The 72089-nt window shown below is 39.4% G+C and overlaps 2 protein-coding genes across 3 annotated transcripts; one reads left to right on the top strand and one right to left on the bottom strand.

Moving 5' to 3' along the window:
* Nucleotides 1-41: 41 nt before the first annotated feature.
* On the bottom strand, nucleotides 42-30023 carry LOC121853857 (myelin expression factor 2-like). 2 transcript variants are annotated; one of them, XM_042348235.1, is made up of 11 exons: nucleotides 29879-30023; nucleotides 27315-27431; nucleotides 25221-25321; nucleotides 24387-24541; nucleotides 20718-20774; nucleotides 13786-13998; nucleotides 12248-12365; nucleotides 11746-11940; nucleotides 3340-3908; nucleotides 2564-2699; nucleotides 42-834 (listed from the first exon to the last, which is right to left on the bottom strand). In XM_042348235.1, exons 1-11 carry the CDS (start codon nucleotides 29923-29925, stop codon nucleotides 779-781), a joined length of 1764 nt encoding a protein of 587 aa, XP_042204169.1. In that variant the 5' UTR covers nucleotides 29926-30023; the 3' UTR covers nucleotides 42-778. The 2 variants fall into 2 exon arrangements, with proteins under 2 accessions (XP_042204169.1, XP_042204170.1); XM_042348236.1 differs by lacking the exon at nucleotides 20718-20774.
* Nucleotides 30024-40323: 10300 nt separating this feature from the next.
* Nucleotides 40324-56902, top strand: LOC121853767 (probable dimethyladenosine transferase). The gene is made up of 6 exons (XM_042348122.1): nucleotides 40324-40432; nucleotides 45473-45692; nucleotides 45961-46170; nucleotides 49197-49403; nucleotides 50566-50709; nucleotides 55218-56902. Exons 1-6 carry the CDS (start codon nucleotides 40338-40340, stop codon nucleotides 55410-55412), a joined length of 1071 nt encoding a protein of 356 aa, XP_042204056.1. The 5' UTR covers nucleotides 40324-40337; the 3' UTR covers nucleotides 55413-56902.
* The last annotated feature ends 15187 nt before the right edge of the window (nucleotides 56903-72089 follow it).

Genomic DNA, 72089 nt, shown 5'->3' with positions numbered 1-72089 from the left:
AGGCAGAAAAAATGTCTAAAGGACAACAAGAAAAAACAATAGCAAAGACGGCCCATTGCCCATTTATTGGCGAATTACATCTTATCTATAAACAGGTACAATGATCCAATTATACTACTCCAACTTCATCAACTGAACACAATATCCTTCGACATATACAACTCAGCTAATATGTAGAGCACAAGCATCCTCTCAAAGGACCAAAGAATGAGAACTACAATCTAACCTAATGTTACAAATAAAAAAGTATCATTTACATGCACATCGAAGAATGACAGCAAGTGATTTTTTCTTTACATTCTTTCTAGTTTGTGTACATCTATGTTTCTATCAGTATTGGGAGCAAATTACCAATTCCAAATCACAAGTTTGTCAATACCAGATCGAACAAGTCTCGAACACAACCAACTCCATAAATTAAGAATTGTGATTTAAATGTTGCCACTTGGTGTAAAGTACACAAACACCCACTAGAGTAGAATGCCATATATAATCCACATCAACACAGCAATCCTCCATCAAAGTAGTCAGTCTTCAAAACCATCAGCTTGGAACTAGGCATAATTCAATCCTCCAGAACTGCCAACTCGAGAAACTGACGGGCCACTGAGATGACACAAGCCCCCATGTAAGCAGCCATTACCTTTGCTAGTAGTCATCGGCTGGCTTCGTTGTTCATTCGTCACACAGCCCCTCTCGTCTGGTGAGATACGTTTTATCTCACGGACCCAGTTATTCTCTTAACTCCTGCTTGAAATGTCACTCCTATAGATAAAATCTACAGAAGAATCACATCCAGAATTCTTCCATCCAGACGCTGACGATCCAGCATTTCTGAAAACTTTGTTAAGGAAAATATTTCGGAATAAGTTCAGTTTAAATAGGCTACTGAGTAACTTTTGAGAAAGTTCAAGCTGTTGATGGAAGATAATGGCTTTGGTAAGTGATAGCAAAGCCAGGTTTGAGGCCTTCATATGGAAGGGAGTATCACAACAGAAAACATCTAAAGCAGAAGAATAAAAGAATGAATGACAACAAATGCAAGAAAACACATGTTGGCATTTGCTTTCATTTCCAACCACCCTGTATTAGCCCATTCACAGTTCAACATAATATTGACTCATAAAACTTGCATATGGGCCATAGTTAGTGAATCTTTACAACATAGAAATGGTTATTATATTTCCTGTCATATTAGGTGCACTGCCTTGGAAGATGCACCCCTAACTTAGCTGGGAATATCAAGGGGGAAATTTTTTTTAAGCAGCAGCAACTTCCTTCTCAATGCTATTGAATTTTACTCTGCCTTACATCATAAGTTGTCTTATGTTAGCAGTGTGTGAGTGTGTGTGTGTGTGTGTGTGTGTGTGCGTGCGTGCGTGCGTGCGTGCGTGCGTTTTCTGATTTTTTTTCCATTATGAATATTATAGCAATTAAAAGGACTGGAGTATATTCAACTATAATTCTGCAGTAAAAAAAAAAGATAAAATAATGAACTGAAAACTTGATGTCAGTTTAGCTGAATCAGAATGACTTTCCCAAAGAACCCTGATATACTGAATACATGTTATTTATTACAATGTTCTTTTCACCAAAAGGAAAACTCATAGCAGCTTTTGGTAATTAACTGATACATGATGCATATATAATACAAAGCACCACAGCAGACTAGAAGTGTGTGCAAGGCATAATGTTGTCACCTGATGCCGTGTTGCACATGACAAAAAAAATCCCCACCAACCCATTGAACTTTCCTCCATATAAGCTGCCTGTCCATTGCCAGCACGAACCTAATACATAACCTTAAGTAATAATAATAATAATAAACTTCCATCCTAGATTAGGTTGTTCTGTTGATTTGTGTGTATTACTAAATTAACAGTACTGTACATAAAACTATATGGAAAATTGAAAACCATGCCTATTATTATTGATACACCTCCCTGTAATTGTCTTCCTCTTTTGTCTTTAAAATGTCAATGGGCTACAACAGCGCAGGCACCAACAGTGGCATCGTTCCTTATCCTCGGGGGAGAAAAAATAAATAAATAAAAAAAATGCTATTCCTGCACCCAATTTACTTTATTCTTGAGGTAAGGAAATAAGTTTTCTAGATATTTTTTGTTAGGTGTCCAGTTAACTCAGGCTACTGGCCTTAAATATTACAGTGTTGGTTTTAATCTGGGTCCTCATCTCCCTCGGGTTAATCTTCAGCATGTAAGAGGAAGGGTCAGAACGCGTATGTGTGCCGTGGGTGTCAACAAAGTGTGTAAGAGACTGCTCCTTAAGTCATATTTCTGACAAATTCAGCGAGTCTACTAATCCCAGTGTGTGCAGACAACTATAGTAAGAAATTCAAAGAAAAATCTATGCAGTTTGGAATTGGCTGGTCTACGGGTGAGAACAATATTCAATGAAATACATATAAATTCGGATACTGGAATTAAATTTTCCTGAGCCTTGTAATAAGAGATAATTATAGGTTATCAGGACAATGGGCCCCACTGTCATGCAGGCTTATAGTAATATGCATGCAATTTATTCAATTTTCATAAAAGGATACCAACTGCTCTGCGAGCATCAGCTTCAGTCTGGAATCGAACTGTTCCAGTTCCTTTTGATCGAATCTCTGCAAATCTGATGTCTCCAAATTCCCGACACAGGTCACGTAGAGACTGCCACGTATAGTCCATAGGTAACTGAAATAAAATTTTCACTTCAATATTAAAAACTTGATTTTCAATTACTTAATAAAAAAGGAATTGTTATAACATCTCCAGTTCTTTAACTGCTGGAGGAAGTACTATGCTATTAAAGAAAGGTTAATGTTCCCAATTGCTGGATTTCATTCATATTATAACTAAACAATAATAAAATCTCAATATATGTTCAGAGACTTTTATACAGAACCCTCTACTTTCTATTATTAATTATATATCTCTAATCTGAATGCAGATTTTTCAACTCACAAACCTACAACAATAAAGACTACTAATGTATTTTCTTTTGACATCTGCATTACTTTGAAAAAGAAAATACGTTATTATACAACTAGAGAAACATTGGTACCACTCCAAGGTCTTCAGGAAATGTTCTGAGCACTGATTACAATATGATGGCCAACAACTGTGATGTGCTGGCATGATTCTGTACACGATAATAATGAAATGAAGAAAAGGCAATGACATAAATCTTCCGTGTTTCCTTCATACAAACAAACAAAAAACTTCCACCCTTTTGTAAACTTAAGGATACCAATATTAAGAAGAATAAGCATAATAACTTAATGCCAATGCCTGATCATGCTTTATTAAGTATAAAGACCCTTAAAGTACTTACATTACTCAGCTGGATTATGTTCCTGTATCCACCAGAGTAATTGCTATTGGAAGCACTGGTGCCGCCACTACCATGGTTGTAGTCCCGTGACAAACCATACCCTCCTCCACTGCTACCGATGTTGCCACGGCTCATGCTTGGACTCACAATTCCACTGGTGCCACCAATACCAGCCCCTACTCCCCCTGCTAAGCTGGACACCATGCTACTTGATGTACCCATTCCAGCGCCTCCCATTCCACCCATCAATGATGAGCCCATACCATTTCCCATGTTATTCATACCAGTTCCCATGTTACCCATGCCAGTGCCCATGCCAGCACCCATGCCAGCACCCATGTTACCCATGCCAGCACCCATATTACCCATGCCAGCACCCATGTTACCCATACCAGCTCCCATGTTACCCATACCAGTTCCCATTCCAGCTCCCATCCCAGTTCCCATACCAGCTGAACCACCCATTCCCATCATGCCCATGCCTTGTCCACCCATGTTGCCCATATTTGATGCCATAGCACCAACAGCTGGCATTGCCGTCACACCAGTGGCAACAGTATTTGGCAGAGCTGCAAGAGAGGAATTATGTGCATCAGTTACCTTAAAGGAATAAATTGAAGTTTCTTTGAATTGCTTAGAAATATATTTGCTTAATTATTATAATTCAATATAACAAGCAGTGTTATATATGAAGTTGTTTCTTAGAGAATTTTAGAAAAACTTTTAACCAAGACTTAACGCCAGTCCCTTTCTGCTTTTCTCAGAACTTGGATGACTCCCACCAAAAATCCAAAACCTTAATTTTTTTAACAAAAATAAAAAATATATTCAAAAAATAATTCATATACTGTACAGGAATTAACCATCAATAATCACAGTCCAATAATTATACTTAATTCCATTCAAATCTACATATTTAAGTATAAAACTTAAAAACCGCTTTCTTATTTCTATGTAATTTCATCTCAATAACAGTAAAGACTTTCCCACTTGACTATTTACATGTTTAAACTGCATGTTAAATCATCCCGAGGCAAACAGAACCATAACTCCTTTAACACTTTCACATCCCAAACATACTTTATACAGTAATTTTGTTAAGAAAAGGAAGTCACTAAACCTGTATTCTACAACTAAACTTACACCTGCAGTATACCGGGAAAAGGCTTGAGAAAAAACTTCTTGATCTTAATATAAATTAGTATGCATTACACATGACTTACTTTTATACCATCTAAACCTTTCCAACACTTCAGCAACTCCATTCACAGCCACTCAATACAGCTCTAAGCCTTTAACCCTCTTTCACACTTTAGCAACTTCATTAAACCCTTGTGCATTTAATCACATGACCAAAACTCCCCATTTCACCCATCAGGGAATCTACATAACCATTATCTAGACGAGCTTAATCCATGTAATTTTCAACTTACTTCCTTGCCCCACTTAATATAAACATACTAATATCTCAAGCTGGTGAGGGTGTATAAACCATGTGACTTTCAGAACTGTACAAAAACTTTCAACATATTGAAATACGTATACTCTGACCCAGAAATAACAAGCTTCATGAGATTCAAATGTTAACAGAAAGAACAGTCAACATCAGAATTACTTGAAAATTGGGTCTGTCTCAACTGTTATTTTTGTATGTACCTGTGCTGTACTGTAATAAGAGAAATATGTAAAACCCTAACTACTGGACATCACTTTTACTATCCTATTTGGCTGATGCCAGACAATTTTATTCAGCACAGACAGGCCCCTCTTACCCAAGGGGTTAAATGTTCATATACAATGTATTACTTTAATGATGAATAAATATTGAAGCAGTTTTGCAACACAGTAGGAAGATTATTGCAAAACATCCTACAAATGCCCATCTCTACATGCAAGCCAGCCCCAGGTTTCAATGTAATTGTCAAACTTTAATTTTTAGTTTTCTTTACTGTATTTTGTCATTCAATTTCTTCTTTTCCCTTAAATTATGTGATCCGAGATATATAAAAGGACTGAGGCTATGATGTGAACTTAGGTTATGTGTTCAATTTCCGATTTAAGAACGTCCTCAGGAATGGAACTCGTTCGTAACCTGGGAATCCCGTATAAATAATGGTTGCCCTCTCGTGTAACAAGGATGGCCAACCCAAGGGCCACCTAGACATGAATTTGTTTAAGGTGTAGAAGCTGTCGCCAACACAACAACCACACCCTAAGTTAACGAGTTGCATGACCCAGTGTCAAGAAATAATTCAAGAAGACCAGACAACTCACCAACTGCACTGACTAACTATTACCCCGGAACACGATCCACAAATCGATAAACATCCAGGTCCCCAATTACTGCTGGGCAGACAGGCAAATGGCAGAAAGAAACTTGCCCACTGTTTCACCCTACCCAGGGATCGAACTCGCTTGCGAAGCGAGCATGCTGCTCATTACACCACAGGTCAACCCCCTGTATAGGAGTTATGGCTAACAAGAGATATTATTGCATTTATTTGTTAACAACATAGCTATTATTAGGATAGCATTACACTGCCCCCTAGCTTAAGACAAGAGTTGCATTCCCAGAAAATGCCATGCAGAACAAACCCATTATAACACAGGGAGATAGGGGATGCTTCAAGTGGAGTGCCACCACCACCTCACACCACCCACCACCAGCCCAATGCTGCATCCCACTCCCACAATCGCACACTAACTACCACTGATGTAGGAAACGTTTATTCTTTTTATGTTTTTGACCTTATGATAAATTTTTCCACATTTGTATGAACAATTGTGTGCATGAAAGAGTAAAAAAAATATAATAATAATAATAATAATAATAATAAATTGCATTTATCTACCTGCAAATAAGTGTTAAAAAATAACAGTAACACAGCTTTGCCTGGTAGGAGAATGCAGCTTCAGGGACAATCATGTTGGCAACATATGAAGTCCATACATATTTCCACATCATACACATGTACACCCACACTCAACATTTTTCTTATTTAATAGCAACATGCCATGTCCACTGATATTTTCTTTAATTATAAAATACACTCTACTGACTGGGTCTGCTTGGTGTGGGAATGCTACCCATATTCGACTGCCAGCTGGATCAGCTGGCCTGCGCAAAATATGTTCAAGCTAACCGCATTCCGCCGAATTTTCCCATGTTCGAGTGAATCTTAGCCCCGTGTCAAGCGGTACCACGCCGTAAAAAAAAAAAAAAAAAAAAAATTCCAACTTAACAGTGCTAAAACAAACCTGTGTTAACCCTTACGCCCTGGGTGACGTTCCAGAACGCGAGCCTTTTCCCACCACTGTTTAAATGCCCGGCGGGGGTTATCAAGTTCCAGTGACTATTTGTGTCACGCCACAAGCTAGGCCACAGGGAAGCTTCCTGAACGTAATTACCTACTTTTGTTTGTTTTATTTTCATTGTTTGTCCATTCTATAATGTTGTATCAAAGTAATATTGCTAAAAGTAGTGAAGTTGTATTGTAGTATTACTGAAAAATAATTATATGATTATGTTATAAATGTATTTATTTGTGGAATTATTATTCCATTAATTATTTATATGCATTACTTGCTCTACCAAACACAATGACAGCCTGGCGACAGACTGCGCGTGTCACCGAGCAATTTTTATGAAAAATAATGCAAATAAAATAAATTATAAATGAATTATTTATAGGAAATAAATATTATGATCAAAAAAATATATGCATTACTGGCATCCGGACTCAAAGGCAAGCTAACAATAGCTGCTAAGTGTGAAGTTGACCACGTGTGCTTGCCGTCAACAAGCTGCCCCCTTATCTCCCTCCCCCCTCCGCACTACCAGGGAAGTTTCTAGATGGTCAATATATAGTTTTTCTTACTTCTTTTTCATTGTTTTATCATTCAAAAAGGTTAAATAGTATTTTTTGGAAAAGTAGATTTTTCTCGATTTATCCCCACGTGGGGGTTATGCCCAGCGGCACCGTATCCCAGGGCTTAAGGGTTAGGCGAGGGGGCATTGTATTTTGCTTAAACAAAATAAAAATGTATTCTTCATTACCAAGAGGATGACCAATGAAGCAGTATAGGTGGTCCACAAACACCCACACAGGATGAAAAAGTTATATCATCAATGCTGAAATCTCAAAGGCAATGCAAATTGCAATTATTGCCTTTCAATATAAAGGTCTAAGCAAACCTGAAATGGCTCGCCGGACTGGTCTAGCAAAGTGCAACAAGCTTTGGAGGACTTCGTCATAAAATTCCAGGTGAATGTGCCAACATCACTCACCTCAAATGAAGAAAAACCTTGGCATCATTTCAAGAAAAATGAGAATATGATGAATTTAAAGAGGTATTAGTTTCATCACTTGCAAATATAAAAATTAAAATGCCTTGAGGTCCTGACCCCCCCCCCCTCAATTCTTTCAAGCCTTTTCCCAAATATGCAGAGTAGTCAGAGTAAAGACCACATGTGCACACACACTTTTCTTTAAAGCTAATACTCTTCTTACTATAACTGTAGTATGCAAAATTCACTCTTTTGAACAAGTTTCAATGATACTGTTCAACACAACTAAAGAAATTTTTTTACTAAGCCTAAAAAAACAAGGTCTCTTCATGCAAAGCTTAAATAAATTATAGCTTCCCAAACTAAAGCAAAGCCATTTCATTCAATCATAAAATGTACAAATACACAAGTAATAAGTTACCAACAAGCCTACAATTGTCTTAATTAGCCCAAGCAAATGAAAGGCACAACCAACTTCGAATTAATTCCTTTCCCCTAATTTTGGACCAAATGACACTTCATGTGTAGAGGGGTAACACTGCCTCAACCATCTATTGAAAAGGGTAAAGAGGAAGTATACAAGGCAATTTACCTCTCAGATATACATCAAAGGTAATTAGCAGATGATTAGCCATTTGTACTTCCGCCATAAACCTACTTCAAATTTCATGAAGACCAACATCAATAGTTTATACACATTCCAGCACCAGACAGAAGAAACACCTTTTATAACTACAATAACTGGCCTCATCAAAAACAATTAAGCTCAACAGTACTAACATCACCACCCACAAGGTCCATCTTACCTCCAGTGATATTTGGATTAATGGAGGGAACATTATCTGTAAGAAAAAAGTAGGCATCATGTCACCCAATGTTGTCATAACAACTACCTGGGTTCAATTTTTTTTTAACTGAAGTGCCTCATCACCTACCTCTCTGCAACAAACAAAAATAGATATACACCAGTACCTCAACATATGCGAGTTCATCTCTCGCAAATTCAACCATCTGCAAAACGAGCTTCAGAGGTTGTTATCTATTAAAATAACACAAAAAGGCAAGATGTTTACTTTAAAAACTGCGGGCATCTGCCACGATGTGACATCATGGTAGCATTCACCGCAGCTGTGCTCTCCCACATCTCCTGCCAGTCTCGTCTGAGAGCAATTCTAAGGTTAATTATAAATGTCACGGCTCCCAAAAAGCCATTAACTGGTGGTAGTGCATCTGGTGCAGAGAGAGTGATGAAAGTCATGACTTTGACACAAAAATTTTATTGTCAGATGAACTTGCTAGCAGCATGAATGTGTCAATGGTTGGCCGTGAATTCGAAGTGAATGAGTAAACTGTTTATTCCACAAAGATGAAAGGCAAGGAAATTATTAGTAGTGTTGCTCATCATGCACCACAATGCTAATGTTACATCAGATACATGATAAAGGTATGGAGATGATGGAGAAGGCGCTAAGTGTATGGATTGAAGACACGAGTCAGAGAAATGTGCCAGTCGAACAAAAGGTTATTCGTGATAAAGCTGCGAGTTTTTATGAACGTTTCAAGCCAGGAAACATGACCAAGTTCTACACTTTTCCAAGGAAATAAAGGTTGGTTTGACAAATTAAAAAAAAGATATTCACGGCACAACGTACGTCTCAGAGGTAAGGCAGCAGCTGCGGACCACATATTCAATGTAGAGGAGACCGCTTTATGGTTTAAGAGGATACACACACTCATATATCTCACCCAGGAAGAAAAAGGGGGCCTCAGGTTTTAAAGCAGCAAAAGATCAGACTTCACTCCTTATGTGTGGGAATGCGGCAGGCTTTATGATAAAGGATATGATGCTTTACCATTCCTGCAACCCCAGGGCACTTAAGGGGAAGGACAAGCAACGTCTTCCTCTATTTTACAGGTCAAATTAGAAAGCGTGGATGATGGGAATACTGTTTACGGAATGGTTCCATTTACTGGTTTGTGCATGAAGTGGAAAAGTACCTAGAGAAGAAAAGGCAGAAATTCAAGGTTCTCCTCATCCTTGACAATGCTCCTGCCATCCTAAATCTGTTGAATTGCAAACCCTAATGTTTATGTGTTGTTTCTGCCCCTCAACACCACCCAGCCTCTTGACCAGGATGTTATATCAACGTTCAAAGCATATTATACTCGTTGTACCTAAGACAGATCCATCAGGCAATGGAGGAGGATCAGAAACTTAATGTGCATAAATGTTGGAAGGATTATAATATCACTGACTGCATAAACAACATCCAAGAACCCCAAGATGAATTGAAAGCAATGACCATCAATTTGTGTTAGCAATCTATTTGGAAGAAAGTTGTGAAAGACTTCACAGGGTTTCCTTCTGTTAGACGTGAAGTTACAAAAATTGTGAAGATGGCACAAGAAGTTGGAGGGGAAGGTTTTGTTGACCTGGCCCCAGATGAAGTTGTGGAGATGCTTGAAACACCAGGAGAGAAACTGAGTGAGGACTTTCTTAAAGGAGCTTGCCAGGAGTGAAGAAGAGGATGATGAGGATAACGACACTGAATATTATACATTAACTGGACTTGACATAAAATGGCAGATATATGCAGGTGTGCCAAAAATTTAACAGATATGATTTACGAGCCATCAACGGAATTAAGCATCAAAGTGAAGCGGAATATCAAGAATACTTTACAACCTTATCAACAAATTTATAAAGAACTAAAAAAATTGCCAAACAATTGCCAATAACAATGTTTTTAATGCCGAGATCCACCCCCCCACCCCCCGCCCATTTCTTTCCTCACTAACCAGCCCGGTACCGTCTGCAGCCTCTCTACCACACTCGGCCTGTCTTTTCCCTTCACTCAACCGATACGACTGCCTCGCCTGCCAGCCCTTCATCAGGCATTCTGGACGATCCCAGTCGAGAGGTCTTAAAAGAGGAGCAATATTATCTTCAGTATCATTACTGAGGCCTCTACAGAAGCTCATTATGAGGTAAGAAAAGTACACTTTATATACTGTACATTACTCTTATATACATAAGTAAAACGGCCAATTATTTTGCTCCCATAATGTTGATATTATGCGTATGATTGGGATAAATTATATACTCTTTCCAGGCGTGTTTGTGTGGGTTGATGGCGCAGTGGTGGTGGTTCTGGTATGGGCCGTGTGAGGCTAGCAGCAGACCGCAACGCCACTACTGCAATCCAGTTGACTTCCGTAACATCACACCACATTTACATGCTTCTCATTTAATCTATTTTTTATTAACACACAATACAACCGTATTAAATAACTACATACCTGTGTAGCATTTAAAGGGGTTAAATAAAGTTTTTTTCCCCTTTAATTCCCCCCCCTAATTTATGATACACTATAATATTAAAGATAGTGTATTAAAGAATGTTATTCACAAGTTCTACATTCGAGGTGTCCCAGGAACCTATCCCTCGTGAATGTTGAGGTACTAGTGTATATACCGATATATATATATATATATATATATATATATATATATATATATATATATATATATATATATATATATATATATATATATATATATATATATATATATATATATATATATATATATATATCATCACAAATGAGCAAGAGATTCATCATGACTATCAAGCTCAAATAAACACAAAATCCCTATGCTGGAATTACCCCGAACAACAAGTGATTCATGGATTTTTGCAAGTAAATGCCTGAACCATACCTTAAGAAATTTAACCAACAATACTAAATTTAAGAAATGATGTAATAAAAAATCCAGAAAATCCTTATCATGTCCATCACTGAGGACTGCCTCTACCTTCCGAATTCAGAAACAAAAATAATTACTAGTGCCAGAAATACAATAATAAAAAAATAAGAATATTTCCACAACTTTTATCACCTGAATGCACAAGATTTGCAGTCTGTATACACCCATAACAAGCCTGTACTAAATTATAATAAATAGCAACATTTCAAAAGCAAACAAAGTAATATTCTTATTTTGCACATTTTACTAAACTAAACATGCATCAGTTGATATGCAGAAAATTCTTCACAAAACTTCATTCATACACTACAATCAATTTCTATGATGTACATAAAGAAAGTGCACCTACTGGCCACATCTGTCAGTGCTGATCCATTCACACCTAATCCCATTCCAAGACTCTTCAAGCCAGGAGGCAACTTTGTGGAAGATGATTCTTGTTTTTCTGTCACACGGTCCATTCGAACACTCATCTTACGGTCATAGTAAGTCTGGTTGTGGAACATTGATATGGCCTGCACTGCTTCAACAGGATGCTCAAATTCTGAAACAATAATTTGTGACGTATAAGATATGCAGAGATTATATTCACAATCAATTAATAACCACTATAATCAGACAGTACGAATACATGAACATCAGAGGTCAGTTGTATTATTAATCATCATAAGATCATTAGAGTAGTACAGAACCTACATAACTTAACAGAAGTAGAAGGGCCTGCAGATATCTGAATTGCCGTGTACAAGAAAAATTAAGAGAGGAACCTCACACTTTGTAACAATGGTGAAGGAAGTGAAAGCACTGATTCTATATAAGACTTCTAATATCCAATATATGAGGCAACATACCAACAACTCCAAATCCACGACTCTTTCCATCCTGGTCTTTGCTGATTTCAACGTTATTTACCTTGCCAGCAATCTTAAACACATCCTTCAGCATTTTATCATCAACTTTGTAGTCAAGCTGAAATACAAGAATGTGTAAAGTAGTAAACAGGTTTAGCATGAAAAGTTTCACCAATAAATTCACAACTTATTATAACACTACTGTATTTTGACAAATACAAGTTCTAAGGTGTAGGGTTAGTTTTCAACAAATTCATGAAAAACGGCTTGATATTTGAATCAAGCCACACCAAAGTTGGAGATCAAAATTATATGCACATTAAAAAAAATGTATAACACAATATACAGGTACAGGTATGTATATGGCATTGAGGACTTGTGTATATATATATGCACATACAGGTACCGTATTAGAATGGTAGATTGGGGTAACAAAGTTGAGGTGAGAAATACGTAACAAAAGGAGCAGATGTGGCAACAGTGCCAGCGAGCGAAAAGGTCCAGTCATCAGTGATGATGTAAAAAAAAAAGTAATATGTCATCACTAATGTTGGTGTACTGTACACATCAGACATGGCTGAGAGTATGCTTTGAATTCATTTGGAAAGCCAAGTGTGATAAAGCCGTAAGTTCCGGGGGGCAATGTGTGCCGCAGTACATTCCAGGTCTCTTGTTTATAGAGAGGTATCAGCTGATAGTTCCTGCTTTCCCTAACAATGTTGTCAGCACTCGCCATCTCTCAAGCACACACTAAGCATCCTCTGGGCACATAGTGATAAATGGTTTTAGGTAAATATATGTAATTTTCTCCATCCTTTTTTATGTAAAATGCACAATTGCACATACAACCCTACATACAGAATGTGGAAAAATAATAATCATAAAGTCAAAAATATAATAAGAGAATAAACTTTCTTCATGTGTTTAGAGTTCATGCTGAGCGGGGGAGGGTGGGTGAGGAATCTCACCTGCCTCCCATGTGTACTGAAATGATCGATATATTTCATCATCCATCAGCCAAATGGCAATACTGTACTTGTATTGTACAGTATTTTCTTGTTTTACTTTTGTGATAATAATTTTTATTTATTCCTCACATGATAAAAATTTATTTGTATACTGTATATTATTTTATCTAATTCCTCAAGGAATTGGTAACTGGCAGGAATTCAGTTTCAAAGTTGGTAACACTGTTCATAACATCAACTGTTGTGGTGATGGTCACAGCCAAGACACATTGGTGTGAATCTGATGTCTTACTACAAATTATGTCTAGGCTTATCCTTAGTATTTCTCAAAAGCTAGAGTTGAATTATTGTATTCAAGAGATGTGAAAATCTCTGGCTATTTTACCCCAAATTTCAGGGTTTGAACTATATATGAGATGGGATTATATACAAGTACATACAGTACTCTCTATGCCAATTCATATACTGTATTTAGAAAACAGACAAGGAAGTTCTACATTAACTATTCATATAATGGGCAAATTGATTAAGTAAAAAATTTAGAAGGAAAGTTAAAAATTAATTACTTACATTTGCAACAAAAACTTTGCTGACAAGTGGCCCAGTGATCCCAAGTGACTCTAAAAACACTGTTGAAAGACCATAAGTGTTTCCGTACTTATTAGAAGGAGGTCCACCTAAATCTGCACCACGGGCAAAGTCACGTCCTCCTCGCATATCAGATTTCATGATACGTGTGTGGCGTTCTCTATCGGAATCAAAGTCCTGACGAGAAGGTCCGCTCTGTGTAATAAAAATCATATTAATATTTACTTAAAATATGTACCAACATACAGTATTCACTTTCAGAACCTTCCAATTGCACAAAATTATTTAACAAAAGGCCCTTAACCTATCCTTTCAGTTCAGGTATAGTATCAACAAACACCAGCTCCAAGTACTGTATAATCAATCGCTCACTAAATTAACAGGGAACAACAAAATAATTGACAAGTTGCTCTTAAAAAAATTTGAGGCATCTCTTTGCAGACAAATTTCTGAGAAAAAAATAATAATAAATATATATAAAAAAAAATAATTCCTGCAATTTACAAATTCCACTTTCAAATAAACTTGCATAATAGACAAACGAGTTTTGAAGGTGGGACACTTAACTAATGTAAATTACTTTAGTCACCCTGATCTTCAGTTATTCAAATCATATTTTACATCATATTTTGATGGACTTGTTTATTAGATATATTAGGCTACAATATGTACAGTGAGAAAAAGAATTATCTTCCCAGCTTTGGCTGAAGTATAATGAAACCTGACTACCCAACACAGCAAATGTCACTAGCAGCCCCTTTCCAAGATACCACAGGCCTGCCAACTGTTTAAGGGTTCCACACACGTGTTGAATGACTCCACCTTTGTGATATATTCATCAAAATCCCAACAAGAAACTTCATTCTCTCACTGTACAGTACTAAGCATGGTCAGCTTCAAATATTAACTGAAAGCCAACATTTGAAATTAGTCATTAAATGCAACAGATCCTACACACCAGTAAAGCAGATACTTTTACTCCAAAACACCATGAGCTAACTTTTCTTATAGTAATTTATTTTTACAAAACAGATATTCACCAAATCATAATATACATGATTACAAATGTCCCTTTAATCCAGTGTGAATTAGAGAAAAAAAAAAAACCTTCCCTGATCATCTTCATAACATACATTAAAAGTTAACTGGAAGGGTACTTAGGCTGTTATAAAAGATTTGTCGATTTAATACACTATAATAAAATTCTAATTCACTAAACTTGTACACTTTTATTCATCATACCCACTGTAAATGCACCATATTTACTTAATTTACCATGCTCACTATAGCTGCTCCATGAAATGCACTATAATTCTAAGAACAATAAGTTTATCACTACATGATAAAAATTAACTCCAAAGCGCATTCCACCCACTTATATATATATGCATTATGTTCAACTTATTCATTTGTATTAAAAGTGCAATAAACCCTAAGCAAAACTATGACTGTTCTTGGTAAACTATGTAGGCACACCAAACATAATAGGTGAATCATGAATAGCTCCATGCACATCAATAAGACTCCAGGCAGACCATAAAAGGTTCCAGTAAATTATGTTGTAGGTGCATTTTGAGTGCTCCAAATACACTGTACAGTGTACAAATGTACAAATGGTGCTTTAGGTGCATGATGCATACTGGTTCCACTAAGGATTTGTTTGACATCGTTGAAGGGTTCATTTCTTTAACTCCTCTCCAAAATTTCTCCATTTGTTTAAACCATCCCTACAATCATTATGTCTTAACCTATACTGCATACAATGGGGAAAAAGTTACCTTTTCATACATTTTAGTTCTATTTCCCCACAAAAGGCCTTTCCTTTTTAGTATGTGCTCGTACTGTATCTTCAACGTATCCTCCACAAACAAGTATTATACGGACATAAATATTCACGTAATAATAGCCAACTAGTATACAGTATTTATATATTCAAATCTTAGCCCTAGCCTATTATTAAACAAATATAACTTAAATTACATGCTCAAGGCTCCTTTTTCTTCCTCACGGCTGGTCATGTATGACAAATTCCTAATTCATTTACCACCTTCACGTTGAATACACTTCAAAAAATAAAGTGATTGGCACAACTGGAAGATAAAGAGTAGAAGGGAAGCTCCCACATATACTGTGCACCCTATAACAATCAAACCATTCAGTAATAACAAATCCACTTCAAATTCTTCTTCTGAATGTCTTTATCTGGTCTCTGATTATAATTCATTGTCTCATATCAGTTACAAATATCTGTTAAAATCCTAGCTTCAGTCACTTATGGGAATAAAAACTTTGTTTAGCACATGCATTTTGTTTTTTGCAATGACAAACAATATCAAGATTCAAATGAGAAGCACGGCAAGCCTATGATTACTTATCAAAACCCGTCTTCATTCTCCATTTCCCAAGGTTAGTTCAAAGCTAGATTCATTACATCTTCTTCAGGTTTCACTTATGGGTTAGAAACACACTGAATATGTACAGTATGCTGTTTCAAAGTAGCTTAGTACAAGAAATAACCAGAGATCTTAATTTGACTCGAAAGTCACTGCGTTTTCTTCCAGGTAATGTATATTTTTTTTTTGTAAGGGTTAAACTTGACAGTACAACACTTTTCTTAAATACAGTCAGTGTGAGTAATGAAGAGAAAATCTCCCCTTCTATCTTCACATTACCTTTAATCAGATCTGCAATCCCCCCCAGGTCAATGACCCTGTATCATGCGAGATGCATTGATACGGGGAATCATTCAAATTTGCCTTGCACTGAAGGTTAGGGGTATAGAAGTCTTGCACTGCAACACTGCAGTTTCAACCCTTTTGTGCAAATCATACATTTTATTTTTTTTTTATTTCTTGCTTCCAATTCCAAAGGAGCTTTGACAATGTTATCTTGCTCTCATGGTCAAGTGATTCGTAAGAAAATTTAAAATTTTAAGGTTTGGTGAGCAGTTCTTTGATTAGACCAATTTGTCTGGCTTTTCTGTCTGTCAAACTTGCCAAGTCACTCAAGCCTTTTGTTTTTCAGAGATCTAACCAATTATTGTACAGTATATAAATCAAAATGCAGCCATGCATTTTTTTTATAACCTAGTTGTGGGTAGGTGTATATCTGTATGAACATACATTACCTACAAGTCATTACACTTGTAGATCAATTCCAGTCTATTAATAGCCAAGAGAAAAGTATGATTTTCTTAAATGTTCCATCCCAAGCAGAGAAGAGAGGGCAACAATTATTGTAATTCATGATAAAAATAAAAATATTTCAACTTCTTCACTGAAGACAAGAATTCCAAAATATTAGTCCCTAACCTATACTCTACTCGATTAACAAGCCAAAACTTGACATGAAAAGAAACTTCCAAGCTTATCAATGCATCTGGCAAACTCCACCAGGATCAAGCCTAACAGACTACAAGACAAATTAAGCATACATGCTCAACATGCACTATGAATCAAACGTGAAGGAGTGATCCTAAAATTTATGGGTTGAAAACTCAAGTAAACCTAAAATACTAGTAGCTGGGATAAATCAAATCCAAGTTAAACTTTCTCATTGCAGCACCATTCTTTAAAAAGGGATATATACAAACATAATTCATTACTTTAACTTGGAGAGTAAAAGCATGTTATGCTGCACAATATCATGTGCACCACACTAATCTCTTCAACCACAGCCAAAGACTGTCATTCCAGACTTCAATCTCAGTTCTAGCCACCATCATAAAACTGGAAGGAAAGAGGTTATCCATGATACCTAGTCCAGGCTCTGCCATAAATTGGATTAAAAAAATATTCCTGCAATATGACCACATGCCTGGACCTGGCTACTAGTAAAAATAATGACACCTCAATATAGGAAAAGTTTAGCATAAACTCCAAGTGCTCAATGCCACTCTCTCCAAGGGGTTACCCATACTGCCAAGCTGTTTTATGACAGCCAGGGTGAACTTGAGGTAAAATCAATACTGTACACTGTATGGTGAAACAACACACTGTGTTTGTTAACCCAAAGTAATAAAACACCACTTTAATTAAGGTCATTAATATGCATTGAGCAACATGAAAACCACCATCAAATTCACATTCCATGTGACACAAAAACTAGCGACTGTGGTTCCCACCTATAACCGTTTATGGTGCAATGGAAATGAGACACGATACACTTAGCTCCTACCAGGAATATAACAAATAGAAAAGTACTTGCTCAGCTAAGAACAATGGCAACTGCAATCAAGGTTGAAGTCTGGAAGGACAGTCTTTTTTAAACAAACAAGCATGGTGTAAACAGCATTATGTGACAGCACAGCTTGCTACCTACTGGCCTGAAGTGGTGATAACTTACAAATGTTCCTTCAATGGGAATATCGTTTTAACACATCTCTAAATGACCCTTTCATTAGTCCCAACCACCAATATACTGTATATAGTTAACCTGGGTTTCCATCCAATGGATTTTGTGGGGTAACAGACAGGCACCTCAGGGAACTTGGCCACAAAAGTGGTTCTCAAATTCATTCTAAAATTCAGAACCCTGTGAGTAAGGCAAGTTGCATATAAATATTGGCAAGCTTTCATTACCAAAAATGAAGAGAAAGAAAGAAGAAAATATAAAACATACGCCAACTAAGATTCATTTTTCTTCGAATAGACCCAACCAACAAGTATTAATGTGTGCAAACTCTTTTAAAAGTAGAAATGAACATCAGATACAATAATCAAAGTTAGTGAAATATATTTTTATGAACAATATGAAGTTCAGGTTATTCATATTTGAGCAAAATATTGTAATACAGAGCTTGTGCTTCCAAACTGTTTACAACAAAACTATGACTTGGCAAATCACTGAGAACCATAACTTACTAATTACAACATAAAAGAATGAAAGACAAATTAAAGAGACCATGAAGATCCTGGTTAAAAGCTCATTACATAATGTTTGTGAATACTTAATGCGCATTTATGAACATGTGAACAATGACTACTTTTCATTCCAATATCACATTAAATAATCAGCAAATATAATTATGCACATAATTCATTAAAAAATAAGAAATAATTTTATCACAATTTCTTAACATTCAAAAACTAATTTGAACCGAGAAAAAACAGATTAACCACCTAATCTTCGAAACTACTGTTGAGGTCTGTGTTGCCTGTACTTGCTGTCACTACTCTATTTAATACTTTCTAAGTAATGCACATTAAGTATTTTTTCCCAACAAAGTGAGGTTGCTTCTTTTAAGATTCTCCAATGAAAAAAATTTAAACTGTCAATCTTCTTCCTCCCACTTCGCCCCTCTTCCCAAATTTTGAGCTGTTCTCTCCAATTACTAATTTAAGACTTCCATTTCCAGGAAACTTTGTTGTGCCTTGCAAATTCAAGATTTCAGCTAGTGTTTCATATTTGAATTCCTTGCAAAACTTAGTCACTTCTCTCTTAGTTTTCCACAAACTTCATTTTCAAGCTTATCTTTTACCATTCAATTTCCAAAGTCTTAAATATCTTATTCAAAATTCAAGGATTCTGGTCCAGTGTTTCATCTTTTCATAGTTGCTTCTTGCTGGAATGAAAAACACAGATCTGACCGAGTTCTTAATTCTCCTGTGTGGTGGTTAAGTCCAATGCAAAGGTCCTTACGACCTATGCTCTCTTGTGTTCCTTATCTGAATAACTGGATCACCATAATGACAATCCACCCATTGCTTTGTCTGGCATGGGGGGTCCATAGGTTGTTGCTCAACATTTTCATTAACCATTCCATCAAACTTTAAAGAACTTAAAAGACTTTTCATATAACAGCATATATCTTTAAGATGAAAAACCTTTCCTTCTCAATATTTGGCGAAACATCCCCACCAAAACCTTTGCTCTCACTAATGTGGCCTCTCAGTATCAGGAAGGCAAATTAATGTCCCTTTACCCTGTCTTGACTAAGGGTACTACAGTAATTAGTCATTTTGCTGTGGTTTATAACAATACAAAACATTTATTCATTCATTTACTCCATTCATTTCCTGAACTGAACATTTAAACCTTTTGGGTTTACTCTGATGTTTAAATGGAGTAATTTCCTTTGAAGTTAAGTTTTGAGTCATAATTCATAGTTTAAAGATGATCTATCATTTGACGATCATTCAAGACTTTAAAAAACAAGGCAAATTCAAATAATTGCATGTTAGAACTTCTGATGCAACATATCAAATTTGCTTGCTGGCACCACTCAAGGCATTGCACATGGGTCTAAATTGATCAGCTACCTTTTGCGATCTTGGCTACTCCATCCATACGACAAAAATCACGCAGAGGAATTTCTATCATTTAGATCTTGAACAGAGAATGAGACATGCTGGATTGCCAAGGTTAAGTATATTGGCTGTAAAAGCTTTACAAGTTATAAATTAAGTCTTCCTTTTCTCATTATTATATATTTTTTTGAAACTGTAATAGTCATTTTCCAGGTTCCATCTTCACATCAAACTAACATCTCCATTTTTTTCTCATTTGCCTCCCCGATAAATGAGGCATCCATCATAGACCAGCTGTCAGGAAGAAAAACTGCTTTGAAGTACGAGAGAAACTTTTCTTCCTCACATAAACTGGTGTATGATGGGAATACACTTTCTCCCCTGTAGTGAACCGAGCTCTACTCGGCTACCATTCCTTTGATTGAAGCTCTCTTGCTTGTTGTCACTTGATGGTTATGTGGTCTGGGTAGCATGCGGTGGAGCATGCCCAGTACCCTCTCATCCCACACATGCACATTAAAATTTATTTCTCCTTTCCCTTACATTTTCAACTGAAATATCTCCAACATAAGTCCTAAGTGAATGTTATAGGCATCTGCCATAGACCAGTGTAAGTGAGGAAGAAAACAGGATTTCATACTTCAAATTATTTTTCTTCTTCCTTACCATTCTGCTTCCGAGCCGAATCTGCGCAAGATGGGCAAGTGGTAAGTCATCTGCTTTCTGCAAAGATTTAGATGCATTACATTTTGATATTCTCACTAGTTGTAGTGTTCACACTACAATACGAAGCAAAAGTTTCAGTATATCTGTGCTGCTTAAAACCAGCCAGCACCTTTAATACCTATGTATAAATCACTTCCCATTTATGGTAAAACAAATATAATATATGCAAATAATATGTAATGCCAAAGAATTCCTACCTATCCATAAAAAACATTTGAAATAATAAATTTTCCCCAATGAGTGAGTCATTTATCAATAAAAATTAAGTTTATTCATCTATTAAAACTTAAATCATTTCCCCCCCCCCCCAAAAAAAACGTGGAAAAACATGTATCACCAAAATCATAATATTTCTCACGAACCTTAAAAATAAAATGGTTATATCTTTAAAAGAGCTAATAATTAGAATAAAAATTGATAACACTATGTTGCCTTCGATGAAAGGTCAATAAATGACAATGCATCTGATTAAATATATGTTGCATGTTAAAGACACCATAAATGACAAGAGAAACAACATGCTTGATCTATCACATCCTCACACTCTGTAGTCCTTCTAGTTTGTTAATAACTACTAACATTTTTGTGTGGTCTGGTATAAATTTGCCAGTTTTCACATTGCCCATGTTTTTATGCAAACTCACTTTGGGAACCAAAGTTTATATTACACTTTGTTTACATTAAGTGCATTACAGTATTTTTGTTTAAGTTGTATGTAATGTTGGGTCTTGTACACAGTGAGTATAGTGTTCTCACTAAAATGGTACAAACTTGAGATAGTCTACATGCATTAACTAAGTCCAAGTACAGGTACCAAAAAGAAATATTTACAGGATATGAATGTGATTATTCTTTAGCAAAAACCATAAATTCAAATTGGAAAGGAACCTTAAGGATAGTTAGGGAAATTTCTCATATGATCCAATGAAGAACAGAACTGTATAATTCACACCTACTCTCAAGAATAGAAATGAAATATACTACTCATATCATGTACTGTATATCAACTAACTACAAAGCATGGTAGCTCATGCACATGCACCTTCAAATACACAAATATATACTGTACAAGGTTTTCTAAACATCTGTATATACTATCTGTACACTTTATATTTTCATTGGTAACTTAAGACAGGGGTGCTGAGAGCTGGCCAGGTACTGGGAAATATATATTTATGGGCCCAATTTTGGCCTTTAAATGGTTTTGAACCACAATCCCCCTTTTCCCGGAGATTAATCCTGGCTTCCCCGCCCACTCTCGGCAGCCCAGATTTATTTCCATATTATAGTATACAGTATAGGTATACACTGATGTGTGTTGGGTAACTTGGGTTACCTTAGACAAATCACACTCATGAGGCAAGTTCTTGGTATATGGCAATTTTTAGTGGGATTAACTTTAGTCACATGGGGTTGTTAAATACAAAGCATATCAACCCTATCTGTGTACAGAATATTTATAGTCATATCAAAACAAAATCAATTAATATTTTCATTAGCTAACTCATACTTTGCTAAAAAAAAAAAAAAATCTCAAAGAAGAATTACTTCAGACCTAGAATGTGTTACTGTGAAGAATTACTTGAAAATTTTACACCTTGCACAATAACAGTAAAGTAACAAACCAGTCACTAATGGCCAATCAAATAACTACACAAACCCAATTAACCTTAAGAGATCATTAATTAAAGCCGAATCCAGGAAAGCTTCATGTAAAGATAAAAACACCCCCAACTGTGGCTTAAGGCCATACCTTGCAAATGATAACTACAGCAAAACCATCTTGACACAGGCACACACACCACTCATTCATGTACACTATTACAGTGGTCCCTCGGTTAACGAATTACCTTCCATAAGAATCTTCATTTCGGTTAACGAACAAAACTTCGATTAACGAAATCCTTACGACAAACACATTTTGTTGTGAGCATCAGCTGAACAGCTGATGGGCTAATCTGCTAATTCAGTAATCTGTTCTATGTTTACATTCGTTTCCAGTGGAGTAAATATCAAGAAAGTTGTGCCCTTTAATATTTTTGCAACTTTTATAGGTTCATAACAAGTAACAAACACAGCAGCTTCGTTTTTCTTATTTCATAGTTTTATTTTATATTTTCTTTATTTCTAAGCTACAGTGTTTGTATAGAGTGGAATAAGTGTTAAAGAAGTTCGTTTTTCTGAGACACAAATTTGCGAGGTCTGTCTGTAGCACCTTACATGGGGGGATTTATTGGGGATCCAATGTGTTTTATCTAACTGGAAAACTCTTTATCCGGCACCTCTCAATCCCTGTAGGTGCTCGATAACTGGGATTCTACTGTACATGGTTGTAGCTTTTTTTTTAATTATAGCTTAATTGCACCAACATCTTTAGCAATTACCTTTGCCACCAAATTTATATTTCTAATTCAACTATCACCTGATTTATGGCTGTTAAACCATTTTTTGACTGCAATGTGTACTTTAACCCTTTCGTTGCATTCCCGCACTTGCCACTTTATTCTGGCTACTGCCAGATGCTTTTATTCAGCTTAGGGTAACCTCCTGCAGCCAAAGGGTTAAAAACAAAAGGAGGGAAAGGGGGGCAAAAAATGGAATGATTACACAAGAACTTTTTTTTATTTAAATGGACAATATTGCATTTTAGAGCATGGTCACTGCTATTCAATACTGTTATGTCAGCTTAAGATTTTGTGACTATAAAAAAATATAAAATATCCCCAAGTGATCTTTACTGGAATTATTTTACCTGTAGTACAAATGTATTAGATGATAAAATTTTACTTAAATTCTGGTTTTACCCAACAGCCGCCATCAGGTAACAACAGCTAACCCACTTAAGTGTGGAAAATGATCACAAAAACTGATGACTCGGTATGTCATTCTTGGTCTACCTTAGCTCACCTCCCTTCCACATTTAGATTTATGCACTTCTTAACCCACTTGGTCTCCTCCATTTTCTCCACACGCCCAAACCGTCTCACTGTATCAACCTATCTTAAAGCTAAACTTCACTAATACAGGTACTGTACTCTCATTACCCAATCGTCCTCTTAGCTTTGAACAGGGTTTTCCGATCTTCCAAGTGTCACATTACACATACACCCTACCATTCTCATTTTATCTCACTCAAAGTTTGCACATTTCTCAATGTAATACAGCCATCAAATGTTGCTTCTATGACCTCTATAGCAAGATGAAAATGAGAGGCAACTCAATAAGTATAGAAGGAAATTTTAAACTCAGGAAAGCAGAGAAACAAGTGCAACATGAAAACATTATTAAACAAATGAAAATAATTATCAGAAAGATTTTATGAACATCAGCATGACTAACCACCAAGAAGTGTGCTCAAGTGTAATTCACTTTTGCAAATTTAGCAGTAAACATAGACACTGAACACATTAATAGTGGCTAGATTTATATATTGTCAAGGTCATGCATTACTACACTTGCAAAGTATATTTGGAAAAGGAGTCATAGCTAATTTTTTGTCCATCACAGGAAGTGAAATCCTTTTCCTATTATGTCCTTCCTTTCCATTCTAGCTAAATTATCCTTAAAGTTTTAGGGCCATACAACTGTTACATAATCAAAGAGCCTTACCTCTTTTACAACTAGCTTGCGTCCCTTCAACTCATATCTGTGCATAATCTCCACAGCCTTTGACACAAGCTCTACAGACTCGAACTCGATGACTGCACACCCTCTGGGACGATTGTTCTCATCATTGAACATTTCCACATATGCCACCTCACCAACTGTTTCAATAACACATTTGTTAATAATTACAGTACTCTTCAAAAATGAGTGATATAAATAATGTACCGTATATTGCGGCCTATAAGTCAACTTTTGAAGTTCAATTTTTTTTTAACTAGGAGTCATCTTATACAGGAGGTATAAAATGTCAACCTCTAAGTATGGCTCCACCATTATCATCAGACTTTAGCTTTACTGGTAGGTCTTAGTCACTCAGTACTGGGTTTCAACTTAATTTCCACACTCACAAACAAGTTTTACATAACTTTAGCATTTTTCCAGAAGGGTAACCATTACTGAATTCAGCCTACGGTCAGTGTTTACACAAGTTACTCTTCTGGAAATATGCTAGTTATATAAAACTTGTTTTGGTGCTGGAAATTAAGTTGCAAGCAATTACTGAGTGACTGAGGCCTACCGGTGAAAACACTGATGTCAGGCTGAGCTTGCCCTCCTGTCATGTTCAGCCAACACCAAGAACGTAGCTTTCAAATCAGAAACTTAGGGGGTCGACTTACTGTACAACCCAAGTATAGTCCTACATCAACAATTCCAGATGAAATAATTGGTCTTATATGCCAGGTCGACTTATATGCCGCAATGGAAATTTAAATCTTCAAAGTACATTTGATGTATATTGTAATGATAAATTCATAAAATTACAATAGAAAGTCTTACCTTCTTTGCGAAAAAGATCTTTCAAGTCTTGCCACTTATACTCGTAGGGAATGTTCGATACATAAATGCGAGTATCTGCTGAACCACGTTTTGAGCCGCCCCTGGAAACATACATAGTACTGTACTGGTGAAAATAATAATGAAAATTCAAAGAAAATTATAAAATCATTGATATTAAATAAAGTAAAATACAAGAGGGCTACCAATTTGTAGAATAGGTTGGGACCAAGCACATTTTCTTGAACTGGTTTTCTCAAAATTGGTAAAAATAAGTTAACTTCATTTTTCTTTTAATTTGCATAATAATCTTTAGGAAAGTTCTCATAAAGAGAGCACGAACACGAACAAATTCTGAGACGTAAACTAGTCACTGCGTGACGTCACACTGCGTGGTGGTGGCTACTGAAAAAAGCAAACCCAAACCTGTTCGGAAATGTATGTACAGTCAGCCAAAGATGCACCGACCCCACCCTGGGTCTCGTGCTCACAATTTTACCTGGCAAGACTTGGTAAAGGAAGGCTGTATGTGAAGGTGATTGTGATTGGTGGATCTGTCTTTGACTGTATCACTGTCAAGATAATTATTAAACAAACCAAAGGTAGAATTTTTATAATAAACTATTCATTGTTATTTAAGGTCATGGGAAGTTTAAATTTTTTTTGTACATGTGCTTAAATAATGAAGAAAATTATATTAATGAATTGGCAACTCAACTACAACCACAGCTGCCATCGCCACTCACGAAAACAACGCCGTCTTGTCTCCTCTTGCTTTAATATTCTACATATTATTAATGAATTGTATTGTTCATTTCACATATATAAACATTAATTCAATCAAACACATATTCAATAATAAACAATAATGAATCTTTTGTACATATTCTTAAGATAAATGACTATGTTTCCTTGAGTGCGCACGTATACATTGGCGTTCCACTATCAGTCTCACTTTTTTCTTTAACATCAGTGGTTACTTCTACTGTACATTAAATAACATTAATTAAAACATACATATTTTTTACATTAAATTTACTACAAGAACCACCAGGGTCATATTTTCTTCAGTATCAGGTGGATAACTGACATTATAGATGTAAACACTGACAACAATGCCATCTCTTATCCTCTTGTGTGTTTTACTATTCTATGTATTATTAATGAATTGTATTGTTCATTTCACATACTATATAAAGATTAATTCAATCAAATACATATTCAGTATAAACAATAATGAATCTTTTGTACATATTCTTAAAAAGATTAATGACGCAGTATCCTTATATGCCCACATATATGTTGGTGTTCCCAATCCATCTTTTTTTTTCATTGCCATTAGTGGTTAGCAACTTCTATTGTTCCATCTATTAACATTACTTAAAACATATATAATCATTTTTTTTAATTAATTTTACTACAGCTACAACCAGGGACTCAATTTTGTCATTTGCTCGTGTAGAACTATCGTCCCGGACTCCCGGCTGTAAACACAAACGAAAACAATGGCGTCCCATCTCCCCTTGTGTGACCATATTATTATTCATTTATATTGTATAAGGTGCATTCAGAAACATTATTTTAAGACTACAGTTTGCAATTTTCATTAATTGTATTGTTTTGGTTGGAAAAGAGGGTAAAAAGCCACACAAAAGATATGAAAAGGTCACATTTGGGAACACATCTCATTATTATTATTATTATTATTATTAATTTATTTGAATGGTAATTAATGATTCACGATATGATGATTCACCTTAAACTACAATATTGGAGAACACATTACCGTCGTTATTCAAGGCTTTACTGTAAACTACTTTCTATGTAGGCCTACCCAGTATGTCAACTACTGAAATTTGATTTTTTTTTCAATGTCTCGTAAAATTTTTGAAGGGCTAGTAACTATTCGGTTCCATTAGCCCAGCTGCCTACCTGAAAATTTTTTTTAATTTCCACCCAAGAAGTGTCATGTTGTATAGCAGTGAAATGAGTGGTTCCAGAAGATGACATTAATGAGATTCAGAAAGCTGAAGTGAGAATAAGGAAAAGCCAATTTCAATTTAGGTTTCTTTCATGGCAAATCCAGATTCTTCTTACCTTGATCGCTCTGTTCTCCTTCCACGGTCCATGCGACGATTGCGATCGCCACGATCACCACCGCGATCATTTTCCCCATCCATGTCTCGACTGTCATCATCAACTGGTGAACGGGATCTGTGGACACAGCCAACATAATCCTCATTAAATACAGTAAATACAATAATGGCTTAAAATGTAAAGCTAAAGCTTTAACATATAAATTTGCCTCCCAAAACTTATTTCGTAGGAGCATATTACAAAACTTTTATGAATACAGGAAAACCTCCGAAAAATGACGGTTCTAATGACAATTCATATTTTAAACCCTGGTTAATTTAGTACCCATCAATTTACACCGTTATTTTATTCATATTTACGATGAAAATAGAAAAAATAAATACATTTACATCTTGTATACGTAATACTTAACTAAATCCTAGCTTTTTTTCAAATTATAGGAGGTTTTGGGTGGGGCGTTTTCCGACAAAAATTATGGCCAAGCGTATACAAAATACACACAAAATAAAAACAAGCATATACTGTAAACCTAACCTGACCTAACCTAACCTAGCTTTCACCATAGGATGGAATCACTTATTTCTTACCTTATTGGCCTGGTTCTGGTTTGTCATTGGATTCTGAGATTAGTACAAGTTATCACAATGTCACATATGTTGGTCTTGGCGATATTTACACTCGTTCTTACACTTAGGACACTTTACAAGTACTGATGTCGGGAGAACACCATGATCTAAAAAATTATATTGCGTGTTCGTTTTTTTTCCAAAAACATGCAATTATCTCCATATAATTGAAGTGACACCCATCGCAGACTTCCATAGTTGCAAATGAATTTGAATTTCGAAATGAGACCCAAAATAAAATTTACATAAGAACATAAGGAGTCTGCAATAGGCCAGTTGGCCTGTGCATGGCAGCTCCTGTAGAGAGTTACTACCACTCTCTATCATCCATGAATCTATCTAGCCTCCTTTTAAAGCTTTCCAGCATTCCAGCACTTACTACAAAGTTGCTAAGCTTGTTCCACTCGTCCACCACCCTATTTGTGAACCAGTTTCTTCCTATCTCCCTCCTAAACCTAAATTTATCCAACTTAAATCCGTTGCTACGAGCCCTATCCTGCTCGGATATTATAAGAACTTTATCTATATCGCCTTTATTGATTCCTTTTACCCACTTAAATACTTCTATCATATCTCCCCACACTCTTCGTCTTTCTAGGGAATGCAAGTTTAGTTTCTTTAACCTATCCTGATATGGAAGGTTTCTAAGTCCCAGAATCATTTTCGTCATTGTTCGCTGCGCCGACTCCATAATGAAGGTGCGGCCTGACTAGCGCAGATATAGTTGCAATAAGACCTCTGCACTCTTGTTACTTACACTTCTAGATATAAAACCCAATACTCTGTTAGCCTTATTTCGAACATTAACGCACGGTTTTCTAGGCCGTAGGTCCGGGCTTACAAGTACCCCTAAATCTCTTTCACAAGTCGACTTCTCTAGGTTGATGTTGTTCAGGCTGTATACATTGACAGTATTTGTTCTTCCAATATTAAGTACGCTGAACTTGCTGGTGTTGAATTTCATATGCCATCTGATTGGGCCAAAAATACCGTGAATCAAACCACATATCATTTTAATTGGTGGCAAAAAAAGCTTTTTATTGGTCACGTGACATGTAGGGGAATGTGTGCTCATGACGATTTATGAAGGGAACACGCAGAGTGGGAGGTCAGGTAGGCGATAATGGTGGAAGATTAATGGAAGAAAATAAGAGAAACATTTGGGATGCGCTATCTCTGTTATTATATGCTTGCGACGGTAATGTAATAGAAGAAAATTATCTTAAAATTAGACATCTTTTTCGGAGATGATAATAGATTTGGGGTAGGAAGGTTGTGTGCACTAATGTAAAAATACCTTTCAGTGAACCAAGAGACATAAAACATATCTCGAACTCATACCTTAACCTCTAGTCAGCTACTTGTTTGAAGCATGCAATGTGGGCCGAGTTGTAATGCCTGGGCCAAGGGTGGAAATGGGCCGAGTTGGAGGTACACCCTCTGAGTCTCGGAGGGGGGTGGAGGGGGGGGGGTACAGCAATACTTAAACTAGTGGTGTTCAGGGGTACAGCAGGTCCTAAACCTAAGGACGCCAAAGCTGCATACACTTTATAACTCTCCCGTAACATAGATATGGGACTGTGGTTAATACATGCTGCTATCTGAACTTGATGCAGCATTACAGTTCGCGCTCATCAGCTCAATGTCCATCACAACTTTTCACAAAAACATTATACAAAAAATCACTCCCGTGACCCGCCACTTATACTTCTCCCAAATCCTTAATATTCGAAGGAGCATGCCGTCCCCATTACATACTTATATTAATTACCTATATTAATTTAAAGTCATTAATATTGCCTTTTTAATACATTCGTACAAAACCTACGCCTCCTTACATTTGCTATATGCAGAGCATCCACTATATTGTTGTTTATATAACCATTATTGCCTCACGAGTATGAAATAACACTACCAACAGAGTTTTTACAGCCTTACCTGTCACGACCTTCCTTTTTGTATCCAGATTCGTCAGCCATATCCATGATGTTTCTAGATAAAATTAGGAACAATCCTTAGCTCCAACTGATCAAGTATGGCGGCGTAAGCTTGGCCGTGTTGGCGTCAACAAGCATGTAGCATTCGTGTCCCCATCCTTTATTTGACTTTATCTTGCCTGTGTGTAAAAAACATTAGTAGATATATTTCAAGATTTTACACAATAGCAATCAAGTATTTATCTATTAATCTAAATTAAAACTAAACAGCGGATACAAATCTAACCCTGGTAAAATAATTTTCAAATGGTTTATTTTAACAAAGTCAATCCTAAGGTCACGAACACGCTCATTGCCAAACACCTGCAACCGGCAAACAGTACACACATCAAAGGTTAACGTTTAGTGCAACAATCCTTTCATTCTTAGTGCAGCATATATAAGTGCATATATATTAAACATTCATTGTATATATGGTAATATGGTTATCACTGTAGAGAGTACCATGTTCCCCCAAAAATGTTAGAGGTTAATGTGTCAGCGTCATAAATACAAGTTATTAAGAACATTTATATCCTGAAATTCATTTTACACAAACACATTACCTGTACTTCAACACCAGTAATGGTGTTCAAAAAATGATCTGATGGCAATAAAGGAAGCGGAAAAGGCTTATTTACATAAATAATTAAACACGGGTCTTGTTTGTATAAACCACGAAGCAGCGACGGCATCTTTTTGCTGCCTAATGAGATGAGAATCGAATAACGCATTAGCTGTTCAAAAATGGTGAAAGCGTTTATATAATAATAATTGATATTCAATCAATTTCACCAAGGACAGCTGACAAAACCTAAGCGATTTGTTTCCAGTAGAGTCATTTAAGAACTCTACTGGAAACAAGACTGTTGGGCCAGGTGCAAGGCCAACAAGCTGACAGTGGTGCTTGAAAAAAATGGCACAGTTGTCAAACTAGGAAAAAATAGCACAATATTTATAAATGGTTCACAGGGTCGGTAGATTTGTAGAATCTGGTTGTTATATAAAGTTTTTTTTTATCCTCTTCACCACTGATCGGCTCGTTAGCCGCTTGGGCGCTCGGTCACGTCTCTGTTACGCACCGTTGGCAAGTACTGGGGATGCACCGGCTCCTGAGTGTACCTGAACCCGCTCCAGTGTTGGTCAAGTTTTGTCTTGAAAGAGCTCACACTCGGTGCCGTCACAACACTCTCTGGTAGATTGTTCCAAGAGTTTACAACTCTCACTCCGAAAAAGTTTGCCCTCACAGTTTTCGGGACTTGTGGCTTCTTCAATCTTGAGCTGTGAGTCCTAGGCTAGCCAGACGTCCTACGTCCTGCTTTTGAGCACTCTGTCCTCCGTCCTGCGCCACCTCAAGCAGGACGTTAATTTGTCCTTCTCTTTTGGGCCTGTATAAAAAGAATTATACAAATTACCTTACGTATACTAAAACAGTGGGAACTGAAGGCCACGTTGGTAAGTAGGCTACTTCCTTTAGTTTGTGAAGTAAGTTAATTTGATTAGCACACAGTATGTTGTCCCAGCAGGAGTAAAAATGAATATTCATTTCTTTCAGTTCTTTATTTATACTGTATGAATGCATGTATCATGTATGTAACATATACAGTGCGTTTAAAAAAATTGAAATTTTAGAAAACCACAAAATAGCCTTCATTACTGTTAACGCTCATAGGAGCGTTATTGGTTTGTTGCTGGAGAAATAAACCCTCAACGTTGACGCATACCATATAATTCGGTCAAAACCTGTTAAAGAACATTTCTCATATAACAAATACTGTTATCTCAGGACACATAGTATGAATAATACAATCAATATACAGTACATGGCCTGTTAACATCTTAAATATAACTCACATGTTATAACTATTGATACAGGAGACAATTGGTATAATATGATCAAATTACAGTACACAAATATACTTATTAAAGTTATTTAGAGTTTCTTAGCAGATTCTAATACTTCACGATCACTCACGTTTTAGGGTCTAGTGGTCTGAACCAACGTGTTGTCTGTCCTGTAGAAATCAGTAGACTACCCTCGAGGGCAATCTCAGCCCGGAGGCGAGGGCCATATGTTTTCGTATTGAAACACCTCAGCAGATTGGTCAGCAAATTCGTTGTCAACACTATATCTCTTATCTCACCCCCTCTCTCTCTCTCTCTCGCCTAGTTTATCTTATTATGGTTATCCCTCTCTTTCTCTCTCTCTTCTAGCTTATCTTACTGTGGCGGTAACACTCCCCCTGTCGAGCTTCGCACGAAATCACGGCATATTATTAGATTCACTCTCCCACCCCTTCCAACAGGCAGAGTTTCGTCACTGGGCGTATTAACACTGAGTCCTTTGTCTTCACTTTAACACTTCGCACCAGGCCATCTTTGCTCGGTAGAGCTTCCAGTACTCTCCCTAGCATCCACTGACTCCTGGGAAGGGGTTGTCCAGAGATGATCACGATATGCCCAGCGTGGAGATTACGGCGAGTTTTGAAGAACCTTTGTCGCTGACGAAATGTTGGGAGATATTCTTTTACCCACCTTTTCCAAAATTGGTCCGCAATGAATTGGGCATGCTTCCATCTTCGTCGGTACCCTTCTGTCATGGACCGATCGCCTCCGGTGGACAGTGTCTCCGGGTTCATCCGTAGTATGTGGAGCGGCGTTAGTGCTTCTAGATCCTTTGGGTCGTCAGACACTGGGGTGATGGGCCTTCCGTTGATGATCTCTTCTACAGCACAGAACACAGTGCTGAGGCGTTCATCGTCTAGTGTCTGGGTGCCCACCACTCCCTGGAGGACCTTCCTTACAGTGCGGATTTGCCGCTCACACACTCCTCCCATGTGAGAAGCTGTCGGGGGGTTGAACTGCCATTCTATCTGTTTCTGTAGAAGGGCATTCCCGACCTTGTCACTGTTGTTCCAGCCGTTCACCGCCTCTCGTAACTCTCGGTTAGCTCCAATCATGTTGGTTCCCCTGTCAGACCGAACACGCTTGGGAGGTCCCCTGCGGCAGGTGAATCTTGTTAGGGCATTGAGGAACGAGTCTGTGTCTAGTGAGGTGAGGACTTCTAGGTGTATGGCTCTGGTGGTCAGGCAGGTGAATAAGCATCCCCATCTCTTCGCCCGGGCTCCTCCTTGTTTAACCAAAAAAGGGCTGAAGCAATCAATTCCAGTGTAGGTGAACGGCCGGCCTCCTGGGCGCACTCGATCTTCTGGCAGGTCGGCTTGGCGTTGATGGGTAGGCCTCCAGTTGCTTCTTCGAAAAGTCACGCACGTCCGTATTGTGCGGTCGAGTAATTTTTGGCACTTAGGTATCCAGTACGTCACACGTATTATGGCAAGAGTGTGTTCTCGTCCTGAGTGTCCAGCTCTAGTTGAGTGTACCTCTCTCACGATGAGCCCCGTGATCCTGTTGTCCCTTGGTAATAGTATGGGATTCTCCTGGTCTGGGTGGAGAGCGGCGTGCTTCAGTCGGCCACCTACTCTGATCAGACAGGTCTGTGTCTAGATGAGGTTCCAGCCGCCTGTCGCTACCTCTCACGGGTTGTCCCTGTAGTAACATTCCTAGTTCTCGAGGGAATCCTTTCCTTTGCATAAATCTTAAGACAGCTAATTTCGCCTCTTCCAATTCGCTGACCTGGAGCCGATTTTTTCGGTGATGTTTGTTCTTTCGCTTCCCAAGCCACCATTCTATAAACCTTCTAATCCACGCTACACTCTTCAGAAGTCGATGCCACGATGAGTACCTGGCCCATAGCTTATCGAGGATACCCTCACCCAGGTCAACGTTCGCCGTCAGCAACATGGTTTCCTCCTTCACCTCTGGGTCTCCGTCTGTGAGGTCTGGAATCCTCAATGGACTCTTTGGCCAACTGTGTTCTTCCAAAAAGAGGAAAGCAGGTCCCCGAATCCACCTGCCCTCCTCGTTGAGCTCTGCTCCATGTAATCCACGACTAGCGTCGTCGGCCGGGTTCAGTGCCGACGTCACGTGGCGCCATTGTTCTACATTGGAGTCCTCGTGTATCGTTGCCACTCGATTGGCCACGAAGGACTGGAAGCGTCTTTCGGTGTTTCGTATGTATTGAAGGACTGCCGTACTGTCTGTCCAGAACACTGATCTGTCTATATGTAATTCAAGCTCTTGCCGTAGTTGTTTGTCTGCCTTAGCAGCCAGTACTGCCACGCAGAGCTCAAGTCGAGGTATGGTCTGCTGTTTCAGAGGGGCTAGCTTGGCTTTGCCACACACGAAGGAGATATGGTAAGTTCCATCTTCACACGTGGTTCTCAGATATGATACCGCTCCATACGCTCGTTGGGAGGCGTCGCAGAAGTGATATAGTTGCACGGTAGTCACTGGATTCATATCCTCTGGTCGGTAGCACCGTGGAACATGAACTCGTGATAGGTGAGGTAGTTCATCCAGCCATCTTTGCCATGCGACCCTGTTTTGTTAAGTGATTTGTTGTGATTCAACACAGGGTGGTGTGGGAGACACCAGGTCTTCCGAGGTGCAACACTGAGTTCTTGACGTGGGACTCGCTCAGCATGTCCCTCGTCGATTAGACGTCTCATCTCTTCTTTATACTTCTGAGAGAGCCCTGGGTTCTTCAGGAGGCATTTTCTCAATCCTGCCAATCGCTGCTCGGCAAGTTTCTTATTGTCTGGGAGTACCGGTTCTTCATGGCGAAACGGGATGGGAAGTTGGTAGTGTCCGTCCACTTGAGTAATTGACGTTGACCACTGCGTCAGGAATCTCTTGTCTTCAACAGAGACGGGATCATCGTTACTGAAGGCTGAGTCGCATTCCCAGAAGCGCCTGACTTGTTTTTCCAGATTTGTCTCCGAATTTAGTGTTGCCATTCTGACAAAGTGGTTGATCACGGCATAATCACGGCTCGCCACTCCAAGCGGTCCATTTATAGTCCAACCTAGCAAGGTGCGTATTGCAAACGGCTCTCCGTCTTTTCCGGTTCTTACTTCTAATGGTGCTAGTGCTTGTGGTATGTCTAGACCTATCAGGAGATCCACTCTTTTCGGTGCTTGGCGTAGCGCAGTACCTCGTAGGTGTTCCCACATGATGACATCTTGGGTGTCTGCGACCGACGATTTCAGGGAAGACGGTAGATTCTCAACAATTATGACCTTGGGGATAATGATGGATCGGCTCTTTCTGACTCCTACGCTAGCCACTCTCACACTGATTTCTTCGGTGCTTACACTATTACTTTCTTTTATGATTGTGCCAATGGAGAGGGAAACTGGCCTTCACTCTGCCTGCAGCCGGTAAGCTAGACTACGCGTGCAATATGATCGGTTGCTGCCTGAATCCAAGAGAGCTCCGGTGACTACTGCTTCTTTCGCCTCAAGGTTCTTTTCTTCCAGCCTGACTTTCACTATTGGAAGTGCGACTCTGCTGGAACTTTGTAGTCACAACTCGCAATCGTTGGGTTCTTCACGCCGATCATCAATTCCATTGTTGGTTATGGTTTCCCTGACCCATTTGCGGATTTCTTTTCCCCATGGTGCTTTTAACGGCTTCGACCTTCCATGATTTAGCTCTACTAAATGCCGATTCCGGTGGTGGCATAATAGCCTTACGTTGACTCATTCTAGGTCGCTTGTGGTCAGGTGCTATGTCTATTTGGTAGGCGCCCCCTGTGGTAGCTCTCTTCACCCTTTGGAGGCTAGTCTGGTGTTCTCCCTTCTCAACTTCGCCCCGTTGCACCTTGTCATTGCTCGTCAGAGCTCCCGTGAAGTGCAGGAGCCTCGAGTGTACTCCAGAGCAGCCATCTATACCACATACCATCTTCTGGCTGCACTCTGTTATCCGGTGATTATGACCCAGGCAGGCATAGCAGCGACGTTGTTCCCTTACAAGGGAAGTTCGCTTTCCTGTGGACATGCTGAGGAATGTCCGGCACATCTGAAGAAGGTGATCTGCACGGCATAGCGAGCAGCGTTCATCGTCCATTTCTCTGGTTGTCTTTATTCCTGATGTCACCAGACCCACAAGTCTCTTCCTCGACGAGGATTGACGTGAGTCTGCATAAATTCTGCTTGGTTCTTCCTGTCCTCGTCCCTTTGTGACCTCCTCCGCCTTGTCGACCATATCCATTGTGAATTCCAAGATCCACTCGATCCCAGGAAGCTTTCCCCACTTCCTTTTGTATTTATGCGCCTTATCCACGTAGTCGTCCCTCATCTTTCCCTTGAACCTCTCAGCTAACGTGCTTATTGATTCATACGTGTCAATCTGACGTAGTTCTCCCAAGACCTTCAAGTTCCTCACGCAATTCCCCAGTTCGTCTGAGAACTGTTGGAGGCCCTTTGCGTCACTTAGTCTCACAGTTGGACCTCGCAGGGCCTTCTTTATTAGCTGGCAAAAGTAAGTGTGCTTATTGCCGTGACGTTTCTCTAATATGTCCAAAGCTTCCTTGTACTCGGCTTTGGGATCTTGAATTTGCAGACATCCCCGCAAAGCGTCCTTAGCGGGCCCAGCGTAGGCAGCGAGAAGTGTCTCTAATTTCAAGGTATCAGGTATCTGCGCCATCCCAACGCGTCGCTGAAAGACTCGCTTGAACTCCCAGTATTCACTACAAGTTCCTCCGCTGAACTTCGGCGTTGGCCTTTGGGAGAACCTCATATTCTCTAGCAGTTCTCTCACCCAAACATCGGACCTCGGTGGGTCGTCCCTTTTGTCTTTCATCAAAGGTAGTGGTTTCGGCGAACTAGCTTGATGTTCGGAAGTACTTCCACGCTCCCCCTGGTCAGATGTTCCCGGCTCTGCGGTTAAGGTGAGCGCCGGGAGTCCCCTTGGAGTATATAACGTTTCTTCGTTAGTTTCAATTACAGAGGAAAGTTTAGTCTCTGGTGGTGATAACACCTTTCCGCGATCTTCTGTGCTGCCCTTGCCTTGTAGTTGATTCTTACCTTCGGTGACGTTTTGCATCATCGCTGTCATGTGAGCGAACATTTGCTGCATTTGTTGGTATTGCTCACATAATTGTCCTTCGATTCCTTTAACAGGTGGTTCCTTTCTCTTCTCGGGAGACAGGTTTACGGTAGACGGGTTTATCTCACGCTGCCTTGGCGAGGTGGGTGAGACATCGGTCTCTGTCCACAGTGTTTCCTTGTTCTACGCCGGACACGCTCCCCACTTCTGACTTATTCTCTTTCCCGTCCATGACTGCCCGAACAGCATGCGTAATCTGTCTTGCTCGATAAGTGTATGCAGTAACGCTTAGTATCAGGTGCCCACGATCGCAGTTATCACACAATTGGAGTTGATGTCACACAGACGCGTGCCATGCGCACGAGTGATATCACACACGAGCGAAGTCCCTCTAAACACGTGACGAGCAATACCCACGAGTGATGTCACACAAACACGACCACAGTGATGTCACACGGTCCCTCAAGCACGTGACGTGCAATACGCACGAGTGATGTCACACAAACACGACCACAGTGATGTCACACGGTCCCTCAAACACGTGACGTGCAATACGCACGAGTGATGTCACACGGTCCCTCAAACACGTGACGTGCAATACGCACGAGCGATGTCACACAAACACGACCACAGTGATGTCACGCACGAGCGACGATGTCACACTAACATAGCCACAGTGATGTCACACACGAGCGATGTCCCTCAAACACGTGACGTGCAATACGCACGAGTGATGTCACACTAACACAACCACAGAGATCCACAATCAATGTAGGGACTCGTTACACAACTGATGTCACAAACACTACTGCGGCGCCCTTACTTGTACAACGTTACGGCTTGTCACAATCTTTGTTGTTATTTCTTAAATTACACACACACATACTTATATATACATATATACATACATATACATATAACCTGAATGTTGTACACACTTAACCCACAAATCCCTTTCATTTATGTATTTCTTCATGGTTCCTTATCATCATTGTTTGATATACTATGGTGTCACTGGTATAGGAAGATCAGCTGTTAGTTATAATCACTTGCGTGCGTGTCCGAGCGAACGCTAACTACCAGTTCGCCCAGACCAAACATTACGACACTGTCCGGGTGTTTTGAAACCTTAGCTCACTAGGTGCCGGCCTCCCTGTTCGGAAATGAACGCTCACAGCCCCGTACGCGCAGACCGAAGCTTTACGACACTGTCCAGGTATTTAAGACACTTCACTCAAACACAGAACACTCGCTATCACTGTCTCGCTGCTGACGACGCACGTGATCCACCCACTGTGGGTGGGTGGGTGATCTACCCACTATGGGTGGGTGGGCGATCGACGAGCCTATGCTCTCCCACGCTGAACTCCGGCGTTGGTCCTTCGACAGTCCTCCCATATACGTTTTGACTGTTAACGCTCATAGGAGCGTTATTGGTTTGTTGCTGGAGAAATAAACCCTCAACGTTGACGCGTACCATATAATTCGATCAAAACCTGCTAAAGAACATTTCTCATATAATAAATGCTGTTATCTCAGGACACATAGTATGAATAATACAATCAATATACAGTACATGGCCTGTTAACATCTTAAATATAACTCACATGTTATAACTATTGATACAGGAGACAATTGGTATAATATGATCAAATTACAGTACACAAATATACTTATTAAAGTTATTTAGAGTTTCTTAGCAGATTCTAATACTTCACGATCACTCACGTTTTAGGGTCTAGTGGTCTGAACCAACGTGTTGTCTGTCCTGTAGAAATCAGTAGACTACCCTCGAGGGCAATCTCAGCCCGGAGGCGAGGGCCATATGTTTCCGTATTGAAACACCTCAGCAGATTGGTCAACAAATTCGTTGTCAACACTATATCTCTTATCTCACCCCCCCCCCTCTCTCTCTCGCCTAGTTTATCTTATTATGGTTATCCCTCTCTTTCTCTCTCTCTTCTAGCTTATTTTACTGTGGCGGTAACAATTACATTATAGTGATATTTGACAAATCAACACTTCTAAGTATATTTTGTATATTTTGTACAACTTTTTATATTTCAACTCATCATTAAACATGTTTAATTTAGGTTAAAAATGAGTGTCGTAAAATTTTTAAAAATTTCCTCCTTGGAAATTTGGAAATGGCCACCCTAGCTGTAACCCCTTGTGGGGCGAGCGTCCGCCAGCTCCAAGTGAGGACACTCGACTGAGTAGTGCCCCATGAGATGCTTATGCACCTCAACTAGGTCACCCCTTGCCCGTTCGTTGTATAAGCTAAGCAAGTTCAGGCACTCCAATCTCTCAGGGTATCTGAGGTGCCGAAGTGCACGCACCAGTCTGGTGGCCCTCCTTTGATGACACCTGTATAGAAATCTTTCAAGAGCATTGTAGGGGTAAAGTGATGTTCTCGGCTTAAATTTTAGGAGAATACTGATGTTTGTCTTCGTTGATCCCCCTTTTATAAGGTTGGTTTGGGTCTTGGTGTTCAGGTCAGGTCAGGTCCATAGACTACGGATATTGCGGTAGTCCGCACGCTATAGTTACATCGAGCAGTGTTATCACCCTCATAAATATGACCTATTAATGAATATGATCTATATATTTGTGTATGAACCTCTGTCCTTCGTGGCAGTGAGAAGTGATAGCACCATCAGTGTCAAAACTTAACTGAATTACTCAGAATACGCAAACTGGACTCCAAGCTTGCCAATAAATTTGTTAACCGTAACCGGGGACCAGATGGGGAAACAGTACAGTACCCCATTCAGAGAAGCACGTCACTTTTGAAGAGCGTCACGACCTTCTTATAAGACATAACAGTTTGGTTGCTTGATTCACCGTCTTCAGTTCATAATGGTAATGTTAATGCGTTCCTGTTACTGTAATACTTAACATGTTTCCCTTTAAAAAAATCTTATGATATAGTAAATATAATATTTTACATGTCCTAGGAGGGTTTTGTCCAGGGTTGTGACACTTTTTCCTGTGCTTATTCCCACCCTCAGCAGATACATCCTGAAATCAGTGGACTGTAATGTACATGCCCAGTATTTGCCAACAGTGCGTAACAGATGCGTAACCGACCACCCAAGGGGCTTAACCGATCAGTGGTGTTCTTGACGTCATATTTTCACTAGGCATGTTGTGAACTTGTGGTGCTTAGTTGACATATGCGTGTTAGATGATGGATAATGATAATAATGGTATTAATTACAATAATTATATTATGATTAACTAATGACAATATTAGTAATATATATAATAATAACAATATAATGACGGAAAACGGTCATCAACTGCGATTCATGTTTAGAAACTTGTATAATTGAATTTAATTTTATAATAAAAATTATACACTATGAAAAATGTATATATTTTTTAAATTACAAAATTTTATAAATGCATGTTAATATTAATACATGAGATAAATTTTAAAAGAATCGCAAATGCGAGGTAAACAAATCCACATGTACACTACAGTCTCAGAGCTTTGGGTGACGATAAGGCCAGGTGGGGTGTGGTGCAGTGTATTGTGGCCAGCCTACCACTCACAGTCAATAAGGTATCGTGTAATTATACTTTATTTCTTTCGAATGACATTTAAGATCAAGAATTGTTATTAAGTCTGGGAATATTTTTTCGGGTTTAGATAGAACATTACCTGAAGTAAAGTGGAGGCCTGGTACCCCTTGAAGGTATTATTTTAATTTCGGTAATCCGGGGAATCGGTTACCGTTAGGTTACATTAGAACAGTTTGGATATCGGTATAACTGCAGTTTTGGACAATATCGATCTCGAGTTGAGCTCAAACATATATGAGCAATTGGGGTTGGGTGTAAATGGGACTGCCCAGTATGGGCCAATATGCCCGCTGCAGCTTCCTCTATTCTTATGTTCTTATGTGTTTTTCTGAGGGTTTAGACAATTTTTAAGACACTTTTCTTGGCGAATATTTAGTAGTTGCCACCACCTAACTGATTATTGAGTCATATATGGGAAGATAGAGAAACATAAATGGTAATTATATAGGACTAACCCGCGAGCAAAATTGGTTGAAAACAATTATAAATATGCCTTATTTTCAATGTTATATTATAGTGGACACTTGTAGTTTGTGGAAATATGTTAAAGTGCTCAAATGACTGCAGTAGATATTTTGCCTTTTTGTTTGTCGGTAATGGATGAGTAACTAACCAGAGTGGCCTCACGATAAAATAGCGTTAGTAGGAACTTAGCCGGTCACAGCAAGCTTCCAGTGCCAATTTAAAAACACTGCGATCTCACTGTGTTTTATAGTGGACACTGTCGTAGTTTTGGTAAATGTGAGTATTTTTTTACATGTTGCCCATAATGTCTCACAATATTTTTAGGTCCAGTTCTAGGTATATCTCGCCATTTCTAACAACTTTTTAAAGTAACATTTCCCTCGCAAATTATTTGTTTTCGACAAACTCGCATTTAATTTGTTATGGAGTCATTGAATATTTTCTAAGCCCAATGTTGATGTTGCCTGTGTCCTCAGAGAGCTGTTTCTATGTTTTTTACTAGTCTGCAGTACACATGAGCTATAGTCTGACCTAGGTGACCTGCTCATGCTTAATAAGGTAAGGTTAGATTAGTTTGGTTAGGGTGGTTGTTTCAATAGGAATATGTTGGGGGGGGTCATGGGGCAGAGCCCCCCAATCAGCTAGGGGTTCAAATTTTGAACAATGGCAGTTAGGTCAGTTTAGGTTAGCACAGAAACTGATTTTGAGATGAAACCTAGGGTTTGATAATAATCTTTTGCCAAAACTTGGCTCTGATTCTCAAATTTTGGCTTTTCATTACTTGTTAAAGTCAGAAAGTTCGAGCCAACTTTGGTTATTTATATAGCATATCACGTGCTTTTGCTCCCCCCCCCCACCCAAAATCCCCTATTTCCCACGGTCCCCACGATTGTCATATTCAGAAAGAGTCATTTGCATATAGAAATGAGGGTCAATTGTTAAAAACATTAAAAAAAAAAACTTGGAAAAACTTGAGTGTCATGTCCAAAACCATTACGGGCAACTTGTAAAAATTTACCCAAATGTGTTAAAATGTGTTGATTTAAACATAGTGAATATTTTGCCATGACTGGATATGTTCCTTCTAATGCTATTTTACTGTGAGTGTGTTCTGATTGGCTAAGTACTTTCTGTTTAGTATGACGGGAGTCTGCCCCTTGGCTTGGAAGTTAGGTAGGCTTCTTTGGTTGGTTTGGTTCTATTACGTTCTAGTAAATGTTGCCTCTTTTTTAATGATAAGTTTCCACACACAACAGAAATAAGAACATAAGAAAATAAGGAGTCTGCAATAGGCCAGTTGGCCTGTGCATGGCAGCTCCTGTCGAGAGTTACTACCACTCTCTATCATCCATGAATCTATCTAGCCTCCTTTTAAAACTTTCCAGAGTTCCCGCACTTACTACAAAGTTGCTAAGCTTGTTCCACTCGTCAACCACCCTATTTGTGAACCAGTTTCTTCCTATCTCCTCCTAAACCTAAACTTATCCAACTTGAACCGTTGTTCGGAGTCCTATCCTGCTCAGATATTATAAGAACTTTATCTATATCCCTTTATTGATTCCTTTCACCCACTTAAATACTTCTATCATATCTCCCCGACTCTTCGCCTTTCTAGGAATGTAAGTTAAGTTTCTTTAACCTATCCTGATATGGAAGGTTTCTAAGTCCCGAATCATTTTTGTCATTCTTCGCTGCAACACTCTAGTGAATTTATATCCATTCTATAATAGGGGCACCAGAACTGAACCCATAATCGAGGTGCGGCCTGACTAGCGCAAGATATAGTTGCAATAAGACCTCTGCATTCTTGTTACTTACACTTCTAGATAAAAACCCAATACTCTGTTTGCCTTATTTCGAACATTAACGCACTGTTTTCAGGCGTAGGTCCGGGCTTATAAGTACCCTAGGTCTCTTTCACAAGTCGACTTCTCTAGGTTGATGTTGTTAAGGCTGTATACATTATAAGTAGTTCTTCCAATATTAAGTATCATGCAATTGCTGGTGTTGAATTTTATTTGCCATTTTTCAGACCACCCTGCAGTTTATTTAGATCCTCCTGTAATGCATTTGCATCCTGCCCTGAATTAATTTGTCACTCTATTTTGGTGTCATCCTGAAACTTGCTTATGTCACTGCTGATCCCAGTATCTAAATCGTTTATGTAGATTATGAACAAGAGTGGGCCTAGTACTGACCCCCTGGGAACCCCACTGGTTACCGGCCCCACTCAGATTTAACACCATCTCGCTGACCCTTCTGCGTTCTATCGGTGAGCCATGATTTTATCCAATTTAAATCTTCGATACCATGAGCCTTAATTTTTTCAGAAGCTTCCTGATGCGTACTCTGTCAAATGCTTTGCTAAAGTCTAAGTAAATAACATCGTAATTTTCGTCATTATCTACTACCTCAAGACTTTCCTAAAAACGTTAGCAGATTTGTTAGACAAGATTTTCCTTTGTAAACCCATGTTGAGAGTCGAGATTAATTTGCTTTCTCTAGACATCGATGCTATCTGCTATAATTGATTCAAGAAATTTCCCCACTACTGACGTCAAACTGATCGGCCGGTAATTTGACGCTGATGCTCTGTCTCCCTTTTTGAATATGGGTACTACATTTGCCTGTTTCCACAACTCTGGCACAACTCCAGTGTCTAATGATTTTGTAAATAAGTTTACGAGGGGTCCGCTAATCTGTTCCCTACACTCTTTCAAGACTCGAGGGAAAATTTCATCCGGCCAGTCACAGTCAGATATAGTTCTTGCGTTGCTCGCCGGTAATGGACGATTAGCCAATCAGAGCATGCTCACTTTAATATAGCATTAGTAGGAACCTAGGCAATCACAGAAACTGTAACTGATAAATAATGCAAATATAACATGTTAAAGAAGACTTAGGGGTAGAATTCTAGAATTATGTAGTACTGTACAGTAATGTCTAGTTATTTACTCATGTAATGGTGTGTTGTTGTTGTGGATGGTGGCTTATCTGTACTGGGCCATGTTCAGGCATAATGGACAAATGTATAGATAATGCTGTACAGGCTTTCGGTAGCCTCTATGTTTACTTAAGTTCTTGAATAGAATCCCCCCCCCCCCACACACACACACACACACACACGTATATATACATATACATATACAGTGTACTGTATATACAATACAAGTAAAATAAATAATGTTCTAAGGGCAAATACATATAGGAAATATACATATCTTTGTACTGTACACAATACAAAATTGATTGGCAAGCAATGATTAGGATTTACTTTTTTTTTTTTCTTTTTTAGCATCTTGTGCCCACACATGTTGATGAAGATCTAGTCTGGTATACTTTATGATGCTGATCAACTCATTGTTGACTTTTCTCTGTCACTGGATATTAAGTGAGAGCCTTTTTCAGGAGACAAGTTATTACAGGTTCTCCGAAGAGCTTAATGTTATGAAGAGAACACATTACACTAGGTAACAGAGATGAGTCTATGGTGACCCTGTGACTCCTTTCTTTAGTGGTTTTGTGCCCTACATAGAATTTATTCTAATTCTTGCTCAGACAGAGACAGTGAAATTAACTCCTATGGAATTGTTTTTCTCATTCTAAGTGATAGTTCTTGTAGTACAAGTGAGGAGTTAGAGACAGACATAGGCTGTTGATAGACTGTTGATATAGTTAAAGATGGCTACAGAGGTAGACATAGGCTGTGTATATAGTTAGAGATAGACATAGGTTGTGTATATAGTTAGAGACGGACATAGGCTATATACACTCGGTAAAAAAAAAGTATCTCTCAGGAGGGTCCGATGAATTTGGAACTGAATAATCCTGTTGTCTCAATAGGGTTGGCAGGCGTGATTGTGAGGCATTTCCTACCTATTATGATGGGCCTAATTTAGTTATTTATTTCAAAATATAAAATTAGTTTGTTACTGTATAATATGATTGGTGAATAACAGTATGCCTCTTGGGCCCTTATAAATACACCTTAGTTCATGGTGGCATTTTGTTCTGCACATGAATTTGTAAAGAAGTTTTTTACCAAGTGTACAGTATATGGTTAGAGGCAGACATAGGATGTTAATAGTTGCATTTGCCTGGTGGTGGGATTTTTCTACCTCAGATATTTTCAGTTGTGAGAATTTGTTTTTCATCAGATGGGTTTCCATTCCTCTAGTCTAAAGGCTTTGAACATGTGGACATTGGTCTCTGTCCCCCATCCCTCTTTTTATTTTTCATCTTTAACTATATGGGATATAAATTTCGGGGAGAAGTATTCAGTTGTTATATATTTTTTTTATTAATAACATGTCATCTGTGGCATGTGTTGAAAATGGGGTGCTTTTAGGTTTTTTTTTTAGTGGGAGATATTGAAGAAATTTTTCATCCTAACTTTAAAGCTTTCCTATACTGTGCAGTTGTGCCTAAACACATTACTGTATTAAGGCAACTGCATTTCAGTGCTGCACTGTAATCGAGGAATGTTTGTTGATTGGAGTTTAAATCTAGAAATTTGTACAGGTATATTACTCTGAGGATTTGCAATGTTTTTTAGGATGCCGAAAGCCCCATCAGTAAAAAAGTGCCGTGTGCACAAGGAGGTAAGCCGTGTGAGCATGAAGGCTGGGATAAAAGGGGCAAAACCTGCATCAAGTGCACCAGCACAAGGACTTGTCTTCAACACAGACTTAGGGCAACACATCCTTAAGAACCCTCTCATCATCACTTCTATGGTTGAAAAAGCTGGATTAAAGACAACGGACACTGTACTTGAGGTTAGTATTTAATGAAGATTTTATTCATTGTTCTGTAGAATTATATATGTCAAATTTATTGTTTAAGTTAGGATAATGAATTGGATGGATGTAATGTATTCTTAAAACTCAAACAATACTTTTTTTTTTTGGAGATATTTACTGTACTGTATTTAAATGTTTTACAGATTTGTAACGAAGTTAATCTTGACTCACTTAAACTAAGATATAGTTTTCTTGAAAAGTGTGAGCTATAATGAATTGCTCTAAAACTCTCCAAACACAATAGGTTGGTCCGGGAACTGGAAATATGACTGTAAAGCTCCTGGATCGAGTAAAGCGAGTGATAGCATGTGAAGTAGACTCGAGGATGGTAGCAGAATTACACAAGAGATTCCTTTCTACTCCACTCCACTCAAAACTGGACATTAGAATTGGTGATGTTCTTAAGGCCGATCTCCCAACATTTGATGTGTGCGTGGCAAATTTGCCTTACCAGGTTTGTATATACTGTGCTGTATAAGCAGTGTTTTATAATTGCTTGTTGTGGCTAGGTATAACACAATTGCTCATATTAACCTTTAAGGCAGCAGCACACTGGGCACTTTCCTCCAAACATGTTTGGTAAACATTGTCCGGCCAGCAAAACAAAGAGACGGTTTGCGTCACACTGGGATGTTTTGTTGGCGCATCTGCCCAGTGCAATGAAAACAACAACAAAGTGTCTAGACGAGGTTCACCATGGATCCCGTTACTACAGTAGAGGCCTTGCAGGATTGTGCAATAGTTCTTGAATTGGTGAAACAAGTGAGGCGTTTGCAAAAGCTAAAGAACAGACAAATGGGCGCTACATGAAGTTTCTTTAAAAGTGGCGGCGGCTGGCTGGTCAAAGAAGACCCTGAATAATGCTTTTATAATACTAAAGATGTTTTAAAGTGACAAATAAATAGAAATACTGGATGTCACTGTTTATGTGTTATATTTTAAATGATTATTGTTTCATGATTTATTTTTGTATTTATTTTTTTAAATTATAGGAAGCTCATTTGAGCACTAATCCAGCCAGCAAAGACCCCGACAAACTGTTGTCCATTTCTAGCAACAACCGAAATTCTGCTGCTTGTTGGGCGTTTTGGCCAACGGTCAGCTTAGCTGGCAACATGTTTGGAGGAAAGTTCCCAGTGTGTCGCCACCTTTAAAGGTCTGATGAATCTTGGGAAGTCTCTCTTTAGAAACTGAATATGTAGTAGGCTAAAAAACGAAAATCATAAAAGAAGTGTTCTAGTCTTATAAAATATTAGACATATATGTTAGTCAATAGGAAATAACACAATTGCAGGTATTACTGGCGAGTTGGAGAAGTCGGCGAGACATCGTACCTCAGCACCCCTCTAGCAGTTATCGTGCATCTGGGAGTGAACGGCGACACTATACCCTCCTCATTTGTTATGATGAGGTCCAGTGGCTTGGGTGATTTGCTCCCCTCTGTAATGCGTCGGGTCTTTCACATGCTGGAACAGAAAATTTTCTCTCGGAGTTTCTACAAAAAGAGTAGTGGGGTTATTTAGGTCATTTAGCGTGTGCTCATTTTTCCAGTCGATGTCGCCATAGTTAAAGTCCCCTATGATAAGGAGGTGGCTAGGGTTGAGCTTCGCTGCATTGTCAATTAAAGATCTTAAGTTCCTTTGGTTGGTGAGCTGCAGTTTGGGGATCTGTAAATGCACCCGACAATAAGTACATCTCCCTTCAACTTAATTTTACACCACTTTGATTTTTCAAAAACATCTTCTCCCTGTACCCTCACCTGGCTGGCTCTAAGGTCTTGCCTAGCATAGATAACGTCACCCCTCCTGCAAGATACTTGAGAAAAGTTCGTAAATAAGTCGTATCCGTCAATACTGAACTCGCATTCCTCCGGGTCTATTCTTCTATTCTTGTACAACAGTTCTACAATTCCTACTATTTCTGGTTGATGTACCTTCTGTAGTGTTTCAAACTCCTCCCTCTTATCAAGGAACGTGTCAGTATTAGTGTACATGACATTTAAGCCGGAATTTGTTCTCGGTAACGCCTCTGCTCTTGGTAATAACTCCGGCCCCTGTCAATTCTCAGTGGCTGCAGCATTTGCCAAATACACTGTGTTTTGCAGGGTGTGGTTAGAAATTTCATTGTTTACACGGCGCCAACCTCTTACCGGGTGGGAGGTAGAGCCGCTGCCTCCTCCTGGGTGGGAGGTAGAGTGGGTGGAGGGTTGCCCCCGTTCAACCTCGACTCTTCCCTCCTCTGCTTCAAGCCGTGCATGAGCTTCCTGTGCTGTTCCCTCTGTAATATCTTGCGATCTGGGTGAATGAATACATTCCGGAATGTTTCGCTACTGGCCAAGTTTTTTGCCTGCCGAATAATTTTCCATTTCTTCTCTTCACTCACTAGTGTGTTCCTGAGGGGTCGAGGCTTGTCCTCTGCTTTTGTCCCAGCCTCCTCACATCCTGAGGGTGGAATGACATATTTAGAACCTTTGTACAAATACTCTTAAACTGCAACGTGTCTTGTGATTTCCTAGTCTCCGCTTTCTCCGACTGGCTCTCAGGGACTCCATGAACTATTACGTTGTTCCTGCGCTCGAAATGTTACCTTTGTTCCTCCTCTCTCCTAACAGTAGGTCTGCTAGTTGCCATCTCTTCGACACACTTCTTCAGAGTCCCTAGCTGCTGTAGAACTTTTTTGGATCCTGCATTACTCTCCGTTACCTCCCGTGGGCCTTTTAAGACCTGATCATAACTCCTCTTCACTACCCCCTCCATTCTATCGTCTACTTCCTCAGTCTTATCCGTGATATTTTTCCCAACTTGTTCTAGTTTGGCAACCAGCAGGGCTTCAGCTTTGTCTATTTTTGTCCCTAGGAAACTTGTTTCCTTATGGCTTGCAATTGCCTCATCCACCTTGACTCTGCAGTCAGGGCAATACCTGCAGCATCCTCTCTGCTTTACTGCATTCTGTAACATCCTAAACTGGGTTAGGCCCACACCATCTATATCCATCGTCGCCCTGCAGTAATTGCATGTCAACAGACTTCCTGGTGCCGCTGTAGACACACACAACAAAACACATACAAATAAATAATAATGGTGAAATCCTCTCACAATCATCAGAAACAAGACAACAAAATGTTTAAAAAATGTGAGTCTACCCTCAAGTCAATTCCAGACTTTGTTATTAAAGTTATAACAAAGCACAGAGTTGATTTGAAGGTAGACTCACATTTTTAATAAATTTCTGTTGTCTTGTTTCTGATTGTTTGTGAGGGTATTTTCCCATTATTATTTATTTGTATGTGTTTTTTGTGTGTGTGTGTGTTTACACACACATACACACATATACAATACAGGTAAAAGAAATAATTGCCCTAAGGGCAAACACATAAATGGAATATACATTTCTTTGCACACTTCATCCATGTAACTATTAAGCAATCATGGGCATGAGTGAGAGGCGGTAACTTAATTCTTTCCCTTGTTATCCCTGCAGATTTCATCGCCATTTGTCTTCAAGTTATTACTTCATCGGCCAATCTTCAGGTGTGCGATACTTATGTTTCAACAGGAATTTGCCGAACGTTTAATTGCCAGGCCTGGTGACAAGTTGTATTGCCGACTAACTGTTAACACACAGTTGTTAGCCAAGGTAGATCATCTCATGAAAGTTGGCAAGAATAACTTCAGGCCCCCTCCTAAGGTACAGTTACTGTTTGTAAATATTGTTTTGTGTGTCATTCAATAAGTTCATAATTGTCAGTGGTGCACAAAGTACTGGAAAATGTTACTTTAGTAAAAGTACTGTTACTGGAAGGAAAATTGTTGAAGTAAAAGTAAAAAATACCTTCATTGGAAATTAGTTTAGTAAAAATAATAAAGTAACTGAACACAGAAGTACTTATGTCCAGAAAGTAAAAATAAATCTCCTCAAATAGAATTTGTTTAGTGATAAAATGCAACCCCAATATTGAACTAGGTATAACACAGCAGTTATCTCTTAACTTTGGGTAAAAACTACATGTGGTCATCACTGTAGCTGCAAACTAATTTTCCTATGAACCTTTTACATTATGAGAGGCCTTGATAAGAGAGAAGATAGTTCTGTTTGAAATAACTGAAGACAAACATACTCATCATTTAGTGTTCTTCAGGGTGCTAACTCTGAAATTCTAAGCTTTGAAAAAGCCAAGAGTTCTCTATTTCTGACTCTTCTTTATTGATTTCCTCCCAGTTAATTCTCTGTAGTTTGTCTCACATGAGCTGGTAATCTCATAGTATACCTCCTCAGCTACTTTATCTTGACTTTTAAAGATTGTTTTCCATCTTAGTATGTCGTGGTTGCTGATTGGAATTAGTTTAACCCAACGTGGACCTTGTCCACCAAAGCCTCCTCATTTGTAAAGACTAAATCCAGAATGTTGTCTCCCCGTCGTAAGTTGGGGAGTAGCTGTATATTGTGTGAGGACTCAATCTTGAATGAGATCAAGAGATCAAGGAATTCTTCTCCCTTGGCTTGTGTGGTAATATTCTCCCAGTGAATTGTCTCAGGATTAAAATCTACCATGAACAGGGCTTGCTCTCTTGATGCTGCCTGAATGACTATGGAGATCTACTACTTCCTCCACTAAGGCTGAGTCAGCCCAATAGTACACACCTACTATCAGCTTACTTATGTTTTGAGCTATTAAATCACACCAAATAGACAAGAATGATCCCATTTCGTTTTGCTTGACATTAATGGTTACTGTCAGGTGCTCCTTAAGATACAGTAGTACACCACCACCTCTGGTTGCCCTATTGTATTTAATAGTGAGGTTTGAAGCTAAAAAATACCGGAAGCAATTATTTTCCTTTACTTTTAGGTGGAATCAGCAGTGGTGAGAATTGAGCCCAAGAATCCTGTACCTAACATTAACTTCTCAGAGTGGGATGGTCTCCTCCGTATTGTCTTTGTTAGAAAAAACAAAACACTATCTGCTGCATTCAAACAGTCTTCTGTATTACAGGTCAGTTTCTCATTAGTTGATTACTCTGTAAACTGTAGGTGAGTAGCAGTACGTGCTACCTGCTAATATTAATCTATGATTTGGCTATAGAAGATTTTTTAAAGTTGTCAAGGCAGAGTTCTTTTACTGAACTCGGTATTTTTAGAAACATCAGTTCTTTGTGTTGATGTGCTGTTTATTATTACTGTATTGTTATTTTTAATGACATTCTCTGATTATCTTTCTCATATATATGATCAAAGTAAAGATTTCTAGTAATGGTTGGTACAGTACATATTTGGTTGCAATGTAGAGGATTAAAAGCTAAGTTAAGGCAGGAAAGAGGTTGTTGGGTGTAGGATAGGTTAGGAAGTATGGAAATTGTAGAAGTTGAGAGAGCACATCATATATGTATTGATTAGAAGATTCAGGAACATACATAATACAGTAGAACCTCAGTTATCTGAAGTCCTGGTAACCGGCAGATTCAACTAACCGGCACCAAAATGAAACAACAATAATAATAATAATAATAATAATTCTTACATTGTCGGGTAGAATCGTAAGTTTGAATACTGCATGCAATGGGGATGAGCTGCCATATATTTTACTATGATAAACAATAAAATTGATACATAGCATACCATAAAATACAATAGCACATATTATTTAAAAAAAAAATAGCTCTTTCCACACTCAAACGATCCTCTGGGATGATGCGGCCCACTTCAGCCAAGCAGTCAACCAGCTGACTCAAATACGTTTGGCTGCTGGGCTGTGTGTATGCTATGACGTCACTTCGGGGGAGGGAGTGGGCCACTCCTTTATAGCCTACCGCCTCCACACTTCCCACACATATACACCCATGCTCTTCATTTTTCTTAATTTATAGTTTATATTATATTTTTTATATTTTTAAGCCACTTCGTTTATATAGAGTGGAATAAGTGGTAAAGAAGTCTGTTTTTCTGAGACACCAATTTGCAAGGTCAGCCTTAACACACTGCATTGTAGGATCTTAAGAGTGAGGTTCAAGTAACTGGAAAATCTCTGTCCGGCACCTCTCAATCCCCATAACTTGTTTGTCCAAAGTATATTGATGCTGTTATTCATACTTTGTATATATTTACAGTAAACCTTCAAAAGTCAGGACAATTTGGGGGGAAAGGGGGGTCTGGACTTGCCGATTGTCTGGACTTTTGAGATTTTTTTTGTGGGGGAGAGTTTCTGGGGCCTACTGTTCACTAAGTAGCCAGTCATTAGTCCACCACCCCCACCCTTTTGATGACCCATAAATTTTTATATTAATGTGCAATTAATGTTATGTGTGCTTCCTTTTACAGTTTTCCTTTATAGTACTACAGGCACTGTACTGTACAGTTCATAAAAAATATATATTTTTTATAAAATATATTACCTTAATTATTCATAAAATATACTGTATTCTGTATAGTCTTTAATGGGGATACTGTACAGTGGTCTAATCAGATTTGATATAGGCCTAACGAGAGCTACTAGGTATGACATATGACACTTCATTAGTAAACATGCTGGAGGCGGGGTGGGACTCGCTGTTGTCACTTTCATCACTTTGTTTTTATTTATTCTTTATTATATTCTTATATGATCAGCCTCTTACGGTATTAAATTATAGACAAAAATAAGATAAATAATTTGTAATTTGACTTTAAAAGGACAGGCTCAATCAGAAGGTAATCTCTTCCCTGACCACTCATCCCTTACTCCATAAAGGAGGAGGGGGTTGGGACTAGTCATTGTCACGTTTGTCACTTCGTTTTTATTTATTCATTATTATATTCTCATATCATCAGCCTTTTATGGTGTAAGTTTAATTAAAAATAATAGAAAAAATACAATATATAATTTGTAACTTGGCTTCAGAATAATGGAGAGTGTGTTCGTGCATGTGACATATGGATGATGCAATACACACTCGTCTTCTGCTCTTCCCAGGAGGATTACCATCGCTGTTGTTTGAATTATTCTACCTAAATTTTATTATTATTCTGTGGTTGAATATGTGTTGAGCTTAAAGCTAACCAATCACAGTGCAGCATTATGGGAGAGTCTATTTTAAGAGTAGTGGAATAAACTGCTCACATATGGGTCCAAGGGGAGGAAAGAGGCAAAAGGATTGCTTGCTGGCAGCAATTTCAAATGACTGTGCATGGTGCAAATTTGAAATGACAAATATTTAAGTGTTTAAAATGTTTCTTGCCCAGAAAAGGTCCGGACTATCTGAAATCTGGACTTAGAGGGTTTGGAATATTTTGACATTATTCAACAATTTCCGAACTTTTGTGTTAGATTATTCATTCGTTTTCTGTTCAGTTTTGAACTTTATTTAGATTGTTCTTCATTATTCCAACCCACAAACACATTCAGTTACTATACAGTAAATACTGTAGTGCAGTACTGTAATAAATAAATATAACACAAACACTATGAGGTGAGCTAATAATATGTAGATGTTGAATTACCCTCCTGTGCCACCACAGTGGCAACCCCTACTTACACAAATTTTCCCCCATACTAACTGGATTTTGGTTGTGTTTTTTCTGGTTGGGGATACATGTGTCCGGTGCTGGACCCTTGTCCGTTTTGCAAGGAAATCTGTATTAAGTGAGTCTGGGTTAGAGGGAGCTTACTGTATACAATACTGTATATATAAATAAGCTTTAATCTGTCATTGGTCTCCTACAATCACCATATATATTACTCCTCAACGCATGTGAAAACAAGTACAGTACAGGTATACTGTAAACTCGTCTCTCACACTACAATACATCGCTGAGCCAGTTACCTAATTGTCCAATTTCTCCATATATACATTAAAACCTTGATAAATTGGACTTCAATATATCGGAATTAGCTTTTTCGGACTCTATGAGGGGCTCTGGTCACCAGAAATACAAAAAAAAAAAATTCTGAAATGGGGAAGATTAAATAAAAAAAACTTATGAAATGAACAACACTTATTGTACTATACAGTGGTCTAATCAGATTTGCTATAGGCCTAATGAGACCTAATTCACTTCAGTATGTAAGCAGGGGCTGATCAGGAGTTGCCGCATTCATCAGATTTATTTATTTATTGATTCAGTATTATATTCCCATATGATTGGCTCTTATGGTTTATGGTTCATCATGATTAATATAACATCTTCAGTAATAGAGAAAAATACAATACTGCATGTAATTTGTAATAAGACTTGAAAATAAAGGGATACTCTGTATCAGAAGGTTATTTAATAAGATGCGTTCGTGTGAGAGATTTCAGTAAACCAGCTTACAACAGGGGTCACTATAACACTGTATGAGTGTTATATGATGACTCAGATTGGCTACTTGTGCACTTAGACTAATGATTAATGAATAAACCAGTGTATATGCAGATGCATAATGCTGTACACTACAATATTACTTATTAAGTGATGATAAATACACTGCAATAGCATTTATTAAGTACATGGTGATAAATACATGACTGTACTGTGCTAATTTACAGTGTTGAAGACACACATTTGGTAAGCCAATCAGCTGTTTACCCTTTATAAACAAATGGGTATGAAATGACTCAAGGTGTTTAGTGTCAGATTCTTATTTCAGGAAAGCTGATTCTTTTAGGATCATATTTTATCAACCTGGCACCAAATGATCCTAAATTATATGAGAATTGTGATGAAATTGCTTAAAGAAGTATTAAAGAAATCCTTGGGGAGAGAGGGAGTACCCACCCGTGGTAACCCCCCCCCCTTCTGCCAGCTGCTCCCAATAAACATTTGTCTTCCACATACAAAATACTCCTACACTTATTTGCTCTTACAGTATTTATATCTTTATACTTCTGTACAGTATACACTTTTCTCTTTACTCATAAGACAAATTCTGTGGTTATTTTCATGTAACACTTCACAGTAAATAACAATCATCTCGGTGACAACAGTTGTTGCCAACCAGACTTATATATCTGATTTTTAACCCAGAGATTTCTGTTTCATATTTTTTTATTGTTGGTGTAATATTCTTTTAATAACCTTGTTATACACTTAAAGACCTTAGTTGTTGAAGTACAGTATTAACATTACAACAAATGATTATCTTTAAACAGTTCAGATCAGCAGTGTTATCTCCCCTTCCCATATATTCGTTTTATTTTTTTCGGACTGGGGTCTGCCCCAATTAGTCCGATTTGTTGAGGTTCTACTGTACTCTCATAAAATGTGGAAAATTAAATTAAAGAAAATTATTCCTTATTCTTAAATTTCATATTTAGAATGAGCAAATCTTTTGTAAAGTAGATTTTTAGTTGACACATGCTTTACTGTGGATTTTTATCATTAAAGGGTAAAATAATAATATTTTTATGGATCATTGGATGATAAAAGACAATATTATGTATTCTTTATGAAAAGTAAATTGCAAGAGATCATTGAATGTTTGTGGATTGTTACTGTAGCTACATGTGTTAAGGTAGATGTTTTTTTATTTTTTGTTGTCTTTTCCAGACTTTAGAAAAAAATTACAAAACTTGGTGTTCACTGAAGGAGAGGAAAATCCCAGATGATTTCGTTTTGAAGGACAAAGTAGAAGAAATTCTAATTGATGGACAGTTTCATAAGAAACGTGCAAGGCAGATGGATCAAGATGACTTCTTAGCATTATTACATGCTTTTAATAAAGAAGGAATTCATTTTGTATAGGGTGTTAAATAGTATATTGTAGGGAATATATTTTTCTTGCCATTTGAAAGGTCAACAATATTTTAATGTTACATAGAGAATGTTATTGATTGACCAGCTAAATTTGAAGTACCGGTATGTAGCTAATTTTGAATTGTTGAGTATGTGGGTCCCTGTCTCATTTCCTCCTGACTCACTGAGGGTGTCTCTGTTTTTCAGACATCTTGTTCTTTGAATTCAGAATGGGCTTAGATATATTTTTATAAGTATACATATATTTAAATCAGTTGAATGCCCAGTTGGATGTTTGTTCAGACTAACATCCCTTTAATAACTTGCCTTTGGTATATGTTATTTATTTAGGTGAATACAGTATTCTAGTTGTCAATGTAGGTATTTATGTGTTTTTAGATCTTTGTATTTATTAGAGAAAAAATGTAAATATATTCGTGTTGCCAAAGTTGAGGACAAATTTTTTCCCCATTAAAGTGGCATACTCAAATTGCATAGTCCCTCTTACAGGTAACTACAGCCACACCACCCATGCCTGAGTTTGAAACATCTTTAGAGGAATACTCTATATTACCTGAAGTTCAGAATTTAGCCTTTTCTGTTTTCCAAGTCTTAAGATAATTGTTTAAAGGTTTACACTGTCTGTGTCTGTCTTTGAAAAGAATACACACTGTTAATTTATTTCTCGTAAAAATTTGTCCAGTTCCTGGTGTATTAGAAAATTTTATTGAGAATATTTTTTGCCCTCTTGTACCCCTACTAGGATAGGATCCCTAGACTTTCTGGTAGTCCTTTCTAGTCTCCTAAATTAAAAGTAAATGAGAAGGCTGCTAGTTTAAGTTGAAGTCTCCCTCCTATTACCTAGAGATATATAATATATCCTCAAGGTCCTATCCCTTAAGCCTTCTAATATTTATCTAAATATTATTTGATATATCATGATGTCTTAAGCCAGATGTTTGTATAGTTTTGGGAAGGTAAAATAGCTTTGCTTGGGGTGCAAAAACATTGTTATGTGTTTGTTTACCGAATGAGGATAGTTTAGACTTTTTGTGTTGTAGGTATTTATGTTACAAGTTGATATTGGTTCTAGTCAGAATGGAATTCAGTTTTGTGATTCCACATGTTAGTTCTTGGGCATCAAATCATCAGACTATATTTTGTAGTATATGCAGTACACTGATATTTTGTAGTTTGATTATTTGATGGCAAAGAATGGGAGGTAATGGTTCAGTGCGGTAACTGATCCACAAGCGTTAGTATGTCCTATTTTAGGTAGCTAATAACATGAAGAATCCTCATAACTGTTATTGTTATAAGTACCAGCTTCTTGCATATTTGTTTAAACTGTAATTGGCATGTCTTTGAAATGACTTGTAAGGTTTTTAACCCAAGAATTTGTGAATTTTGACCTTAAATGTAAAGTATGTATTGTATTGAGATTTTTTAATTATGTAGTGAGTGGGCTTACAGGAAGTAATACAGATTATTTAAACATATTTTTCTTTCCTTAAAATACTCAGTTTTTCTTAAGTCATTGTAGACAATAGGAAAAGGCTTTTATACATGAAAAAGGTGAGAGTCTTTAGGTCTTTTCCCAATATATTGCCAGGTGGACACAACCAAGATTAGACAAAGACTGTTACTTTGCTGACATTCACTTGCTTTTAAATTTGTGAATTCCCATAAATCACCGAACACCATGCTTTCTTAACATTCACATCCTCCAGTTCTTCTAGCACATCCTCCACCCCACATCTTGTGCTTGGTCTTACCTCGCTTCTACCATCCAATTTTGAGCTTTACACATTTTATCTTGTCTTTTACTTTCATTTTCTTTGTGTCCATACCATTTTACCAATCCATGGTTGGCTCTCAGTATGACATTCCTTCCACTTTCTCATCTTTTTATTTACATCTTTCATATTCTGTGTATCATAACATAGTCATCTCAACATAAGTTTGCTTTTATCTTGGTTTTCTATTCCTCATCCTAGGTTCATGCTTCATAAACGTCCAATTTTGTTCGCTTAACTGTTCTTCTGTACTTTACCATCTTTGCCACATAAGTGAGACATACTTCTCATTTTGTTTTGTGATATGGTAACCATGTTTGCATTGGATTCCTGTTCAATTAAGGACTATGAATCAATAATAATGGCTTGTTTCTTTTTTGGGTTGATTGCATGTTTCTTGTTAAATTTAAGAATTAGTACAACTTGAACAGTATTCAATGATATACTGACCATTCTAGCTCCTGTCTTATGTGTTCCCAGTGGCATAGCTTTATTCTTTGAGGTATTATTGGACGTTTAGAAAAAAAGAAGGATGTACTGTAGAGTACAGTATACCAACATACCTTATCCTGCTCTGATTCAAGGTGACTGGACAGGAGCTACTCTGATTCATAACATTGAGAAGCTAGTTGGTTACCCAGTGCCCTTAGCAGGATTTTAGTCCTCCAAAGAGTTGATACATTACCAGCAAGTGCTTCTGATATCATATCCATATAGTGCTGATATGTTAAGTGTTACTGTAACTGCAGGGAACAAAATCCTTCAATCTAGCCAGGTCCCATGACCATTTTCTTGTATGGCAAATGCCCCCTCCCAAGTAAGTAAAAGAAAATTAAAAAGTTGCTTTGAAAAAGAGATGAATGAAAGTTCAATAAAACAAAGAAATTTTTGAAGGTGCGTAAATGAGGGGGTATTTTCATGAATACCTAAATATCAATTTGGGTATGTGAAATAATAGTGTGTGAATTTGTGTATGTAAAATAAGAGTGGTTGATCACTAACTTAGATGTATTAATTGAGAAGAAAAGATTAATAACTTGAGTGTATGAATTATTAAAAGCAAATTGTTATCTTGGGTATATTAGCATCCTCATAAGAAAAATGAAGTGAAAACTACAGTATCTTTGTGGCACACTGAAATGGTGCCCATGGCATGTAAAGTCAGAGGTTATATCACAGAAACAAATGGAAAAGATAAGTACAGTACCTGCAGTGGACTTGAAAGATGTTCACAGAAAGAAATTAGGTGACAATGTGTTATCTTTAGAAATTTGAAGTTAAAGGGAACAAATCACAGACTAAAGTCAGTACCTGGAACAGATGTTGGTTGTTACATACGGATGAGTGCGTGAGGGGAGGAAGGGGCGTACAGTAGAGATAGCACGTGTGTTCCAGGGGTATAAAGGAAAGGGAGATGTATCCCCAGTACAACCCCTCCCCTCTTATTTCTTGTCCCGGCTTTCAACCAAATTTGTGTTCTACCCCCTACCTTCCCTTCAATCTAAAGTGTGGTGGCCATTGGTGACCAAACTGTAATGTGGTGACTAGTGGTGACCTACTGGAGTGAGATGACCAGTGGTGACCAGACTGGAGTGTGGTGACAATAGCGACAAGTACAGTATAATCTGGCGAGTGATAGCTACAGGTGGCTGTCATCAGCGGGCAAGATCCTTCATAATTCACCTGCAGTTGACAGGAAGACAGCAGTCTGTATCGTTTTAAGTACCCGAAAGAAGAGAATAACCTAACATACTTAAATGAAAATAAGTTTTACGATAATTCTGGGCCCCGTTCGAACCTGTGGTCGGTAGTAATGTATCATGTTGTGATTATCAGTGAGTCTGAGTGTATGGAGTTTAGTGGTAGCAAGTAACCTCACTGTCGCAACTAATACTTCTAATTTCTATCATTCATGTAATCAACGTTCATGTCATTATTGTTATTGCTATAATTATTAGAGTCCCGCCAACAAATTTCTAGTATCTATTCATACTGAAGGTACCGCTCAATATTGCAGTGTGATTCAGGACCCAAGTGGCAGCAATCTTAGATTTCCTTCTTTCTATCTTGCTTTAATTTTCTGGCTGTCAACGTCTGGGTCATTACCTGCTGTAAGATTTCCAAAAACCTCTAGAAGTAGTGGAACGGTTAATGTGATATTCTGTATACATGGTTGATACACCGCAGTGCTTTTAACTTACAAAGAAGAATGTACTAAATAAAACTATATAATTTCCTTAGGTAAACCAAAACTGTCCTCTCTCTGACTCTTCAAAAATTTAACTGAATCAAACAAAGCGACTACTGTACAGATAACTTGTTCTTAACTGAAACAAAGAATAAATCTGGCTTGGTACCTGTTACCGCCACAGTAAGATAAGCTAGAAGAGAGAGAGAAAGAGAGGGATAACCATAATAAGATAAACTAGGCGAGAGAGAGAGAGAGAGAGAGAGAGAGAGAGGGGGTGAGATAAGAGATATAGTGTTGACAACGAATTTGCTGACCAATCTGCTGAGGTGTTTCAATACGAAAACATATGGCCCTCGCCTCCGGGCTGAGATTGCCCTCGAGGGTAGTCTACTGATTTCTACAGGACAGAACACACGTTGGTTCAGACCACTAGACCCTAAAACGTGAGTGATCGTGAAGTATTAGAATCTGCTAAGAAACTCTAAATAACTTTAATAAGTATATTTGTGTACTGTAATTTGATCATATTATACCAATTGTCTCCTGTATCAATAGTTATAACATGCGAGTTATATTTAAGATGTTAACAGGCTATGTACTGTATATTGATTGTATTATTCATACTATGTGTCCTGAGATAACAGCATTTATTATATGAGAAATGTTCTTTAGCAGGTTTTGATCGAATTATATGGTACGCGTCAACGTTGAGGGTTTATTTCTCCAGCAACAAACCAATAACGCTCCTATGAGCGTAAACAGTCAAAACGTGAGGTCATCTGGAAGCAATTGAGGATCCGTTATCGCAGGGTGAAGAAAGGAAGAGGATCTTAATTTAGAAGGACTGGACGTCGTTCAATATTGTTCAGACGATCGCGCGCGAGTGTCAGTGTTCATTGTGGATAGCCACACCAGCTACAAAAAAAAAAAATAAATAAATAAATAAATAAAATTGGTTTCAGAAAGACTGGTCTCTGTACCAAATGTGTTCGGACAGAAACGAGGGAGAGTTTAGTGATCAAACGTACAGGCAAACTAGGTCGCCAAGTTTTAAGTGGTAAGTTTAAGTAGTGTATGTGTGTGTGTAATTAAGAAATAACAGCAAAGATTGTGACAAGCCGTAACGTTGTACAAGTAAGGGCGCCGCAGTAGTGTTTGTGACATCAGTTGTGTAACGAGTCCCTACATGGATTGTGGATCTCTGTGGTTGTGTTAGTGTGACATCGTAGCTGGTGTGTGACATCACTGTAGTAGTGTTTGTGTGACATCACTCGTGCGTATTACACGTCACGTGTTCGAGGAACATCGCTCGTGTGTGACATCACTGTGGCCATGTTAGTATAATATCGTCGCTCGTGCGTGACATCACTGTGGTCGTGTTTGTGTGACATCACTCGTGCGTATTGCACGTCATGTGTTTGAGGGACCGTGTGACATCACTGTGGTCGTGTTTGTGTGACATCACTCGTGCGTATTGCACGTCACGTGTTTGAGGGACCGTGTGACATCACTGTGGTCGTGTTTGTGTGACATCACTCGTGCGTATTGCACGTCACGTGCTTGAGGGACCGTGTGACATCACTGTGGTCGTGTTTGTGTGACATCACTCATGCGTATTGCTCGTCACGTGTTTAGAGGGACTTCGCTCGTGTGTGACATCACTCGTGCGCATGGCACGCGTCTGTGTGACATCAACTCCAATTGTGTGATATCTGCGATCATGGGCACCTGATACTAAGCGTTACTGCATACACTTATCGAGCAAGACAGATTACGCTTGCTGTTCGGGCAGTCATGGACGGGAAAGAGAATAAGTCAGAAGTGGGGAGCGTGTCCGGCGTAGAACAAGGAAACACTGTGGACATAGAGACCGATGTCTCACCCACCTCGCCAAGGCAGCGTGAGATAAACCCGTCTACCGTAAACCTGTCTCACCGAGAAGAGAAAGGAACCATCTGTTAAAGGAATCGAAGGACAATTATGTGAGCAATACCAACAAATGCAGCAAATGTTCGCTCACATGACAGCGATGATGCAAAACGTCACCGAAGGTATGAATCAACTACAAGGCAAGGGCAGCACAGAAGATCGCGGAAAGGTGTTATCACCACCAGAGACTAAACTTTCCTCTGTAATTGAAACTAACGAAGAAACGTTATATACTCCAAGAGGACTCCCGGCGCTCACCTTAACTGCAGAGCCGGGAACATCTGACCAGGGGGAGCGTGGAAGTACTTCCGAACATCAAGCTAGTTTGCCGAAACCACTACCTTTGATGAAAGACAAAAGGGACGACCCACCGAGGTCCGAGGTTTGGGTGAGAGAACTGCTAGAGAACTACGTCAGATTGACACGTATGAATCAATAAGCACATTAGCTGAGAGGTTCAAGGGAAAGATGAGGGACGACTACGTGGATAAGGCGCATAAATACAAAAGGAAGTGGGGAAAGCTTCCTGGGATCGAGTGGATGTTGGAATTCACAATGGATATGGTCGACAAGGCGGAGGAGGTCACAAAGGGACGAGGACAGGAAGAACCAAGCAGAATTTATGCAGACTCACGTCAATCCTCGTCGAGGAAGAGACTTGTGGGTCTGGTGACATCAGGAATAAAGACAACCAGAGAAATGGACGATGAATGCTGCTCGCTATGCCGTGGAGATCACCTTCTTCAGATGTGCCGGACATTCCTCAGCATGTCCACAGGAAAGCGAACTCCCTTGTAAGGGAACAACGTCGCTGCTATGCCTGCCTGGGTCATAATCACCGGATAACAGAGTGCAGCCAGAAGATGGTATGTGGTATAGATGGCTGCTCTGGAGTACACTCGAGGCTCCTGCACTTCACGGGAGCTCTGACGAGCAATGACAAGGTGCAACGGGGCGAAGTTGAGAAGGGAGAACACCAGACTAGCCTCCAAAGGGTGAAGAGAGCTACCACAGGGGGCGCCTACCAAATAGACATAGCACCTGACCACAAGCGACCTAGAATGAGTCAATGTAAGGCTATTATGCCACCACCGGAATCGGCATTTAGTAGAGCTAAATCATGGAAGGTCGAAGCCGTTACAAGCACCATGGGGAAAAGAAATCCGCAAATGGATCAGGGAAACCATAACCAACAATGGAATTGATGATCGGCGTGAAGAACCCAACGATTGCGAGTTGTGACTACAAAGTTCCAGCAGAGTCGCACTTCCAATAGTGAAAGTCAGGGTGGAAGAAAAGAACCTAGAGGCGAAAGAAGCAGTAGTCACCGGAGCTCTCTTGGATTCAGGCAGCAACCAATCATATTGCACGCGTAGTCTAGCTTACTGGCTGCAGGCAGAGGGAAGGCCAGTTCCCTCTCCATTGGCACAATCATGAAAGAAAGTAATAGTGTAAACACCGAAGAAATCAGTGTGAGAGTGGCTAGCGTAGGAGTCAGAAAGAGCCGATCCATCATTATCCCCAAGGTCATCATTGTTGAGAATCTACCGTCTTCCCTGAAATCGTCGGTCGCAGACACCCAAGATGTCATCATGTGGGAACACCTACGAGGTACTGCGCTACGCCAAGCACCGAAAAGAGTGGATCTCCTGATAGGTCTAGACGTACCACAAGCACTAGCACCATTAGAAGTAAGAACCGGGAAAGACGGAGAGCCGTTTGCAATACCCACCTTGCTAGGTTGGACTATAAATGGACCGCTTGGAGTGGCGAGCCGTGATTATGCCGTGATCAACCACTTTGTCAGAATGGCAACACTAAATTCGGAGACAAATCTGGAAAAACAAGTCAGGCGCTTCTGGGAATGCGACTCAGCCTACAGTAACGATGATCCCGTCTCTGTTGAAGACAAGAGATTCCTGACGCAGTGGTCAACGTCAATTACTCAAGTGGACGGACACTACCAACTTCCCATCCCGTTTCGCCATGAAGAACCGGTACTCCCAGACAATAAGAAACTTGCCGAGCAGCGATTGGCAGGATTGAGAAAATGCCTCCTGAAGAACCCAGGGCTCTCTCAGAAGTATGAAGAAGAGATGAGACGTCTAATCGACGAGGGACATGCTGAGCGAGTCCCACGTCAAGAACTCAGTGTTGCACCCGGGAAGACCTGGTATCTCCCACACCACCCTGTGTTGAATCCCAACAAGCCAGAAAAGGTGAGAATAGTGTTTGATTGTGCAGCCGAATATGAGTCGATGTCGTTGAACAGCCAGGTGATGCAAGGGCCAGACCTTAACAACAAATTGATGGGAGTCCTCATCAGATTCAGACAAGGAAAGGTGGCACTCATGGCTGAAATCGAGGCAATGTTCCCACCAAGTGCGAGTAGTACCCGAACATCGAAATGTCTTACGATTCTTATGGTGGACGGACGACCAGCTGTCAGGGGCCCCCACCACTTACCGAATGACAGTACATCTCTTTGGAGGAGTGTGGAGTCCTTCATGCGCCGGGTATGCACTACAACGAACATTCCAAGATTACGGGGAAAGTCTCCATGACGACATCAAGAAAGCGAATCGTAACTTCTAAGTCGACGATTTGCTTCTCTCAGTAGATTCGCCGGGAAAGGCAACGATAGTTACCCATCGGCTGAGACAGCTGATGAAAAGGGACGGATTCAGACTTACGAAGTGGGTCTTTAATCACAAGGAGGTCCTCAAGGCAATTCCACAGACAGAGAAAGCTGTGGGAGTAAAGGAAGTAATTTTGAAAGATGACAGGCTCCCCACTGAACGAGCGTTGGGAATCTTGTGGGACCTGGAAAAGGACGAACTAGCGGTCCGGGTCCAGATCCCTAAGAAACCGGAGACGAAAAGAGGCCTTCTGAGTATGGTCAGCTCCATATATGACCCACTGGGACTCATCGCTCCGAGTGTCATAAGAGCCAAAATCATATTCCAAGATGAGTGTAGACGAGGTGTTGGATGTGATGAACAAATCACTGAAGAAATCAGGGTCGCATGGCAAAGATGACTGGATGAACTACCTCACCTATCACGAGTTCACGTCCTACGGTGTTACCGACCAGAGGATATGAATCCAGTGACTACCGTGCATCTACATCACTTCTGCGACGCCTCCCAACGAGCGTATGGAGCTGTATCGTATCTGAGAACCACGTGTGAAGATGGAACTCACCATATCTCCTTCATGTGTGGCAAAACCAAGCTAGCCCCTCTGAAACAGCAGACCATACCTCGACTTGAGCTCTGCGCGGCAGTACTGGTTGCTAAGGCAGACAAACAACTACGGCAAGAGCTTGAATTACATATAGACAGATCAGTGTTCTGGACAGACAGTACGGCAGTCCTTCAATACATACGAAACACCGAAAGACGCTTCCAGTCCTTCGTGGCCAATTGAGTGGCAACGATACACGAGGACTCCAATGTAGAACAATGGCGCCACGTGACGTCGGCACTGAACCCGGCCGACGACGCTAGTCGTGGATTACATGGAGCAGAGCTCAACGAGGAGGGCAGGTGGATTCGGGGACCTGCTTTCCTCTTTTTGGAAGAAGACAGTTGGCCAGGTGAAGGAGGAAACCATGTTGCTGACGGCGAACGTTGACCTGGGTGAGGGTATCCTCGATAAGCTATGGGCCAGGTACTCATCGTGGCATCGACTTCTGAAGAGCGTAGCGTGGATTAGAAGGTTTATAGAATGGTGGCTTGGGAAGCGAAAGAACAAACATCACCGAAAAAATCGGCTCCAGGTCAGCGAATTGGAAGAGGCGAAATTAGCTGTCTTAAGATTTTTGCAAAGGAAAGGATTCCCTCGAGAACTAGGAATGTTACTACAGGGACAACCCGTGAGAGGTAGCGACATAAGGCGGCTGGAACCTCGTTTAGACACAGACGGTCTGATCAGAGTAGGTGGCCGACTGAAGCACGCCGCTCTCCACCCAGACCAGGAGAATCCCATACTATTACCAAGGGACAACAGGATCACGGGGCTCATCGTGAGAGAGGTACACTCAACTAGAGCTGGACACTCAGGACGAGAACACACTCTTGCCATAATATGTGAGACGTACTGGATACCTAAGTGCCGAAAATTACTCGACCGCACAATACGGACGTGTGTGACTTGTCGAAGAAGCAACTGGAGGCCTACCCATCAACGCCAAGCCGACCTGCCAGAAGATCGAGTGCGCCCAGGAGGCCGGCCGTTCACCTACACTGGAATTGATTGCTTCGGCCCTTTTTTGGTTAAACAAGGAGGAGCCCGGGCGAAGAGATGGGGATGCTTATTCACCTGCCTGACCACCAGAGCCATACACCTAGAAGTCCTCACCTCACTAGACACCGACTCGTTCCTCAATGCCCTAACAAGATTCACCTGCCGCAGGGGACCTCCCAAGCGTGTTCGGTCTGACAGGGGAAGCAACATGATTGGAGCTAACCGAGAGTTACGAGAGGCGGTGAACGGCTGGAACAACAGTGACAAGGTCGGGAACGCCCTTCTACAGAAACAGATAGAATGGCAGTTCAACCCCCCGACAGCTTCTCACATGGGAGGAGTGTGTGAGCGGCAAATCCGCACTGTAAGGAAGGTCCTCCAGGGAGTGGTGGGCACCCAGACACTAGACGATGAACGCCTCAGCACTGTGTTCTGTGCCGTAGAAGAGATCATCAACGGAAGGCCCATCACCCCAGTGTCTGACCACCTGAGAACCCTGGTGGTCCGTGAGAGAGGAAAGTGTGTGTGTTGAGGCCATGGGTAATGGTGGACCGTCAGCATCAGTTATTATTAACAGTTTCACTGCCGATGGTAAGGCTGTGTCAATTCTCAAAGGTTCGTATGATGAATATTTATGGCCAATTAAAATGTAGAATAATTCTAAAGTGGTTTGGTCCAGATTAATAATATTAACATCATAAAATCGCATCAAATTTACACTGGGGTTCTACTTTAGATACTCTTACTTATAACAAAACAAAATTCATATAGAGAAACTTTGGAAAATATTTTGATGCTGTTTTCTTCTTTACCTCTAGTCAGCCATTTTGAAGCATTTTCAACTCTTCATTTTCGAGGAATAATCATAGTGCAAAACGTTTGAGCAACTGGCCGCCTGACTATCTTCGTTTCCCGCGGCTGAACACCATCTCCCAGCAGGTGTTGTGTATTGTTCGTAATGCGCTTAGAGTCACGAATAGATACCAGTGAAGAAATTGTAGTGTAAATAAACTTTATTTCCTTTTTCGCTAGACGGAAGTGTGTTGGCATGAAAGGCGTGACTAACTAATGTTTTGTTGACTCTTTGTAAAACGTTCTCCGTAGACTAATTCACTTAGAAAGTATTCAGGATGTGAAGTTTTCATTTTGCTTTGGATATTGATTGTTTTTTTCAGTTCTCGTCTTGGTTGCCTTTCATTTCAGTGCTATAAGAACTAAAGGAAACGAACTTTCTATACATTTTAACATCAAAATTAACATAATTAGTAAATAACCATAACCAAATGAATGAAGCAAGCGAATGTTGGTGCCCGGTGTTAGCCCAGTGGGCACTCATTGACCCTTCAAAACCATTAACCAGTGTTTATTTCCACTGCCTCCTCCACATCTCTCACAACTCTTCCATGACCACTTTTGTAATGTTAATCCAAGTTAATGAGACTTTTTCCCGCCGTCGGATACATTACAGCATATTACACCATTATCACCTGTACGTATAAATATGAATTGTTTTTATGTAATAATATAACTTTGCTTTTTAGAAACTCCAACGATAGGTGGTGCCGTTGTTTATACGCCATTAGTTTTTTCTGTACATAGATTTTTAACGTTAATTTCGTCCTTTAACTCATGCTAAATGAACGTATCTTTTCAAGGTAGAGTCTCGGTGTAATTTTGATAATATATCTGGACGTTATTTATGTGCTTTAGCTTAAGTCAGTCATTGAAGTGTCTTATTATATATTTATTTACGAAGACTACTCATTATACGAACCTTTGAGAAACCTGATTCTGGTTACATGTCTTATCTTATATTATATTTATCTTGGCAGTGTAATTTTTTTTCATCAGCATATCTTTATATCGCCATTGTATTTCATACTGGCGATTGTCTTATGTATTCTTGAAATTAATGTACACTCAAGAGTCTAGTAGTGGTGATAAAGCTTATCATAAACAAAGGAAGTTCTCGACAGTGAGTTGGTAACCTTTATTTTGTAATGGCGGCGCCACTGCTCGTGACCCGTCCGAGATAAAAAGTAGTTGGAGAACTTGGATTGGCATTTTTGACTTGCTATAAGATGCATAACTTATAGTGGGCACTGTAAAATAAGAGCTCATGGCTTGTTCCGACTAACAATGTTGATGTCAGTTGAGTCTAGTTCACTCACACACTTGCCACAGAATTCATAGAAAGTTGAACTACACATTGCACGATACACAAACTTATACTTCTTGCAATTGTACACTCCTCTACACCCTAACACACTCACAAGACAAGCAACTCACCAAACACTCCCCTATGTACTCAACCACAACCTCATACAATGAACTACATACTTTCACTCCTAGCAACACACTAGTCCGCACACTCAGTCACACACTCCCTCTCGCATTTAATTATACAGTTGTGGTGAACGTGTATGTTGTGGGGCAGATGATAGACTTTCTAAATACGTCCTGAGGCACCAGAAGAACAGACCCACTTGAGTTGATTTATTAATTAACTTCAGTGACGACAAACTTGGTATAAAGGTCAAACCTGTTTTCTTTGTTAACTTTGTTCTCTTCCGATGCCACACACTTCAGCCATAGATGATTAATATTTATCATGGTCGAGGGGCAGGTATAGCTAGGTAGAGTGGGTGAAACAAAAAAAAAGTGTGGGAAGTTGCCAGTCGTTCTGCACCCGCGAAGAAGTCACTTAGTGCACCAGGCGGCTTAAGAGACACGATCGTCATGGAAGTATAAAACATTTTAGACGTCAGGTCAGTAAAATACTTTGTTGCGCCTCATGGTGGATGTCATATACCGACTACTTTCTCTGCGATCAAAGAGAAAGGAGACAGCGCAAGAACTTATTTTTTTTTTTTTAAGTTATGACTTCTCCGCGTATGGTGTAGTAAGTACCATCAATGTGCACACCTCAAATAAGGAGTCGTGCACAGTACTATGTAGTTGTGGGTGTGGTATGTACAAGGCCAGTCGTTCTGGAATCCAGGACCCCTGTCGGCGCAACACCTCCGCAGGCAAAATGCCATCCTACCCAGCAGCAAGAAACTTAACGGCATTACGTTCTGCGATGCACAGTGAGATAGACAAAGTGAACTGAATGGAGAGATGTTTTAGGATGTGTAGAAGGTAGAACACGAGGCACCACTGTGGTGAAGGCGGCAACAGCTGGGTCAATGTTTACCATGAACCCCACTACAAACCTGATAACCGAGGAAATTCGTTCACATTTAATATGTTTAAGTATAGGGTAAAACCTGCTTCCTTGACAAAAAAGTACGATTATTGTTACACAAAATTCTACAAAGAACTTGGTGTACCGTGGCAATTGAGGGTGCAGGGTTGGTGAGCACAAACAGTGGCCACCGGTCTGACCACCAGCAGTGCGTGTCTGGCCTAGAGATGCGCTCTGATATTCTGTGGTCAATATGTATGATGGAGGAGAAAGCATATCTCTCCACGGCCGCCTGTCAGCCCGCGATCATTACACCAAACACAAAAAAGTGGTGGAATGTTGAAGAATACCAGAGCTAGAGCCTGTTTCGTGTTGTCGTGGTTCATACAACCACCTGTGTCGTGGATACCAACCTGTGTCGTGGCTTCTTCAAACTTCTTACCTACAGTACATGAATTTGTAAAAAAAAAATAATAATAATTATTATTATTATTAATCCGTAAAACTTTCATACTGATTGGCAATCGGATAAGCATGTTTATAAAATATACAATTATACAGTTTAGCATGAATTAAGACGTGCAGTAGATATACGGTGCACGTAGGCTCTGAGAGTACCGTATACAGTTTCCAGTGCGCCGAGACAGTGCAGGTAAAAAAACAACGGGAAACAGTACGGCATCTTGACCAAGGATAGCCGACATAGCTATCAATTGAACGCTATTACTAAGACACAATTTAGAACAATATTATTTAATAAATCACTGTACTTAGACAGGGTAATCTACTTTCTGGAGAGAGAGAGAGATGGGGGGCGGGGGGAGTCACATTCTAGCGTATTCTATCTATGTAAGAGACGAGGACATCTCACCGGCTGAAGGATATAGGTCCCGGTTCACCTTCATTTATTACAGAGACTACTGTACTGTATATTGCCAGTCACTCTTGACATTTGAGGATCATATGATACTATTTAGTACAAACGATTCGTTTAATTTTCTGTAACTCTCCTTTGCACGATGCAATGTACGTACATGGTAACACACACACACACACACACAGTACGTACAGCAACAGGAATCATTATAGCGGCGGAAGTATGGAGTGATGACCACCAGTGTACCACCACCCAGGTGTTGACCCAGGTGTGGGTGTAGGAGTTACTGGTGTGAGTGTAGGAGTTACTGGTGTGGATGTAGGAGTTACTGGTGTGGGTGTAGGAGTTACTGGTGTGGGTGTAGGTGTTACTGGTGTGGGTGTAGGTGTTAATGGTGTGGGCATAGGTGTTACTGGTGTGGGTGTAGGAGTTACTGGTGTGGGCGTAGGTGTTACTGGTGTGGGCGTAGGTGTTACTGGTGTGGGTGTAGGAGTTACTGGTGTGGGCGTAGGTGTTACTGGTGTGGGTAGGTGTTACTGGTGTGGGTGTAGGAGTTACTGGTGTGGGTGTAGGAGTTACTGGTGTGGGTGTAGGAGTTACTGGTGTGGGTGTAGGAGTTACTGGTGTGGGTGTAGGAGTACTGGTGTGTGGTGTGTTACTGGTGTGGAGGTGTTACTGGTGTGGGTGTAGGAGTTACTGGTGTGGGTGTAGGAGTTACTGGTGTGGGTGTGCGGTGTTACTGGTGTGGGTGTAGGAGTTACTGGTGTGGGTGTAGGAGTTACTGGTGTGGGCGTAGGTGTTACTGGTGTGGGTAGGTGTTACTGGTGTGGGTTACTGGTAGGTGTTACTGGTGTGGGTGTAGGAGTTACTGGTGTGGTGTTAGGTGTGGGCGTGGTGTTACTGGTGTGGGTGTAGGTGTTAATGGTGTGGGCTGGTGTGGGTGTAGGAGTTACTGGTGTGTTACTGGTGTGGGTGTAGGTGTTAATGGTGTGGGTATAGGTGTTACTGGTGTGGGCGTAGGTGTTACTGGTGTGGGTGTAGGTGTTAATGGTGTGGGCATAGGTGTTACTGGTGTGGGTGTAGGAGTTACTGGTGTGGGCGTAGGTGTTACTGGTGTGGGCGTAGGTGTTACTGGTGTGGGTGTAGGTGTTAATGGTGTGGGTATAGGTGTTACTGGTGTGGGCGTAGGTGTTACTGGTGTGGGTGTAGGTGTTAATGGTGTGGGTATAGGTGTTACTGGTGTGGGCGTAGGTGACAGTCTCATCGTTACTGACTCTATCCTCACTACTTGCCCTTGACACCCTCGACTCAAGTTGTCACGCTCTTGTCCCTGAAGCCAGACACAAATATGCATACCTTGTTAACCAGGGTGTCAGGGTCAAACTGTTGTGGATCCCCTCTCACATACGCCTCATAAAACATGACAGAGTTGATGCCCTCGCCAAACTCGCGTCTAACAAAGACACCGTTGAATACAATTTGGGTCTGTCAAAAAGAACCCTTAAAACTGTAATTAGAAAAGAACTTTTTGATGAGTTTGACGCAAGTAGACTAGTGCAAACAGGCACTAGTCGATTCATAGTTTACCATGATGAGATGTATCAAGTGAAACATGTATATGGAGCAAGTAACAAGATCGCTAGATTACAAGAGGTTGTTTCCGCTAGATTAAGGTTAGGACATAAGTACCTCTGGCAGTATGTTCCTCAAGCAGATGTAAACAAGACTAAATGTAAAGTGTGTGGCCAGACATTTAGCCACACACTTGAACACTACGTCCTCGACTGTGTGTAGGTGTTGCGGGTTTGGGTGTAGGTGTTGCGGGTGTGGGTGTAGGTGTTGCTGGTGTGGATGTAGGTGTTGCTGATGTGGATGTAGGTGCTACTGGTGTGGATGTGTCACATATGTTGTCGCTGAATGTTCATGGTGTTGCATGTATTGCTCAGGTGTTCAAGTATGTTTCATTGTTCTCGTTTCATTATAACATTTATATTAAACCGCACTGTTGATGAGACACTTGACTTGTTTCGCTCTAACTCATCATCAGTATTATAACCATTGAGAAACTTAGCCGATAAAATACATCTAGAGCATATGAACAAAAATATCTTGAATATAAACAAGGAATCGTCACGTATCTTTACTACTAGTAATTAATATGTGATTAAATAGTATAGAAAATTTCATTCATTCGGATTTAGATCTTTGGATTACAAAAAGAATAACGGGAATCTATAATGACCCGCTGATGTAGTATTATAGAGTGTGTGTGTGTGTGTGTGTGTGTGGATACAATAACTACAGCGTGACGAGGCGTGACGGAGCAACACACGATCCCTCACTCTCACACTTTCTACTGCAAGCTGCTTCATACTACCTTCCTCATGCGTTACGCGGCATCATGCTGACTAATACTACCTCCCAAATGTGTCACAGTATACCTTGCTGCCTAACACCC

This window comes from Homarus americanus, unplaced genomic scaffold (genome assembly GCF_018991925.1).
Source record: "Homarus americanus isolate GMGI-L3 unplaced genomic scaffold, GMGI_Hamer_2.0 scaffold18703, whole genome shotgun sequence".
NCBI lineage: Eukaryota > Metazoa > Arthropoda > Malacostraca > Decapoda > Nephropidae > Homarus > Homarus americanus.
This window is presented reverse-complemented; position numbering and strand designations above follow the sequence as displayed.

Excerpts from the sequence above, each read along its gene's own strand:
- LOC121853767 (XM_042348122.1), top strand. The coding sequence starts at position 40,338 with ATGTACACTACAGTCTCAGAGCTTTGGGTGACGATAAGGCCAGGTGGG. Across the intron at positions 46,171-49,196 it reads TGGCAAATTTGCCTTACCAG|ATTTCATCGCCATTTGTCTT; the intron begins GTTTGTATATAC and ends TTATCCCTGCAG. Across the intron at positions 49,404-50,565 it reads ACTTCAGGCCCCCTCCTAAG|GTGGAATCAGCAGTGGTGAG; the intron begins GTACAGTTACTG and ends CTTTACTTTTAG.
- LOC121853857 (XM_042348235.1), bottom strand. The coding sequence starts at position 29,925 with ATGGATATGGCTGACGAATCTGGATACAAAAAGGAAGGTCGTGACAG. Across the intron at positions 20,775-24,386 it reads GCAAGCTAGTTGTAAAAGAG|AAAGCAGATGACTTACCACT; the intron begins GTAAGGCTCTTT and ends AAATCTTTGCAG. Across the intron at positions 13,999-20,717 it reads TTCGGCTCGGAAGCAGAATG|AGCGGACCTTCTCGTCAGGA; the intron begins GTAAGGAAGAAG and ends TTTATTACACAG.